This window comes from Apium graveolens, chromosome 8 (genome assembly GCF_009905375.1).
Source record: "Apium graveolens cultivar Ventura chromosome 8, ASM990537v1, whole genome shotgun sequence".
Classification (NCBI taxonomy): Eukaryota; Viridiplantae; Streptophyta; class Magnoliopsida; order Apiales; family Apiaceae; genus Apium; species Apium graveolens.
In genome coordinates, this window is record NC_133654.1 from 190,317,669 (window position 1) to 190,389,757 (window position 72,089).

Consider the following 72,089-nt stretch of genomic DNA (forward strand, 5'->3'; position numbering starts at 1 on the left):
TGCATAGACTATCGAGAGCTGAATAAGATGACTATTAAGAATAGGTACCCTCTCCCAAAAATTAATTGATGACCTATTCGACCAAATCAAGGGAGTTGTACATTTTTCCAAAATAGATTTAAGAACAGGATATCACCAGTTGAAAATCAAACCGGAAGATATACCGAAGACTGCTTTTCGCACTAGGTATGTCCACTATGAGTTCTTAGTTATGTCGTTTGGGTTAACCAATGCACCCGCGGCCTTTATGGATTTGATGAACAGAGTGTTCAAAAATTACCTAGATATATGTGTGATAATTTTTATCGACAATATTCTGATCTACTCAAAGATAGAGCAAGAACATGCAGAACATTTGAGGATAGTCTTAGAAATCTTGAGGAATGAGAAATTGTATGACAAGTTCTCGAAGTGCGAGTTTTGGTTGAGAGAAGTTCAGTTTTTAGGACATGTGGTGAGTAGCAAAGGAATTTTAGTTGACCCTTCCAATATAGAGGCGGTATCCAATTGGGAAAGATCAACTACCCCAACGGAGGTTAGGAGTTTTGTGGGTTTAACAAGATATTACCAAAGATTCGTACAAGATTTTGCTAAGATAGCCGGTCCACTGACTAGACTTACCCGGAAGACGGAAAATTTTGTATGCACAGAGAAATGTGAGGAGAGTTTTCAAGAACTGAAAAGGACGCTGGTGTCAGCACCAGTGCTCGCTCTTCCCGATGGAAAGGGAGAGTTTGTGATATACGGCGATGCATCGCTTAAAGGATTAGGATGTGTACTAATGCAGCACGGCAAAGTTATAGCGTATGCCTCTCGGCAATTGAAGGAATATGAGAGCAGATACCCTACGCATGATCTAGAATTAGCAGCCATAGTATTTGCCCTAAAAATTTGGAAACACTACCTATACGGTGAGAAATGCGAGATCTACACTGACCATTAAAGCCTCAAGTACTGAACATGAGACAGAGGAGATGGTTAGAGTTGATAAAAGACTACGACTGTGAAATTTTATATCACCCGGGTAAAGCCAATGTGGTGGCTGACGCCCTTAGTAGGAAGGAAAGACTCAAGATGATAATGACATTGGATGAGTTGATTAAGGAATTTAAGAAGATGGAAATCGACGTGAGGATGACCAGTAGGGGAACGAAAGGATTATTTGAGATTAAGCTAGTGCCAGAGCTAACTAAAAAGATACGAGTATGTCAGGAAAAGAAGATGAGTGAGGAAAGAGGAACATTGACCGGTAAAGAAGTGAGATGCGAGAAGGACGAGAAAGGGATCATGAGGTATACGTTCCGGATTTGGATTCCTAATGTACAAGAATTAAAGGATGAGTTGTTGCACGAAGGGCACAGCTCTAGATATTCAATCCACCCAGGAAGTACGAAAATGTACCGTGATCTTAAGGAATATTATTGGTGGCCTAACATGAAGAGGGAAGTAGCAGAGTGGGTCAGCAAGTGCTTGACATGCCAGAGAGTGAAGGTTGAACATCAATGACCTAGTGGACTATTACGGCCCCTAGAGATTCCGGAATGGAAATGGGAGCTTATAGCCATGGATTTTGTGACAGGCTTACCAAGAACAAAGACGAATCATGATGCCACATGGGTTATCCTAGATAGATTAACCAAGTCCGCACACTTCCTACCAATCAACAAAAGATACACCGTAGACAAGTTGGTAGATATTTACTTGAAGGAAATTTTAGTAAGACACGGCGTTCCGATAGCCATAATATCATATAGAGACCCAAGGTTTAATTCCCGATTTTGGAGAAGCTTCCAGGAATGCGTAGGCACCAGACTAAACATGAGTACCGCTTACGACCCCCAGACTGATGGACAAAGCGAAAGGACTATTCAGACCCTAGAAGATATGTTACGAGTATGTGCCATTAATTTCAAAGGAAATTGGGATGACCACTTACCCCTGATCGAATTTGCTTACAATAATAGTTATCACGCTAGCATAGGAATGCCCCCGTATGAAGCTCTTTATGGAAGGAGATGTCGCTCTCCCCAATGTTGGGACGAAGTTGGAGAACACAAGGTATTAGGACCGGAGTTAGTCCAGTAGACCAGAGAAATGGTAGGACTCATCAGGAAAAGACTGGTAGCAGCCCAGGACATATAAAAGAAGTACGCCAACCAGACCAGGAAGGATAGGGAAAATGAAGTAGGAGATTATGTGCTACTGAAGGTATCTCCGTGGAAAGGTGTGATGAGATTTGGAAAGAAAGGGAAGCTGAGTCCAAGATTCATAGGACCCTTTAAAATTTTGAGGAGAATAGGACCTCTAGCTTACGAGCTCGCCTTGCCTCCTAATTTGCAACAAGTGTACAATGTATTCCACATGTCCATGTTAAGGAAGTACCATGCAGACGCACGACATGTAATAGAATACGAGCAGGTAGATTTACAACCAGACCTGACCTACATTGAGCAGCCAGTAAAGATAATGGACCAGAAAGAACAAGTGTTGAGGAACAAAACTGTGAAGCTGGTTAGGATCTTATGGAGAAACCAAAATGTCGAAGAGTCAACTTAGGAACTTGAAGACACAATGAGGAATAGATATCCCCACTTATTTTCTAATTGATTCCGGGGCGGAATCCTTGTTAGAGGGGAAGACTGCAATAACTCGAATTTTTGAGACCTTGTAAAACATTTAAATGAATAGTAACCCTGACGGACGGGAAAAACTTTTGATCCCACACTATGTAGTGCATGAGAAAATGAGTTTCGTAGTTGATATTACGACTATACGTACCAAATGAGTGTGTGTAAACGCTATTAGTTTTCGAAGAAAACGAACTTTGAAAAAATGACTGTATTTACGATTCATCGAGGATTACGGGAATCACAATATAATTACGAGATTAAAACCCAATGGATTTATATTCAAGTAGGATAAATAAAAATATAAGGAATGAATACGAAAGGAATTACATCGCGAACCATTTACGAGTAAGTATTACGAAGAACGTTTAAGTAACCGAGCGAACGCGTAAATGATTAAATAAATGTAACGCACTAACTAAACCATGGTAAGGAAGTAACCATATTTACTTCATCAAATAGTGATCTAACCATATGATGATCAAGCTAGCTAGCAAAATAGTATGCTAAGGAAGCTAAACCTTGTAGTTAGCTTGTAAGCTAGCAAGCTACAAATTTTTGTCCCTAAGATTTGCAACCAAGAATCAACCTAAAATGTTATACTAGGAGAATAAAATCAATTTCAAGATATCAAACCATCTTCCTAGAAGTTACCTAGCAAATCAACCAAGCTAAGCAACCAAGAGGAGTATAAATACCCCCTTGATGCTTCCATTCGGCCCTAATGCAAAAGAAGGAGAAAGCAAATTCAAAACTCCAAGTTCTAGCTCTTGTTAAATCCTCCAATTAATTCTCAAGCCTCCTAGAAATTAAACTAAGGTAATAAAATTCTTTCATCTCTTTTTATCAAGGTTTGATGGGTGGAATAAATTCAAGAAACTCACTAGTGAATAGTATGAATAGTAACCTCTCTTTCGTTTCTTAATTTCAATGGTGGTTTTAGGTTCTACAAATCATACCAAGCACTTCCAAGCCTCCCCCATCCTCAAGAACACATCTCAAGCTTTCAAGAAAGGTAAAAATCTTTGGCCCAACTTTATTTAAGATTCATTTTTAAGATCTATTTAGTATGTGATAGTAAACCTAGTGTAATGAGTGTTATTGGTGAAATCTTGATGATTAAGTTAAGTAGATTTAAGTTTGGTTGTTGTTGCCTCAAGAAAATGATGTTCTTGAGAGGAGTTTGTGTGTTGATGATGATATGATTATTGTTGGTGGTTGTAATAAGAGTTAGGGCGTAAATGAAACCCCGATCGTAAACATAACTTCGTTAAAACCAACAAATCGTAACTTTAAGTTTCTGCAGAATGTCCCGAAGTTGTAAACTGTAGTTTCTTGAAAAATAACCTTTTTTGGATATAAAATGTTATAAGGATCATTTAGGCTCTTGAATCACTTGATTCCGATTTACGAATCAAAAGTTATGACCGTTTTAGTAAAAGTGATTTACACGACAAAAACTGCTACGAATCACGAACTTTGAAAATATAAAGGATCGACTTAAAAGTGTTCATAAATAATGAATTTTTACAGAGAGTAACATATTGAGTTTCCTAACTTTCGTAAAAAAATTTAAGTGAAAATAATGATTTCCCAATTTTATAAAAATATCGGAGCCGAGACCGCGCGAGTAGAAACCGTAGGAATCCATAAGCGGAGCCGACGACGATAATGAGAATGAACATACGATACTTAGAAAAATGAAGTGACCATAATGTGAATATAATTTAAAGGAATAATAAGGGTAGTATAAGTTGAGAGGGTGCATAATAAGTAGCACATGAGTGCGAGTCACCGTAAATTAGAACGGGACCTAACGAAATTAATTGTGTTATGGTTATAGATTTCCGAGCGGAACCTAGAGCATCCTCCACCTCGAGATACCCAGGCAAGTTTACGAACCCAACTCTATTTTACTCTTGTGTTGTGAAAGGGTTGTTTTACTATCATTACATAAATACCATGTTTGCCATGATATGTAGTTGTATAAGTTTCGCATAATGTAGCGATGTTGTACGATAAGTATATATCGTGAAATGTTTATTTCGTTTTAAGCGTGACATATTATATGTTAGATATATTTGATAATGTCATGGCTAATATATTTTATGTTTAGCTTTTAGATCTTACGTGAACAGGATAAATCAGTACTTAACTGTTGATCAGTACTTATACTGGAAGTCAGGACTTAAGGATATCAGTACTTATATTATCAGGAGATAATCATCAGAAGATAGATATCAGAACTTAAGTGCTGAAGGACAATCAGATAAGGACAGTAGCTGATTAAAGGAAAGAAGATCGAGATAAACATAAGAAGAGATATGCATGAAGAAGGAATTCCGTGAAGAATGGAATACTTGGAAGAAAAGATATCTGATTGATATATTTTAGGAAGCAGAATTATATTCCATATCAATTAGCGATTATCTTGTAACTGTGTAGTATATAAACACAGGCATAGGGTTTACACTATAAGTGTTATCATTATCGAAGTTATTATTCTATATAACCCTAGCAGCTCTCGTGATATTTGTTCATCACTGAGAGGTAACAGTTCCATACTGTAACAGAGTTTATTGTTTCAATAAAGTTTGTTTTCTGTTACTTAAGTTCTTAAAGTTCGATTTGAGTGTACAATACACAGTATTCACCCCCTCTACAGTGTGTGTGTGACCTAACAATTGGTATCAGAGCCTATCTGTTAACTTACATACAGTTAAAGATCCAAACAAAATCATGTCGGATACAGAAACTCCAACTAAGCCTACCACAACTGAGGAACCACCAAAGACACTAATTCAGAGTCGGTATGAGACCATCAGAGTCCCCATACTGAGACCATCTGAATATCCCATATGGAAGGTAAGGATGACCATGTTCCTGGAAGCAACAGATCCAGAATACCTGGATAGAATCAAGGAAGGTCCTCACAAACCAACCAAACTCGTTGTTGCAGTTGCAGGTGAAGCAGCAATGACCGTACCAAAGGAGAAGAGTGATTATACTGCTGAAGACATAGCATCAATTGCTAAGGATGCTAAGGTACGACACTTACTGCATAGTGCCATTGATAATGTAATGTCAAACAGGGTAATCAACTGCAAGACTGTTAAGGAGATATGGGATGCTCTGGAAACAAGATGTCAGGGAACTGACACAATTAAGAAGAACAGGAAGACAATACTCACTCAAGAGTATGAACACTTTGACTCAAAGACTAATGAGTCATTGAATGATTTATATGATAGATTTGTTAAACTTTTGAATGATTTGTCATTGGTTGATAAAGAGTATGATCTTGAAGATTCAAACCTTAAGTTCCTGTTAGGTCTTCCTGAATGCTGGGATTTGAAGGCAACGACAATAAGAGACAACTACAATCTTGATGAAACAACTCTTGACGAAATCTATGGAATGCTCAAGACTCATGAGCTGGAGATGGAACAAAGAAGCAAGAGGAAAGGAGGAAAGTCAAGGACAGTCGCTCTTAAGGCTGAAAAAGAATTCTCCAAGGCAGCTTCCTCAAAGAAAGACAAGGGTAAAGCTCTTTTCATAAAGTCTGATACTGAGTCATCAAGTTCTGAGAGTGATGATGACTCAGATTCTGAAAGCTTGCCTGAGACCGATGCTGATGAGGAGATGATGAAGCTGTGTGCTCTTATGGTGAAAGGAATCACCAAGATTGCATACAGGAAGTTCAGGAAGGGAAAGAAGTTTTCCAGAAAAAGCATAAGTTCTGATAAGAAGAATTTCAGAAGATCTGAAGGCAGAGGAGGAAAGCCTGACAGAGGAGATTACACCAATGTTAAATGCTATAATTGTGGTGAGAAAGGCCACATATCTCCTGACTGCAAGAAGGTAAAGGGTGACAGAGGCAAGGCTCTTGTCACAAAGAAGAAAAGCTGGACAGACACTTCAGACTCTGAAAGTGAGGAGAACTATGCATTGATGGCAAATGCTGATAAAGAAAGTGCTGAGAGCAGTTCTGAAGCTGCTGAAACAAAGGTACCTCAGACTACTTATGTTTTTCATACTGATGATATTAATGAGTTGAGAAGATATCTTAAAACCATATTTGTTAGTTATAGAGATCAAACCTTAACATGTGAAAGATTAACTTCTGAAAATCTTGTTTTTAAGAAAAGAAATGATTTCTTAGAAAAAGAGTTAGTTATATTCCATCAAACTCAGAAGGATAGAGATGATGCTTTTTATGTTAGGGATGAAGTGTTAAAAATGAATGAATCTCTAAAAACTGAGTTAGAAAAGGAAAGAGAGATAATCAGGACTTGGACTAACTCTGGCAGAACAACTCAAAATTTGCTAAGTAGTGAAAATTGGAAAGAGGGCTTAGGTTATGGAGAGAATAAGAATGATAAAGGAACTGAAGAAATTAAGCCTGTTGTTAAGCAAAAGCCAAAGTTAAAACCTGTTAAGTTTGTAACTGTAAAGTCTGATAATGAGAAATCAGAAGTTAAAGAGGAATTAACTTCTGACAAACTAAAACAGGAAAAGACAGCTGAAGTAAACATAGGCTTAATGACAAAGAAGCAGCTTAAGCATAAGCTGAAAGATGTCAAGAATGCAAACAAGGTAAAATCACCTAGGAAAAATAGGAATGGAAAGGAAGATGTGAATAAAAGCAATGATTATAAACCTGTTCCTGATGCTCCTAGGAAAACATGTCATAACTGTGGAAGTTCTAACCATCTGGCTTCTTTTTGCAGGAAAAATAAGAATATTAACTCCTTACCTTCAAAATCAGGAGTTAAGAGTCAGTCAGTTAGATACAAACCACAAAATCCTTGTTTTCATTGTGGTAGTTTATGGCATTCCATTTATACTTGTAAGGAATATCATAGTTTGTACTATGATTATTATCAAATAAAACCTTCTTTGAAGAAAGTTTCCATTGTTCCTTCTAGTGTAAATTCTGATTCAAAGTCTGATAATGTAAATTCTGATAAGAAAAATGTTAACATAAACTCTGATGCTAAATCCGCTGCAAATGTTAACAAACTTAATAAGGCCAAAGGATCCAAGCAAGTCTGGGTCCTTAAAACTAATAATTAGTGGTCTTTGTGATTGCAGGGCAACAGGAAAAATATTCTAGTTCTGGACAGTGGATATTCAGGTCATATGACTGGAAATAAGGCCCTGCTATCAGACTTTGTGGAGAAAGCTGGCCCAAGTGTTTCTTATGGAGATGGCAACATTGGAAAAACATTGGGATATGGCAATATCAATCTTGGGAATGTCATCATTAAAGAAGTAGCTCTGGTCTCAGGACTTAAACACAACCTACTGAGTATAAGTCAAATCTGTGACAGAGGTTATCATGTTGATTTCTTTGAAGAACACTGTGAAGTTGTGAGTAAATCTAAAGGTAAAGTTGTTCTGAAAGGATACAGATGTGTTAACATTTATGAAGCTAAGCTTTCAACAAGTACTGATGGCTCTGCAATCTGTCTGTTAAGTAGAGCATCAATTGAAGAAAGCTGGAATTGGCATAAGAAACTCTCTCATTTAAATTTCAACAATATAAATGAACTGGTCAAGAAAGATCTTGTGAGAGGATTGCCAAACACAGTATTTGCTCCTGATGGTCTTTGTGATTCATGTCAGAAAGCCAAACAAAGAAAATCTTCATTCAAGAGCAAGACTGAATCATCAATTCTTGAGCCTTATCATCTTATACATGTTGATCTATTTGGTCCAGTAAATGTCATGCCTATTGCAAAGAAGAAGTATGCGTTGGTCATAGTGGATGAGTTCACCAGATACACATGGGTGTATTTCTTGCACACAAAAAGTGAAACTGCATCTATCTTGATTGATCATGTCAAACAGCTGGATAAAATGTTCACAGATTCTGTGAAAATTTTAAGGAGTGATAATGGCACTGAGTTCAAGAATTTGATAATGGAAGAGTTCTGCAAAAGCCATGGAATAAAGCAGGAATTTTCTGCTCCTGGAACTCCACAGCAAAATGGAGTTGTTGAAAGGAAGAATAGAACTCTCGTTGAAGCTGCACGTACAATGCTTGAAGAAGCAAAGCTTCCAACCTATTTCTGGGCTGAAGCTGTGCAGACTGCTTGTTTTACTCAAAATGCAACACTCATTAACAAGCATGGAAAAACACCATATGAGATGGTGAAGAAAAAGAAGCCAAATCTGAAATATTTTCATGTATTTGGATGCAAGTGTTTTATTCTCAAGACTCATCCTGAACAGCTATCAAAGTTTGATCTAAAAGCTGATAAAGGAATCTTTGTTGGATATCCACTTTCCACAAAAGCCTTCAGAGTCTATAATTTGAGAACAAAAGTGGTCATGGAATCTATCAATGTCTCTTTTGATGACAAGAAGATCACAGGTCTTAAAGATTTCGTTGACCATGATCAGCTGAGATTTGAAAATGAAGACTCATATTCTGATACTGAAAATCCTGACAGTCTAAGTCCTGATACTGCAAACTCTGATGGATTAAACTCTGATGTTATTGAAACTGTGGTGACTACGTTAAATGAAGATGCCCATATGCAAGGGGAGCATACTCAAAATCCTACCACATCTCAAGAAACATTCGAACATGCATCTGGCTCTTCAAGTTCTGATTCGTCAAGTTCTGATAAGCCAATTCTGATAGTACTGAAAATCTAAATACTGAAGAATCCAACTCAGAAAGCATAGTTTCAGGGGGAGCATCAGAAAATGGAGATAGCATGGATCATGGGGGAGCATCCAGTTCTAGAGAAAACCTTCCATCTGCAAGGAAGTGGACAAAATCACATACACCTGATTTGATAATTGGAAATCCTGATGCAGGTGTCAGAACTAGAACAGGCACTTCAAATGAGTGTCTTTACAATTCTTTTCTCTCTCAGACTGAGCCAAAGAAAGTGGAAGAAGCTCTTCGAGATGCTGATTGGGTGCAAGCAATGCAGGAAGAGTTGAATGAATTTGAAAGAAACAAAGTCTGGACCCTAGTACCAAGACCAAAGAATAGATCTGTTGTTGGTACAAAGTGGGTATTCAGAAACAAAACTGACAGTGATGGCATAATTACAAGGAATAAGGCAAGGCTGGTTGCAAAAGGATATTCTCAACATGAGGGAATTGATTATGATGAAACATTTGCACCAGTTGCTAGGTTAGAAGCCATAAGGATATTTTTGGCTTATGCTGCTCACAAAAAGTTTACTGTCTTTCAAATGGATGTGAAAAGTGCTTTTCTCAATGGAGAATTGGAGGAAGAGGTATATGTTGAACAACCTCCAGGTTTTGTAGATACCAAACATCCAGATTATGTCTACAGACTTGACAAAGCACTTTATGGACTTAAGCAAGCTCCTAGAGCATGGTATGAGACTTTAGCTCAGTTTCTTCTGGAAAGTGGATTCAACAGAGGGACAATAGACAAAACACTGTTCTACCTCAACCATGGAAAGGACTTACTTCTGGTCCAGATTTATGTTGATGATATCATTTTTGGATCTACAAATGACAAACTTTGCAAGAAGTTTGCCAAACTTATGCAGTCAAGATATCAGATGAGTATGATGGGGGAACTTAGCTACTTTTTGGGCCTTCAAGTCAAGCAGAATGAGGAAGGCACTTTTATTTGTCAAACCAAGTACACCAGAAACTTGCTAAAGAAATTTGGAATGCAAGATTGTTCAAGTGCATCCACTCCAATGGCCACTGCAACAAAACTGGATAAGGATACCGGTAAATCAGTAGATATTACTGACTACAGAGGTATGATTGGCTCTCTACTCTATCTAACTGCTAGTAGACCTGATATCATGTAGGCTACCTGTCTTTGTGCAAGATTTCAAGCAGATCCAAGAGAACCTCACTTAACAGCTGTAAAAAGAATCTTTAAGTATCTTAAAGGAACAGCTGCTCTGGGATTATGGTATCCTAGAGAATCAGATTTTAAACTAATAGGTTACTCAGATGCAGATTTTGCAGGTTGCAAAATTGACAGGAAAAGCACAAGTGGAAGCTGCCAATTTCTTGGAGGCAGATTGGTTTCTTGGTACAGCAAGAAACAAAAGTCAATTTCCACATCAACTGCAGAAGCAGAGTATATTGCTGCAGGAAGCTGTTGTGCACAGATTCTTTGGATGAAGAATCAGTTACTGGATTATGGGTTAACATATTTCAAAATCCCTATTTACTGTGATAATCAAAGTGCTATTGCTATGATAGGTAATCCAGTTCAACACTCAATGATAAAGCACATCAGCATCAGGTACCACTTCATCAGGGAACATGTGGATGAAGGTACAGTGGAATTGTATTTTGTTCCCACAGATCAACAGTTGGCAGATATCTTCACAAAACCATTATGTGAAGCTACTTTTACAAGATTGGTAAATGAACTTGGAATGGTTTCAGGTTCCTTCTCTAAATCTGCTTAGACTTGTTCTGTGTTATCAGACTTTATGCTCAGTATTTACAGAATTCATCTCATTGTGTATTCTGTGCTTAATTGATAAATGTCTTTAAGTACTGACTGTTGTCTGTTATATGTTTCTAAACTCTGATAAGTGATATGTCTGTTCTAGTACCTATTCAATCCTATGAGGATAACTGTGCTAGATACTGACCTAGTAGTCTTCAATAAACAAATGATTCCATGGAAGTAGTAATTATTTCAGTGGAAATCTTATGACACTAGCAAATTCTGATAACTGAGCTTAGTTAAGTTCACTTTGTATATCTTATTACTAAGTCACAAATTAGAATAATGCTACTCATCTGTTAAGTTCTGATACTAGTAAAACTGCTGAATGTACTAAGTGCCGATAGACCTCTCTTATCAAAAGCAAAAGCAAAAAGATCCAAGATTAAAATCAGGTACTCCTTTGAGATCTAGAGTAAAAATGTGGAAGGGACGACCCAAGTGCATTGCTGGTATTAAGTAAATATGCATCAGAAAAGCAAAATATTTTCTTGGTGACTTTTCACACTCTATGATTACTGGAGAAATACTCTGAAAATAGCATAAATTCTGATAAACAGTCGTGACTCACTTACACTGAGAAGCCACTGTAAAATAGAATTTCAAAAGATGCATAAAATTAGCACAAAATAGTTGAGGTGGACTCAAGCATAAACTCATTCTTCATCCGTTTTGAGGACAATGACAGATCTTTAGCAAAATTTTAGTTATGCCTTATTTCTAAGATGTACTGCAGTGAATCAGACTTTACTCTTTGTCTATTTTTAGCTTAATTCACACACTAATCACTCCATCTGAATGATGAAAATTTCTGTGGTGGTCTATGTTATTTTAGATAAAACAGTCAATGTGTCATTATTGCACAAATTCTGAGGACAAGTTCTAAGTTACACGTTCTGATGATTAAGTACTGATGTCCATAACTCAGAACTTGTATGAATATTTACTAAGATAGGCATTCCTTTTTCGAGTTAAGAAATTATGTTCTGATGACTGTTAAGTTCTGGTATAGGTCTAAGTTCTGATTTCTCAGTCTAATCCTTTACTTGGCTTATCTTTGAATAAAATTTGATAACAGTCTCAGTTTGTACTCGAATATGTTGAAGTGGAAGATTAATAGTCACTGTGATTAGGATTAATGGTATTTGTACTTGAAAAGACCACTGTTTCTTGTGTTTTGTGCGGTCTAGACCATGCTTCCTCTTTCCAATGACTGTTATTCTTTTTCAAAGTCTAGGGAGACGAGGTAGAATTAATTCTACTTGTCAGCATTAAATATCTTTGCGTCTCTTGGCATTCTCTTGCCTATATAAGCAACCACTTCACATCAGTCTTTCCATCACATTCTTCTCACACACTTATCCTCCTTCTTCTATCAAAAACATAATGGTTCGATACAACATGTTTTTGAACAACCAAACCTTCACAATGGAGCTAAGTTGTGCCGATTGGCAGCAGGAGTGGTATGTAACAGCCATTCCTGAGGAGATCTGGGATTCTGTCCCACAGGAGGTGCTAACTCACCTCCTATTCTTCTATATGGACTACCATCGCCATCTGGAGCGATTGGAGGAGGAAAGGCGGGAAGCTATCCGTCAGCAAGAGCGAATCATACGACTCGCCATCTTGTTCGTCGAAGATAGGAAGAGGAAGATGACTTAATCTCGTCTTCTTCCTGTTCTTCTTCATCTTCAGCTTTGTCAGGCTTCTTAGCTAGGACTAAAGCTGTTGACGTTAGGATTAGAAGCTTAGGGAAAATCTTGTATAAGTATTGATGTAATTTCCATTTCATAAATGTATTGACTTGATATATTAATGAAAACTGTTTTTACTTCAAGATTGTGTCTCTGAGTTATTTTATCTTGTGTTGATAAATCCTGATTGATATTCTGATGACCATTTAAATTGTGTCTTCTACATCCTCTAAGCCAAAGAGAACAAAGACTGTTCCTCAAACACCTCAAAAGAGGAGGAGATTTACTTTGAGAGATGAATCAGATTCTGAGGAACAGATTCCTTCTTCAGAACCTGTGGTGGTTGAAGCTGAGAAAGCAACTTCTCAGAAGGATTCTGACATTGGGGGTTCTAGGCTTCTCAAGAGGCTTAGACGTATGATAGTTCCTGAAACTCCCAAGGAATCCAAATCAACAAGGAAGTACAAGAAACAGAGGGCACAAAGGCCAGTTTCAGATGATGAGGAGGAAGCAGCTAAGGAAGGGGATCAGGAATCTCTGATCTCACAAGGCAAGGAATTTGCTCCAGTCACTTCTTCTCCATCAACTCCATCTCAGGAAGCTGTATCTGACAAGGCTAATTCACCTTCTGTGTCTCTTGTTGATCCAGGCACAAGTGCTGAAATTGATATTCAGAACCTGGTTGTGCCTGAAATACTTTTCTTAGAAGCTCCAACAGCAAATAATACCTCTACAACACCTGTTATTGATGCTGTTCAAACTCCAGAGTTATCAACAACACCTTCTCTGCATCAAGATGCTGATGATTAGATTTTAGGTGAGCATCAGGATATGGCTGTTGATCAAAACATAGTATCAGATCAGCAATTAGAGGATGCTGAAGCCTCCATTGCTACTCATATTGTTGTCTTATCAGAAGATACTGATTCTTTAAGTTCTGATGCTGCAAATGTTGGAGATACTGGTGAGGCTGCTACAACTGTAGATGCTGATGAAGCAGGTCCTTCAGGACATACTCCTCCACTGACTCTTCCTAAGTCTGAACTGGTAAAGGAGTTTGTTATCAGGGATGCACCAGTACCTTGGAGTGAAACTCCTGCAGGTCAGGAGTGGACTAAGGAATGGAACTCAGTTTCATGTGTTCCAAATGCTTTACATCTTGCTGAGCACTTGACTAAAGCTGATGAAATGTTAAATTCTGATGATTTTAAAACCCAGCTTAGAGTCACTGCATTGAGTACTAAACATCTACAAGGTCTTCATTCTAACACTCATGCAGAGCTACACAAGATTCAGGAGAACTTTATCAAACAGCAATAAGTTTGGAAAATTGATAAGAAAAAGTTCTTCCAACCTACCATTGACAGGGTTGCTTATATTGAGAAAACTCAAGAGAAGCAACAAGTTCAGATTGATCAAATTCTGACAAATCAAGCTTCTCAGCAATCGCAACTTACTGAAATCCAGACCTCTGTGGAACTACTTATCTCTTTTTATTACCTGCTGATGCCAAAAAGGGGGAGAAGGTAATTAAGTCCAAATGCAAAACCAACAAGACACTGCAAGGAAAGGATGATGGAAAAGATGACCAAGGAACCTCTGGAATGGGTAGTGGTCATAGTCAAGGTAGAAGGTTTACATCAAGACAAGCTAGTCACAGAACAAGTTCTGATACTGGGAAAAGAATAAGTTCTGCTGCTGGTAAAAGGATAAGTTCTGATGAACTTCTAGATCTTGATGAGGAAATGTCAAGACAGTTATTTCTTCAAGAAAATCCAGGGATGGACTTGGAAAGTTTAAAGGAAGAAGAAGCCAGACTTAAATCAGAGAAAGTCACATCTAAATCTGAAGCTTCTGGTAAAAAGTTACTTCCAAAACCTAAAGGCATTGTGATCAAAGAAATGATACATACTGAAGCAACTTTGGCTAGATCACAACCACAGATAGATCCAAGATCCAAGGGTAAAGAAAAGGTTGGTGAACGTATCAAGCCTTATGTACCTCCTGAGGAAGAAGAAATTACTGATGGAAAAGATGATCTTGCTCTGACTACAAGAAAAGTTCTTAAAACAACCTCTGACATGGCTCAAGTTGTTCAGAGTCAAGAAATTGTAAGTTCTGATATTCAGAAGAAGCAAGTAACCTCTGACAGTGCTCAAGTTAACTTGATATCAGAAAATAGATCTAAAACACTCCTACCAGGATTCACTAAAGCAAAACAGACTCAATCTTTGAAGACTACTGCAAGTGGTTTTGAAGCAAGAGTAGTTACTGGAAAGGAAGCTAGAGATAAAACTGGATTGGGAAGTGCTGATGAAAGAAGAGTACACAACACTACCAATGATCCAACTTCCTTGAGTGAACCAGGTATTGGAGCAACTCCTGAGAGATTGAATCAACTGGAATCTGTACAGATGGTTTATCATACCTACTTGAAAGAATACATCATGTTGTATTTCATGACAGATGGTAGGGTTTATCATATAAGACAAAATGCCATTCCTTTGAAGTATTTTGAAGAATTGGAGCATGTACTTTTCTTACTTCAAGTGGATGACAGAATAACAGAGACTGCTGCAAACTACTTAAAAGAACAGATTCAGAGACAGAAAAGGCTTTATTCTGTTAAGTCTGACAGCATATATGTTCCAAAGTACAGAGATCACAATGGTGATATTGTTGGTATGAAGCCTAATACTGCACAGATCAGAACGTATCTTGGTATTAAGGGACTTGAATTCAATCTTGAATCTGACAAAGCTTATGTCATAAGACTAGATCAGGAGTTAAGAAAAGCAAAGATTAATGATCTCAGAGCTGCAATCTTTCAAACTGGTGAAGATACTGCAGAGCTTAAAGGTGTTAAAAGGAGAATGATTGATGAACTAAGATATGCTGAGAAATGTTTGTTGAAGAACTATCTCAGAACAACTCCTGACATCAGAGAGATCAGAAAATGAAGAAGCCAAGTCGAAGATCTACAACTGCTTAAATTATGATATTTATACAGATTGAAGTTGTTATCAGAAGTTGAAATTGGTAAAAACTTTAAGGACTGTAAGTTGTAGTTATCTAGTCTATTTCTCATGCATTTGTACTTAATGTTTTTGGCATCATCAAATATCTGTTAAACTTGTATATTTTGTTAATTTACAAGTTGGGGGAGATTGTTATATATATTTGATAATGTCATGGCTAATATGTTTTATGTTTAGCTTTCAGATCTTACGTGAACAGGATAAATCAGTACTTAACTGTTGATCAGTACTTATACTGGAAGTCAGGACTTAAGGATATCAGTACTTATATTATCAGGAGATAATCATCAGAAGATAAATATCAGAACTTAAGTGCTGAAGGACAATCAGATAAGGACAGTAGCTGATTAAAGGAAAGAAGATCGAGATAAACATAAGAAGAGATATGCATGAAGAAGGAATTCCGTGAAAAATGGAATACTTGGAAGAAAAGATATCTGATTGATATATTTTAGGAAGCAGAATTATATTCCATATCAATTAGCGATTATCTTGTAACTGTGTAGTATATAAACACAGGCATAGGGTTTACACTATAAGTGTTATCATTATCGAAGTTATTATTCTATATAACCCTAGCAGCTCTCGTGATATTTGTTCATCACTCAGAGGTAACAGTTCCATACTGTAACAGAGTTTATTGTTTCAATAAAGTTTGTTTTCTGTTACTTAATTTCTTAAAGTTCGATTTGAGTGTACTATTTATTGTTTCAATAAAGTTTGTTTTCTGTTACTTAAGTTCTTAAAGTTCGATTTGAGTGTACTATACACTGTATTCACCCCCTCTACAGTGTGTGTATGACCTAACATTATATGAGACTGAGAGGCGGTCGGGATTTAAGATAAAACCCGAAAATCATTCTGATGATATTATAGGACAATTATATGTCCATAATAGTACGTTTTAAAGGGACTCAACGTCCACTTACGAAACATTAAAATACCTCGAACTTTATTAAAACGATTTCCCAACGATCATATTCCTTCAACTATATTTTATTGTTCGAATAATAAATATTACGTACTTATTCCTTTATCATGAGAGTAGTATACCCCAATAATTACTTATTTCAAACCTGATTAATCATTAAAGATTAATAATTATGTAGACACAAACTAGTTGAGGAATATTATTTTTAAATATTATTTTAAATAGTAAACTCATTCGAGGTTTAATTATTTATCGATCATCATTTAATTATTTATTACTTATGAAAGGGTTAATTATTGATTTAAAAATCATAAATCCTGATTTAAAACATACTTTCTGATTTAGGTATATTATTCGAATAATTTCATATCATCGGTGAATATTATCTCGACTTATTAATATTTTGAATATAGTTTCAAGGAGAAACTTTTCCCCCTTATTAATTATCTGTTGACAACGGTCAACTAACATCCTTAGTGAAGGGTTTTTAGCACATAAACGCAACGAAAACGTAAATTTAAATCTTAAAAAAAAACCGAAACCCTCCGCAGGATCCATGCGAAAAACAATATTTAATTCGTAGTTCAGTATGTTTACCTTAAAAAGCTTTACGTTAATGGAAAGATGGAGGTCTTTAATAGCGATCCAAGAACGATGAACGGAAATCCCTAGCAGCTGCTCCTCAAGTGTGAAGCACTCCACCGGTATCCACCAAGAGTACAATGTGATGGAGGAGGAAGACGTTGAGAGAATTAGTTGCCTCCCTCTTGTTCTACTTTAGAATTAGGGTTAATTATTTGGGTTGAGGCAAATTGGGTTTATAATAATATATTTATAGGCAAAATTTTCAGCTGAAAATTTTTCATAAAATATTATTATTATTAACCCTTTAATTGATTATTCTTATTAACCAATTAACTAATAATTAAAACACCTTTTAATCATTAATCCATTTTCTAAACACTTTAGAAAAATAATTCTCTCACTTGATTTAATTCCCAAAATTAATTCTTAATTAACAATATTAAGAATTAATTAAATCTCATTTAATCAATAATTAAAACTGCTAATTAATTATTTATTTCATAAATAAATAATTACCAGCCATTATTAATTAATTCCTCCACCATTAAATCATTCTCTTTTATGGTGTGACCCTGTAGATTCAATATTAAGCCGGTAGTAGAAATAAATAATAATAAAACTATTTTATCATTATTTATATAAATTCTCTAATTCAATAAATATGATTAATTAATAAATTAATCATATTTATTTTACATCGTGAGGGATACTTCTCAGCATATCGCAACTATCCGGATAATACGAATTCACTGCTTAGAATACCAAGAACCTATTCAATGAGTAGTTACCGTACAATCAATTCCTTCTACCCTGCAATATCACGATTAAATACAAGGCATGGAACTTGTGTCAAGCCTATCTTATTTAATCACTTGCTTTCCCATTCACTATGCTTAGTTCTATTTAATGTAAATTAGAAACTCCTTTCTAATTTCATTCACTCTGGCCAGAGATTCCTGAACTAACATAAGTGGATCAACATTGAACATTCTCTTCCTACACTGGAAGGGGTAGATCCTTTATTGATCCTACACTATATTCGTGTACAAATTCCTATACCCAGTAGAGCCCTTATAATTGTCCTTTGAGACTAAGAACTAAACCAAAGCATAGTTCAGTGTACACAAGATGACTATGATGACCTCAAGTCTAAGGATACTTTTACAACTATCACTATGTGAACAACTGCTGACACGTGAGTGAACTCCATCAGTTGTTCAGCTGTGTGAGTCATGTTCAGTGAACTTATTCTATAATAAGCACCTACATACTAGTTATAGTGTCACCACACAAATGTCTATGAGAACAGACATCCTTCATAATGAAGCAAACATAGTATGTACCGATCTTTGCAGATTACTAATTACCAGTTAGTAATTCTACGACCAGGAAATATTTAAGTTTAGAGTTATCATCTTTTAGGTCTCATTATTATTATCTCATCATAATCCATAAAAAGCTTTACTCTAAACTATGGTATATCTTATTTAAACACTTAAATAGATAAAGCCCGCAATAAAACCAAAACAAGTCTTTTATTAATATCAATGAAATCAAAACAGATTACATAAAAGTTATTCCTAAATCATCATACATGATTGTACTTAGGACACATCTCTTTCACTTAGTACTTCCTCCGAAACTTTCGGAAGTACATATATATATACAGTAAAGTTATGCCTATCAACAAGCAAAACGCTTGGAGGAATTTCAATGTGGTTCGAGTTCTCGAGATATGATAGATTTCCTAATGGACAAGGGAGGGGTAGGATCCAAGTACTTCGTGTATTGGATAGACTACTGGTACCGTAGGAGACGGTACAATATGTACCTATGGACCTGCGAAGTGTGTGTATACCCGAAATGAGGACACATAGCCCGTATGCGGCAAGGGTGATAACCAAGATGTGAAGGTGTCGTCCCTCTACTAGTAGAAAAGGTTACTATTATCGTATTACGACTGATCATCGTATACGGTGGCTCCAACGAGTGTCCTAATTCTTCCAATTGGAATTGAGATGCAATATCGTAACCCAAGCTTAGGTGCTGGGATTACTATTAAGGTATTCGCAGGATATTAAAATCCCTTAAAGAATTGTTTTCATAAGAAGGTGTGTATCACCAAGGAAAACTATTTTCGAATAAAACATAAATATCATATATGATGTTATCATACAGTCATTTTCATACTGTACATTATTATGCTGGGCATTATAGCTCACACTTATTTTCTTAAATTGACACAACACAACAGTGAATCAAGATGCCTGCCATAAGAACCACAGCCAGGAAATGGGTAGGAAATGACCAGCTGTTCCGTAGATTGTTTGGTGTTGTACCACAGGTAGTCAGAATAAGCTGGATTAGTTTTCAGCTGTTTATAGTTCGGCTTATTTATAAGTATGACTTATGTAAGGTGAGAAACAAGAAACGTATATTTGGCCGGCGGACTAGCCTTACTTAAAGGTTACTCCCCGGTAAGATTAATTACTTTTGGTTTGTAATAGATATCACTTGATGGTTTACAATTACTCTAGTTATGATGGTTCGTTTCCAAGACAATAACCTGTAAGTGTGTGTGTGTGATAAGTGTGGGTTCGTGAAGCGTGAGTATTTATATACTGTAGTGTAAGTTGTGTGAGTTTAGATGGCGTGGCCTCCGAGACTCCTGACCACGGGTTTTGGGGTGCCACAGTTTTGATATGAAGTTCGATTAGATCCGATTTACGATTTAGAAGAAGCGACCGTTTTAAGTAACGGCATTTCACGAATGAACCCCTACCCATCGGGTAACTTTGAGACCATGTTTAAGGCCCCTAAAAGACATTGAAACACGGAAATTTTTGATTAGGCAGTTGGTAAAGTACTCGTAAAAGAGTCTCCTTAAAATGTTTAATAATTAATTTTATTAAAATGGGGGAGGCGAGAGTACTCGAGCGACTAATGTAAATCCTTAAGCGTAAAAGCAAGCATTTGGGTATGAATAAATAAAGTCCAGTTTCTTAAGCGACCAAGGATTAATTCCTGCATATGTGTTGTTTATAGGTTATCGGACTCATTCCATACCCATTTCCACCCCAGATCGCTCAAGCAAGTTTTCTACCCGTATTATTGTTGTTGTGATGTTAAATATATATTTATATAGGCGTTATCTTGCGATAATTGCATGAATATTGTTAGAAAAATCTTGCGATATATATATACATGTATGTTTTAGGAAGCATGATATATATATATGCATACACGTGTTGAAATCATGATATTTCTTTGTCAAATACAAATGCTTTAAAGTAGAGCTTATGAACTCCATAATACTTATGCTAGAGATAAGAAGTATTTATGTATACCTTGGTATAGGGGACCCAAAGTTGAATATTTTTCCTAAAACTGGGAGGCGAGGTTCCCAAGTATATTATATATAGTTTTCTATAACTATTAATTGAATAAGGTATATTCGATAGTTTTGAATAATAATCAAATATTATATTTGATTATTCAAATAAAGATTTTACTTTCGTATGAGTACATCTTTTGATAATTATTATTATTTTCAAGTATTAGTTTTAAAAACTTTTACTTCATTTATTTTAATAAAGGCCATTCTTTATTGGAATATTATTTAAAGAATAATATTCAGTTATTTTTCTAATATTTTGAAATTGATTTATTTTATTATCTTTACCTCAAACGTTTTTAAAAATATTTTCAAATCTTCAAAATGAATTTAAAAGTTTAAGAGGATCCCAAAACTCATTTTTAATTTAAATCTTTCCTTTCGTTTGGGGGATTTAAATACTTGCTCAAAATCTGAATGATCCGACTCCGAGGTGTATTTTTGTCACAACAAAGTTGTTGATTTGATAAAAGATTTTTTGATTACTTGCCCAACATTCGGGAAGTAAGTCCATCTAAATGCGTCGACATGGGCGACATAGACCGGGGTACGGTCTATCAAAGTGTAAGAGGATGGGTGACAATCCATCAATGTGTAAGAGGTCGGGTGACGGTCCGACATAAGGTCCTAATGCGGCCAGGGTGATGACAGGCGAGGAATTCATCAATCTACTAGTAGAGAAGTGACTTGATTGATATTTTTGCCTGATCAGCAAGGTATCAGGTTTATTCCAAAGCTTTCCTCCTTCCAAAATCATAGGGTATTACAACTTTGTTTATACTTTTCATAACATAGGTTTTCAAGGAGTGTAAGATATATATATATATATTTGTGTCTGTGTATATGGACTTAATGAAGTATCTCGTAACTTCATTTCTTTTAAATGATATTTCAAAGATTGATTATATACAGATTTTATCTTGTAACTTCATCTTTTAAACTTATATATAGTAAATGATTATCTTATGCCTAAAATGATTTTCAGAAAGTTATCAATAAAATTCTTTGCACTATTAAACAAACTATATATATTTTGAATATATATATATATATTGAGTATTTTGCAACTTCGTCGCGTTAAGATATCAAATTTGGTTCATTTTTACTTGACCAAGACTTTCATAAATACCAAGAGAATGCTCATATATTATTAATCGTAATATACATGTTATTTTGGTGAGCTTTTTTGCTCACCCTTGCTTGATTTCTTCATCACACAACAACATCTAAACAAGATGAACCTGAGCAAACTTCCAATTCGCGAACGGAAAGTAAACGTTCCGCAATTTCCTGTAGGCGTTGATGTCGCTGTGTGTGGCGGAGGCAGAAACTACCAATAGGATAGCCTTTCAACTTTTGATATACCAGACTTATGTATATCTATGAATTGTTATAATGTCAAAGAACATGTAAATTTATTCAGAAACCTTTTTGAGGTGTAATAACTTACATTTTATGGATAATATGATTTGTACTATTTTCGGTTTCATCTTTGAGACTATAACGTGCGGTGTGTGTGTGTGTATTGTGGGGTCAATATGCAGCAGTTAGTCATTCATTCAAGATTAAGTATTGATTAATAGAAATGAAATTCGTGACAACCTGGATCCCCCACCCCGTATTTGGTGGTGTTACATTAGTCTTATTGTAATTGATTTTAGCTTGGGGTTAGTCTTGTTATCAAGAATGAATTTGGGATAAGCAATCTTCTCACAAATTGAGGGAGATTGATGTGCAAGACATGCCTGTACATAACAAGACTAAGTCAAATTGACAACCCTAAGATTTAGTTGTATGACAATCTATATTTGTATTCTGTAATTGTAATTCTTGAGTCTGTAAAAATGTTTAGTAGATTAGACTGGGGAATTTTTTTGTGAATAGCCTTCAAGATAAGGAATAAACTCTGGAAGAAGATCAAATCATGATCATGCCTCAGAGAGAAGTGTAGCAGCTTGGATTTGAATAAAACTGTTCTAAGAAAAATGTATTAAGTCAAATATCGATAATTCACAGATCAAGGGATATCGAAAAGTCTGTCAAGAAGTCCAAATGACTTGTAGAGAAGTCCTAAGAAATATCGAGAAATCATTTCTACATGTAGAGATCTCATATTTCGACAAGTCAAATGAATATGTAAAGAACTAGAGATATTGATAAGTCATTTCCTCATGTAGAGATCTCAGAGATATTGACAAGTCAAATTCTTCATGTAGAGATCTCAGAGTTATCGAAAAGTCATTTCTGCATGTAGATATCTAGAAAAATCGACAAGTCAAAATCTTCATGTAGAGAATTCAAGATATCGAAAAGTCAAAAGCCTATGTAGATAACTTGAGATGTCGAAAAGTCATTCTGCATGTAGAGAACTAGAGATCTCGACAAGTCAAATATACATGTAGAGAACTCAAGATATCGATAAGTCATTTTACTTATCGATATGTCACTTTTTACAAAAAAAAGAGATCTCGGCAAACTATCTCAAATTCAGAATACACTCAAATATGGATTGTTATAATAAAAGTCAAAATTGAGTACAGAATCGATAAATTGTTATCGAATTAAATGATAAATAATGAAAAATAAACCTCTAACTTAACTCTACACCTCAACTCAACTCATTTAGAGCATATACGTAAGAATAATTCTAAAGTTCTCAATTTGTTATCCAAAAGTGAAGCCAAATATCACGTGTTCTGCTCTGATTAACTACAAATTTATGAATAATGGTAGACCCCCTACATTCACATAAATTTCACCAGAAAAACATATCAAATTTCCAAGTTGATATGACTCAACTTGTACTCTTTTTGTGTCGTTTGTAATTTAAAATGAGTAGGATATTGTTCTACGCCGAGTATCAAGGGTTTACTTCTCTGCTATTTTGCTAATATTATCAAGAATGAATTTGGTTTTATTTATCTAACAACTAAAGTAACTAGTAAACAACGAAAAGTTTGTTTATAAACAATTAAACAAGCATGTTGGAAAGCATGTAGAATGGTAGATACACCCAAAACTTATGATAATTTTAAAATTCTTCTCATATATTCCGAAAAATACATAGAGAGAACTTGGCATGACCACATAGAAACAAATTCTGCTACCCGTATAACCTCATATAAAAATTAATTGATTTTACAAAGATAACAATCATAAAATATATTAGGATGACCACATACCATAGTTAATTCATGCATTTTTATAAGCATTGACGTATATATAGGCACAATTAAGAACACATCTCAGAAAATAAAAAAATATAATTGTCATAAGGTTTAGGGCTTCAAAATAATCATTCAACAATAAAAATCTAGCCAACCGTAATCATAAGAAAACTTACAAGGTTCATGAAAAGATTAGAATCTGATACAAAGTATAGAGAACGAAGAGTTGTCCCTATGTTGTTGACGTTGAAATCCCCAGGGATAAAGTCCTTCGTCTCATCTTCTTAGTTTCTCCTTTTGGTTGTTACCGATACGTATATTCTATGTCTAATAATATAAACATAATATAAAAGTATCTTTAATGTTTCTAGGAATAAAAACAATTTTTTTCCAAATAGAAAGGGATTATAAGATCAAAATTCGGTTGACTTTTCTCTGCTGTTACCGGGCTGATCCAACTGAATTTTGAAGTATGGACCATTTTCTAATTTAAAAAAATCTCGTTATATTCGCGTGCGCTGTTAAATAGCCCAAACCTTATATACACAGAACCCAAGATACGACCCAAAAATAAGTCTTGCACCTGTAACCTAATAAATCCAAAATTTCTAAATTTAGCTACAATTCTTTCTAATTTAGAGTTCCTTACATTCTACAACAAAATATAAAAAACTAATTAGTTAAATTTTAAATAAATGCAAAATATATACTATATTATAATAGTCGGAATGTGGTATAATTTGTAGTTTGGTTTACCCCTCATTTTGGTTATCACTTTCCATCACCACCGTCAGATCTTCTTATCAAATAATTAGAGCTGTTAGATCCAAATACTAAAAAAATACACTCCACAAGTTCTCATGTTCGAATCCCGTCAACAACAAACATTTATATTATTATTTATAAAGATACATATAAGTTTTCAAGTTCAAATCCCGTTAACAACAAACATTTCTATTATTTATAAAGATACATATAAGTTTTTAGATTCGAATCTCACTCACCAACAACAAACATTTACATTATTATTTATGAATAAAATCTTATCAATCATATACTATTTATATTATTTGAATCTAACTTGAAACTATAATTATATAATCATTGTTTAGCATTTAATTATTTATAAAAAAATTTAATAAAATTATACAAAATAAAAATAATAATATATAAATATTAATCAAGACCCGTGCATCATCGCACGGGGCGTAAGCTAGTATAACTAATATAAGAACAAAAATCTCTAAAATATACCGTCAACCATATGTGATCATTTGATATCAAATTTTGATATCTAATTTATTATCTTTACCATTATTCAATAATTCTTTTGACAAAAGCACTTCCGTATATTTAAACATTAAAATGCCAAAACAACTGTATTATTAGAATTTAATTCAATACCAAACAAGACAAGCTTGAGTACCGACACCGAAATGGATAAGCATCCGCCATGATACTTGCGTGTTTTCATTGCTATTAAATTTCCATTTGAAAACTAATTATACTTTAATTAGAAACAAAAGTTGGACTGGTTTTGGTGGGTATTCTATGATTAGAAACTTTTCAAAAAATAAGTTTGATAGTGATATAACACTCCACTTATGGTTTGAATATTTGATTATTTTTTTTACTTTTATAATTCTATAAATCATAAAATATAAATAAATAGGTAAATCTTAATTAGTATAAATTTGTTTTTGGTATTTGTGAATATTATTATTATAACGGCAAAACGGTCTTAGCAAACTTAAATGATCCAATCTGCCTTTATCTTCAGGTGGAGGCAGCCTGTTGCGTGTGTTGGATTCTTTATTGTCACACTCCCTTCTCCGCTTCTCCGATCTTAGATTTTCTAAAATCACCTACACCACTACAACATACAATTCTTTTTACAAATGAAGTGCTAAATTAATCGGGTTTGTAACAAAATACCCTCGTATCATGCCTTCAATTTTTTAAATATTAAAGAAGAACACTCGTGCTACAATAGAAACAAGAACACACATTCTTCTTTATTTTTTTTTAAAAAAATTGAACACTCATGTAACAATAATTATTTTTTAACAAATTTTTTCATATAAGGGAAAATCGAAGAAGTTAGCGGGATATTTAAGTATGATTTATATTTATAAGTTAATAAACAAATGCAAAGCTTGGTTTTTTTTAAAAAATATTCAATAAACACAATTGATTGAAATTAAATAGGTGATGATAAAAAAATATTATATTTTTTGAAATTAGTCACATAAATACTAAATTTTAGATAGATATGCAGCTTAAATTACGAGTGATATAACCTATCCAAGATTAATTATTTGAAATATGCTATCGCATTCCTAAAATTTAACCTAATTTTTATTTTTTTTAAATTGAAATAAACTTTCTGATATTAGGTATACTAGATATGTTTTTTCGTACAAGGGGTATATGTCTTAATATTATTTTAACCAATTTTTTTGAAAAAAATACATGTTTAACAAAAAAATTATTATTTTTTTCAATTTTTCAAATAAAATAATAAATATAAACTATATATTATTCAAAAAAATTAAATAAATATAAACTACATAAAAAATTATTTTATGGTAGATTATCCTAAACTTTGTTTCTTAATGCCAAGCTTTGCACTTCCCTGTCCATTGTAAAATCTTTGCCCCAAACCAAACCACTGTCTTGTCTCTCCAATTTGTGTCCACCAATATATTCATTTATTTATTTATATCTTGTGTGTATACGTGTATGTATGTATATGTTGATATAAACCTCACTCTGTTCTTGATTGATGCAGCAACTGTAACAGCGATTGATGGGTCTCTCTCAAACTCTGTTGTTCATTCAAACCCAAGCTTGAATCATTTCATTTACATACCCTTTTATTATCTGTAAGTATTCTCATTTTCATCTCTCTTTTTTTCTAGCTGCAGTTTTCTTGGATTTTAGTAAGGATAAAAATATCTGACAATTCATGGTTTTGTTTGGTGTTTTGTTGACCCTTTACTCTGTTTAAGAACCCCTTTTGGTTATATTTTATATGGTTGAGAATTTGTGATGTTTGATTGCGTGTAGGTACTAGGTAGGCTGTATTAGGCCATTGAATTGAGTGCAAAGTTGCCACATGGGATTGGGATTAATTTATGGTCATAAAGATACAGAATTTGGACAAGTGAAACTTAACTTAATATGGAATCACAATTGGATTTGATTGAGCAATCATTTGATTTTCGATACTCGTTATGGGTTCGGGAAGCTCTTGATGGATTATCGGATAGTTTTACTATTACTGATCCTTGTATTTCTGGTCACCCGATTGTTTTTGCTTCAAATGAGTTCTTGAAAATGTCTGGTTACTCGAGGCATGAAGTGATTGGAAGGAACGGGGGTATGTTTCAGGGGGTTAAGACTAATCGGAGATCGGTTATGGAGATAAGGGAAGCAGTTCGAGAAGAGAGGAGTATACAGGTTAATATATTGAATTATCGGAAAGATGGGACGCCTTTTTGGTTGTTGTTTCATTTATCTCCTGTTTTTAGTAAGGAGGATGGAAAGGTTATTCATTTTGTTGGAGTTCAAGTACCGATTTTGAGGAAGCTGAAGCGGTCTGGTACGGACCTTGCAGGGAATCACGGGCTTAGAATCTGTGAAGATGGGTCAAGGCTTCATGAAAATATGTTTGGGTGTTGTAGGAGGGAGGTATACTCCGATTCCGTGGCAGAGTTGGACCGCGTGTTGGCCTTGGATTCAGTTTTGAGCGACGACAAAGGTCTGATTTTTATAGAAGTTTGTTAGTATATCATAGTTGTTACTTAATAAAATAGCATCTTTAGTATTTTAACTATTTACAGATTTGTTCCATGTTTGCAGTTTTTTGACGTTTTCCGAGACAATATGTGTGTACACGTATGCCTCATGTCTTAGTTCTTATTATATGCTATGCAACTCTTAGTCCCTTTTTAATCATTTATTACCAGTAAATGTCTTTGATATAAGCATATTATTTATTTTGATTGTCTTGTTTGGCTTTTAAATTTGGCCACTGTAAAACATGAAACTTCTTTTATGCATGATTACTGCTTTTCTACAACACTTTTAAAATGTGGGTAAAGGGATGGAGATTTGGCTTTTTTTAAAAGATTGGTAATCGATTAACATCGCAATCTGTCATTTACCGGTTATTGTCATTTAAAACCAAACCATATCATGAATACCCAGTTTTCCACTTGTAAAGCAGTCTGGGGAAGATAAGATCCACACAAACCTTGCCTCTTCTTTAAAAGAGCAGATAAGCTGTTTCCGTAGAGACCTCGGGGCTTGAATAATCTTAGAAACCCTAAAAAAGCATTTTATAAGAGAATGACTTTAGGCAAAATAAATCCAGACTGTAGACATACTGTTGTTTGAACTTGTCTAAAAAATTTTGAGCACTGCTCACCTTCTGTAGTGCATTAAGTTCCCTCTATTTGCATTCCTTTTATTTCTCTTTAAGTCTTTCATAATGAAAGATTACAGTCATTGTTATGATTGATAAATTTATTTTATGTTCTTAGTATCTTACTCTTATGGTTTTCACAGTTGATGAACCGTGCAAGGCAGGTGACATAGAGAAGCGAAAGGCTGTCACTGCTATGAACAACATATTTTCTGTGCTCACCCACTATAGTGAGCTAACAGGAAGATTAGTATGTGGAAAGAGATGCTCTGTACCTGTGACGAGTCCTCTGGGTGCGTCGTTAAATATATCTCTTGGTAGAATCAAACAGAGCTTTGTATTGTGAGTTATGTTATATCCTTAAGTTTCTCTGCGCAGATGATATTCTGTTGCTTCCAGATCGAAGGTTGTAAATGCTGCTGAATTTTGTGAACTTTTATTGTGTAGGACTGATCCACATGTAAGTGATATGCCCATTGTTTATGCAAGTGACGCATTCGTACAACTGACAGGTTTTTAAATTTATTTTAAGTTCAAAATTTTTAATCTGTTAAAATCAAATCAAATTACTGAAGAACGTGAGTTTGTCTTACTTGAGCATTTTTTTTCTGTAATAGGCTATAGTAGAAACGAGATATTGGGACGGAATTGTAGATTTTTAAGTGGGAAAGATACAGATTTCTCAACGCAGTACCAGGTGACTGTTTGTCATTTTTGCTGTTGACTTTTCTAATTCAAGTTGTGGAGGTAATCTTTATAATTTATGCCACATCTTAGCCTAGAATGTCAAGGTTGTGATTCAATTTAAGGGGCATAAGGTATAGAGAGAATTTGATTAATAAATAGCCCTTTAACAGATAATATAATATAATATAATATACTTACTTTTTTCTGCAGATAAAGGAGAGTATACGAATTGAACAGCCATGCACTGTATGCATATTGAATTACAGGTGAATACCTTGAGTCTATTTTCTGTTTTTCCAAAACAATTAGCCAGGGTTAAGATTATCTATGCTAACTTATGCATTTTCAGAACCATTCTTATGCTCTAAGTATTCCTATATACTGTTTGCTATAAATCTCGAAGTGCCATTTGTTGGACGATAACCAATCCCAAGTGGATGTCAGTTTTAAATTTGATCATTATGTCAAATGGACATTACGATCAATACCACATAATATATGGTGGTATCTACATGATTAGATATTCGACAGAATAGTCTTGAAATATTTTTGAATAAGTGCAAGTATAAAAGGCCAAACAAACTCACTGGGAACAAACATAGCATATCTACACCTCCTTTTCTAAATGCATAATTTCTTGAGTTGTAACTTATAACAGCTTATTGGCTGCTTTGTTGCAGAAAGGACAAGAGTTCATTTTGGAATTATCTTCATATTTCACCTGTTCGAAATGCTTCTGGCAAGGTAATGTTATTGGCACTCTTTAAATGACTTTTTTTTTTTGCTAAATAAAATATTGTGATCAGGTAATTGATGAACTTATCTATTAAATGCTAAACGTAGTAAAATCATATCCCAAGAATTGATTTTTATGTTAAGAAATTTTATACTAGGTCTGAAGGTAGTAAAATCACAATGTGAAGCAAACGAATTACTTCTACCTTTCCCTGATGGTAAACGGCCTTTGCACCACGTGCTTTAGACTTAACTCTCGCAACCTCGAAGACATTGCAGACAAAATTAATTAGAATGAAGAATAACAAAAACATGCACCTGCATTGTTAGTTTAGACATTAGCGATACAATATATTTTCACTTTCTTTCTTTACTATTATTGGAAACTGCAGTTTGTTAGCTAAACGTTATTTAAAATATGTGTTAGCTGCAGCCCCCTTTCCCGGACTAATAGGGAGAGTGATCCAGGATTAGTTCACCCTGTCATGCACAGTGGATTTCTGCCTCCAGCTGATGGATATAATGGGGGACAGGGGGTTGTTTTCTAGTTCATGGATTAGAGAAAAAAAATTTGTTATAAGGTCTGGGGGGTTAAAATGGTTTTATCCAGAAGTGAAGTAGAACTAAGATAGAACCTTTCAGAAAGATTATTAAACCAAAACATTTGCGTCGGAGATGAGGTTCTCCTTTAAAGTTACATGCTTCAAACTTATGGGTCTGAGATGTGAGTTATGTCCTTTCAGTTACAAATGTGAGTATATGTGAGCAAGTTGCTGAGTACAATGTCAGATCTATGTGATTAAGCAGGAGCAAGAATCTGTGAATCTGGCAGCATAGTTGCGATGTACAAAGTTCTCTTGATTTCCAGTCTACCACATGAAGTCTTAAAGAGAAGGAACTTAAAGAAGAATGAAAATTACATTTAGACAAAGTATTTGAAATCAGAGGCTGGTGCAGTAACCGGTCACTTTGCCCTCAAAAATCTTGGCTTTAGGGTGAATCTTGATTTAATACCTTGCTGTTGTTTCTGTTACATGGCCAAAGTAGCTGACCCTTTCAGTTGGTTGCGGGAAGACTAGAGTTAGTACCTCTACAAATCTTTATGGTTCATCAGGGACATTTTCTCTTGTTGCTCAATGTTGCTCTACGAGATTGGCGTAATTTCTGTAAAATGTATACAAGTTCGTATTCCTCCATAAACCATTTTAGCCTACAACTTGGTCCAAATCACCAATCACATTAGAACAAATCTCCAATCTCAGTAATACAAATCACCAGATTGTAGTTTGTAAGGCTAAATTGGTTTGTTTTTGAATGAGCACAGACGTACATAAATCTAATGTGATGGCTTTATAGCTCTGTAGAACCAGAGAAACAGTCTATCTTCTTTTAGGAGATATTTAGTTTTTTATTGGTGAAAAATGGCTAATATCTCTTTGCTGACTAATAATTTACATGGTCTACCATCTTTTATCGAGAAATATGTAACTTGGCATTTCGTTGCTTGTACAAATATTTATTTTGATGCCTATCTTGTTAAGAATAATATTACTACCCTCTCTAATTGGATAAGAATGATTGTTCTCTCTTATATTGTAGTTTTAAGTGTTATATATTAATATGGTAAATCTCCCAATGTTTTATTAGATGTAACAATGACACTTTAGCCCTAATTTTTTTTGGCACTGGGTCGTGCCCTAATGAACTTGTTATGTGATTATTAGTTGTGCACTTCTTTGTAGATAGCATACTTTATTGGTGTTCAGATAGATGCTAGTGGTAAAAACCAGGATGAAAAATGCCCAGGTCCACACATGAGGCATCTTGGTGCTGTTGGAGCTGTCAAAGTGGCAGTAAGGGTGTCATCGATGGGTGCCAGCACCTCCAAGTGAAGTCAAAGGACACGGTCTTCATATTTTGTCAGCATCATAGTATGTTCCAAGAGGCGGTATATTTTATATTGATATATATATATTTAATCCTACTTGGTTCACTTGTGACATCTTCTTTCAAGAGTAGATAGACAGAATACATACATAGGCCCTTGTTAAAATGGAGTTGTCTACATGTATATATTATACATAATATGGAGTGACAATTTCTCATATAAGGAGAACATTTGTTCCAATATAAAAGTTGGCACTTTTGGTCATCTACTAATCTTTCATCTTTCTGTAAGACATTTTCATAATGATGATTTTCTTAAATCATGTTATATTGATTTTCTATGTTGGTTTATTTTTTTATTTCTGCCAAGTTTGTATGACTTGCCGCTAATTCTGCTTCTTTAACAACCAAAACACATACGCATAAAAGATCGCAGAATGCTTTGTCTAAAATGCATATCTGATAAATTTTACAGCAAGTGCAAATGGGGAAAAAATGACGGAATTAGTAATGGTGGCTTATCTACATTCTTTAAGTTAGTTGCATGTTACTAAATATTGCAGTTCTGACCTTTTATAAATAGTGCAGTATTATTAATGTCAGTTTTTCTTTTTTCAATGCTATAGCAACAATTGGAGAGGTCTTCTGATTAAATTTATGGCATCATTCATTTCATCTTGCTGATGTATAAATGCAAGCATGTGCGAACTGATTCGATATAGTCTCTGTAGATGTTGATACAACAAAAATGGCTCATTCTGTTTCGAGACCATGTCGCCAAGGTGATGACTTTATGCTTCATGCCGTTCATATGGTTTGGATGATTTGTCTGGAGATCTATTGTGTAAACATTGTGCTTAATATCATATGATCAATTGTCTAGTTTCCTATTCTTCATTGCGGTCTTAAGAAATAAATAGGTTTCGAGTTTCATTAGTTTCGACTTATTATGCTAAGGAAAATGCTAGAGGTACCAAATTAGTTTCCAAAAAAGTTATAAAATGTCAAAGTGTCAAACTTTTATTGGCTAAATCAAAATAGACCCCTCTGCATTTACATCAAAAGCACCAATTAAATTATTTCAAAGTGCCATATCAACCATGACAAATCATTTTGTAACAATTTTTGTGACTTTAGCATTACTCTTACGCTAATAATGTTTAAATCAAGGAAAATGGTAAGAGAAGGAGACCCAACAATTCGTTCCTTGATGTATTTGTTGTGTACGTTTTTGTGTCGTGTATTAAAATGTCAATTATAAAACCGACCCATTTAGGGTTCGTATATTTTTGTGTTCGTGTACTCCCGTTTTTATGTCATTCTCGTATCGTGTTTCGTGTAATATTGAAAATTAATATAAATGTAAATAAATAAATAAATATAAGTGTTGGTTTTTTAGGTAAAAAATTAAAAAAAATAGTATGAAATGTATACATTTAATTATTTCACTTACAATATTATAAAACTACGCATTATTTTAAATTTATTTATTATAATTATACGTATTTATATTTAGATTAAATAAATTTATAATAAATATTAATATTTAATTATAAATTTATTAATTTCGTGTACCCGTCGTGTCATGTACCCAAATAATAAACACAAAATCGATACTAAATCTCATTCTTGTATTATATGGTGTACCGAAAATACAAATACTAAATTTTTGTGTAGTTATAGTGTCAATGAAAAATTGTCATTCCAAGAAGTGATATTCATGAACAGCATAAAGGTGATGGAACTTGGAAATATGCATGGCATCTCTAACATAATTACAGCCTGAGTAGTTAAGAGATTGTCCTCATTAATAACTGTCCCATTGTCAAATGTATGCACTTGGGAAGTTTGTTTCTATACATCCATCTCTCTGGTTAAGCCTTGTTAAGGGATTTATACTTGAAGCGATTTGCCCAGAAAAGATAGTGCAGGAAATTCAGTACACTGAGGGCACACATCAGCCAGTAGAATCTCTCCAAATGATAGTGATTCAAATTAGGACCAGAGAGCCATGGCTTGTTTTTGGCACTGCCTGTTGCACTATTCACTATGGAAATGATCACTGTGCTTAAAAAGTAACCCATTGCGAGTGATGCCCATGACAAAGAAGTGGCTAAAGATCTCATGCTACTTGGGGCCTCTGTAAAGAAAAACTCCAACAATCCAGCTAAGGTGAAAAGATCTGCCGAGCCAAGACACAAGTACTGAAAAGCAATCCAGAAGAATGTTATTGGTAATGGCTGAGTAGTGTCTAGGCCAGCATCAGTTGCAACTCTTTTTCGTTTGATCTCGACAAGGGCTGCTATTCCCATGGCTACAATGGAAAGGACTAGTCCAATTCCAATGCGTTGTAGATGTGAGATCCCCGTTTCTGTTTTAGTTACTCTACGTGCAAATGGGATGATTAAATGGTCATATACTGGTGCAAGGATCATTATGAAGATGACAGGAAACACAGGGAGAGATGCTGGAGGTACTTTAAATGATCCAAGTTTGGTGTCCATGGTGGCTGCTTGTTGGACGGAGAATGTGGAAAGTTGAGCTAGGCAGCAGTTTAGCATGATAGTGCAGGCAAAAACTGGGAGAATTTTAAGTACAACTTTTACAGCCTCTACTTGATTAACTGTACATTCTAGTGATTTGTGGGCTGGAATTCTAGTCACTGCTCTGTTCAGGAATTTTAAACTCTCGGATGGGGTTTCAAAAAGATCCAATGATTTACTACTATTCTTAGCCGCCTGTTGATTTTCCTTTTTAATTGATGTTCCGAAGGCAGGGCTGACCGACATGCTTGCTATGGCATTGCTCGGACTTCTTGCCACAGTTACACAAGTGTTTAGAGCAGAAGCAACTAGCACCTGTAGGTTTAAGAAGAAATTAATAGAAGAAAATTAAGTCACCTGAACCAAACATACTCCGTAAATCCACTTAGCACATTCATTTAGTAAATGACATTAAATAGGATCTTTCTCGATTGAGCATACCTTAAGTATGGTTGTAAGTGGGCTTCCACTAGGAATCTTGTTCCTGTAAAACTTTGAACCGGAAAGAAAGATTGGAATAGACAGCAATATTGTTAATGTTGAAATTCCGAACCCCCATTCCCAACCTCTATTGTCTTCAATCCATACAACCAAGGTGACGGCAATTAGAGCTCCACATGCAAGAGAAAACACGAAGTAGTTGAAGAAAGTTGATCTTTGCTTTCTTCCTTGTGGAGTGTCCTCATCAAATTGCTCAGCACCATGTGTTGCTAGAGATCCTTTAATGCCTCCGATTCCAAGTGCTGCCAAGTAGAGACCAATGAACAATATTGCAGCTTTGGCACCACCAACTTTGTGGCATGGAGTGTTTGGTCCACATTTTGGTGGCTTTAGAGACTCTGATCGAGCTTGCACCGTTAGTATCAGCCAACCCTGTTCCAACATTCGAGTTAGCTCCCATGTTTTCGATTAGATTATCATGTTTAAATATAAATTACTGCAGTAACGTATATATATGAACGCAGTGCAATGCTCAAGTCCTGTTCACTTGCTATTTACTAAAAAAATCAGAGTTTCAAAATCAAAGAGTTAAGATTTATAACCATGCAGGTTCGAAGTTCTGATAAATCAAGAATAAGGGTAAGGGTAAGGGTAAGGTCCACGTACACACGACTAATGAAGATAATTGTGGGAGTGTGACACTTGCGATCCATTTTATTTTATATTTGAAATGGTAAAAAATATTAGATGATTGGATAATAAACATTGTGGGGTTCCATAACTTTTGACAATCAGGTAGGAGATGCTAAGGGAATAAAGGAGATTTTAAGAAACTGTACAAGGGAAGGTAGGGGGATGTGATGAGTCTAACTCATCCTCCACTACGATCCTTGTTTTCTTGTGACACTTGCTAGTGGGAAGAGATAGTTGTACAAAGTATACTTCAAGTATACTTCAAACTCACATTTCATTCATGTCAATCTCCCTTGGTAGGCCAAGACCACCAAATTATAAATAATGCTCTTCACACCAAGGGAAAGGAAATAGGAGAAAGTAACTACTACAACTTCCTATGACAATCTTATTTGGGGTACTAATTTATGCCACTTCTGAACATGGAGACAGAGACGGATTAACTTCAATTTTTTGTGTCTGATAATATTTTGTACTCTTTTTTTTTTAACATAACGCCTAGCTTCTTCTTCCATATATAGATGCAAATCAATATAAAAAATTCAGGGTAATTGGCTCCCAAGACCCTTCCCAAATAATTACGTGTAACATATATAATTAGTAATTTTCACAGGAGTAATATTATAGATACAAAAAAAATTATAAAAAATTGTTACAAAATAATATGACAAGATCGATATAGTATGAAATATTTTAATAGATATTATATGTACGACTACATGGGATTCATTTTTATTTAATAAATAAAAATTAAAATCAATTCGGGTCACCTTGCAACAGTGGATCAATATATATCCTTATTCAAATCACACGTCTAACCTACACAATAAGGAGACGTTTGGATGCACTACGGAAATGAGAATAAAGGGTATGGTAATGAGAATGAAATGGAAACCAAATGGGTATGGTAATGAGAATGAAATGGAAACCAAATGGGTATGGTGGGTTTTATTTACCCACCAGGAGGGAATGAAATTCTCATTCCCTTCCACTAAATTGGTAATTCAAACACTACCACTTAGTTTTAAGGTTTCGATTCCTGTTAACCGGACATATTAACCATCAATCAAACACCCTTTAAGCCTTTTAAGAAAACGAACATGACAAGAAGCAAACGCAAGTTGAAGAACACTGAGGCTAATCAATCAAACAGCACAGCTTGCAGGTATGGAGTAATATAACTATAAATACACTTTTGTTCCTTTTTTTAATCAGCGTGATGTTAATATGATTATATACAACCCTAGCAGCAAGCAACATCAAGTTCCAGTAGTACAAAATAAAACTAAAACCCAATAAATAAATAAAATAAGTGGCCATTTTGGACGGTTTGACCAGAATGAAATTGCAAAGAGATGGATAATAGAGCACATTCACATGTGAATGTGGTGTAGTTGAAGCAGAATACCTTGTCCACATGCCAAAACCATTGACCTTTTCATTTAATATTTCATAAATTTAATTACGTACACATAAATTATGGATTTATCAATAATAACAATATATTTCAAGATAGCTACGGTTGTTTATAAGTATCTATTTTCCAAAGAATCTACAAGAGCCTTTCACCCATAATATATTTGCACACCAACCAGACACCTGTCTCGTACATACAGATAATTACATGCTGTTGCGTGTATAAAATGATTTCAGTACACCAAATATAATTACTTTTAACTTCAAAAATAATTAAACAATTATGTGCCCTTCTTCATTAAATTTGTTATGAGTGATAATTTTTTTATACTCCCTCTGTCCCTAAAAACGTTTCTTATTTATGTTGGACACGTTTGTCAATGCACACTTTTGATTTTAATATCTTTAAATTTGTATTAGTATTAAATATAAAAATTTCACTTTATTAAATTACTGATAAATACGAATCTAACGAGATCACTCATGACTATGTTTGATATTATAGATTGGACGTAAATTAGTAGTCAATCACTTACCGTGAACAGTACCGAAAGTAAAAAGAGTAAGAACAAAATGGGACGGAGGGAGTATAAATTTCTGGATGCACCAGAATTTTCTTGAACCCATTATATGACACGAAATAGTAGGCCATAATTACAAGTAGCTCACACGATTGAAATTATCTAATTATCGCAAACAGTGGAAGCCAAAGAAACAGAAAATACATATATGCCTGACAAGACAGATCGATGACACACTTTTGGCTGTAATTAGGGCCGAGTTAGCCCAATTTCGAGCATAAGCCTAGTCGATTTATTTAATTAGCCGAGTTTAAAATTTCATTTGAACTCGGTCAAATGCAGCCATATTATTAAATTTTACATTAAATCAAGTCTAAGCTGTTATATGAATTCGACTTATTTATTTTCAAGAATCGATTCAAGTCATCTCGTTTAATCTAGCTTGTTAAATCAAGTGAGCCAAAATTTTTACCGGAATTTGACTTATTTAACTAAACGAGTTGAGTCGAGTTCATATAAATAAGCTGGAGTTGGTCGAGTCGAATCCACGTAAACGAGTTCAAGCAGCCCGACTGAAATAAATAAATATGTAGTATACCTGTTCAGTCCGGCAGAGGAGGTAGAAGAAGCTCATGCATGCATGGTTGACAAATCGACACACACATGACACACCGACAGATACTGACAAACACATGTAGAGATACACACAAATATTTATTTTATATTTCACTCCAAATTGTTGACAATGATCACACAACAAACAAAACAATTTTGTAAGAAAACGAAATTTGTGGAATCCAAAACATTATAATAATCTATCGTGCCCTTACATTTGTTTACATTTTCTTTTTTGAATATCTCTTTCATTTATTTACGTTTTAAATTTTTTCAAAAATAGTAAAATTAATTATATCCACTAATTCTCTCTACGATATCCACTTTATATATATAATATTAATCGGTGCTATTACTTTACATACTTTTTTAACTTTCTTAAATTTCGTACTCAACCCAAATACTCCCTCTGTTTTATTTTAATAGTCGTTTGACTTTTCTGCACTCATTTCGAAGTGTTTTGACCGCATAGTTAAAATAATAATTTTTAAAATTTTCTTTTTCTAAATAAAAATATATAACTTAAACTTCTTTTTACAAAATTTTTGTTTTAAAAATAATAACTTTTACTATGAAGTTAAAGCATCAAGAGACAGTTAAAATGAAATAAAGGGAGTATAAACATTTGTGATGTGAGTGAGGGAGGGAGGGGTACTCATCATCATAAAATAGCATTACTGACATTTGCAGAAAATAAGGAAGTCGTCCCATCTTTCAATAATATAGTACATCTTTCTAAAAAACGAAGCACCTAGCCTGGGACTATATTTGCCAGTTCTGGTCAGTCTATGGGATGATATAATGCAATATTGGTATAATTATGGTAAGGATAGGGCGAGGGGATGCGAATGCATAATACGAAAAGTAAAATTCAATAAATATAGTAAGTTAAGGACCCGGGAAACAGTTGAAAACATGATAGACTGCCCGATATATTCTGCAAGAGACATGCAGCCCCATTCTTCTGCTAAAACAAATTAGGGTACTACTTAGTGTAATTAAAAAGATACATTTTTGAATTAAACAACAATTTTCTTCTGTTGATACTATTGCAGCTACTTATACAAGTAAAAACAGCTGGTTTAGCCTGTAGAATTGAAGAAGTAACTGACGAAAACAAATTGTGAATGAATCACTTTTTTCCATAAAATTTGTTTAAACTGCATGTCATGTCATTACTATGGACACCCATATTTCAACTTCTTTCTTATTGAAGTTTGTGCTTACACTGCCCTACAATAACTGCCCCGCAATTTGCCTCGCTGCTGCAGCACCCGATACTTTTTGTTCTTTCCTCCCCTTCAGTTTCTTATACTACTCCTAAATATATTTACTACTCACATTAATGGTTGTAGAAATTAGTAACGGGGAATAATCGGTTTAGATACCTGCCAAGACCATCTCCAATATTTTCTTAATTTATTTATAAATATAATTTGAATAATGTAACTATTAGCATAGATTTTCGTGTCTAATTCATCATATGGACTCCTAAATTATATAACATTCATATTTGAAATTTTGTGAATAACAAAAATTTGAATGGAAGTGGATGTTTTATTAATAAAAATAAGTTAAGAGTCATGGGGTGGCTCTTAGAATAGAAGACACAGAAGATACTCCTAATGATTTAAGAGCCACTACTAGTACTGGTACTAGTGCAGTTCTATTTCTTTTCATGCTCTTTATATTTTAATTTAAAAATTTGTTTAGAGATATTATTGGAGATGCTTTTAGGGGTTAATAGGTAAATGGAAGATTACTAGGAGAGATTTATGGAAACAAAAATAGTATATATTTAATATTTTATTAATATTTTACATTTAAACCTTATTTGTTAAAAACTTCTACAATTCATTAAAATTAACTGGGTTTCAAAAATAGGTCAATTTCTTTTAAGGATTAATAGGAGATTTTTAGAACACAATAACTAGTTATATCAATCTCAAGATTAAAGAACAAAAAAAGGAGCAAATTCATCTATTCCAAAAAATTACTTTAAAAAAATAATTCAGCGGTCTCAAATCAAGCAAGAATGTTCTATTGTTGGAAGAGAGGTCTAGTGCTCAATTCTGAACGATTTCTAATTTTCTCTCTCAAATAGTGGAGTTAAAAGACAAATTTTTATATAGTGGAATTAAAAGAGACTAATTTTTAGAAAAGAAGATTCCATTAATTATGAGGGAGTATTATATAAAACAGTAAGGAACTTTGATGAAATTAATATACTTTATACCCATTTAGGCTAGGCTAGGCTAGTCAAGATGATGAGAAAGTAAGTACTTAAATAGTAAGATGCAAGCAAATTGATTAAATAAATCTGTCAAAACTTTAAAAGTTTAAAATAAATTTAAGTAGAGTAGAGATTAGAGAAGGAACTAACCAGGAATTCAAGAAATGCACTGATGACATAAATGTAATATGTAGAGAGAAAAGCATCAGACAGAAAGCCACCAAGAAGTGCAAGAAGGAAGGCTGTGCCCATGAAATTAGTCACTGAATTTGCTGAATCCTTTGGAGAGAAGTGCATATGCTCAGATAGATACATTACCAAATTGCTTGCATTGGCCAGAAATGCCAAGTTCTCCAATATCTCAACCACTATCATTTGGGGTCAAAAAAGGAAGAAAAAAAAATCAAAACTTTAATTAACTGAAATTATAGGTGGAAAAAGGAACTATTTATTCAAGTTGATCACATGAACAAAAGGGAGCCCTAGTGTCCATGCACATATGTCAAAGCTTTAATTTAATTTATGAACGATTTTTACAAGAAACAGAGTCATTTCCGAGCGTCCGTTTAAACTCTCGAGTTGAAATGAATAGAATGAAAATAAGTAGCTAGTTACCAAGTACAAAGGATGCAGCAAGCATGCCACCATGGCGGCCTCCAAGTGCAGGTTTTTTTCTCCAGTCAACATAACCTTCCCATCTATGTAGCTGGTGCTCCACTTCCTACAACCAAATAATTATACAACAAGAACAAATTTAACTAAAGCAATACTATACTGTACAAAGCTGTATTTGCATACACCATACATAGAGGAATCTTAATATATAGACACACACAAACACACATGAATTTGGTTTCAAGAAAGGTGATCGATGTATAAAGAGTAAGGGAGAAGAGAAGATAAGGGTACCCACCATTATATTTTCTTTGGGAAAGAATAGTTATGAATGGTTGATAATTCAAAGCTTTCTGAGAAGAGAGGATCTAATTTATAGAGAATGGTCTAGAGTGTAGACCTCTTTTATGAATGGACTTTATTTTGTTCCTTTCAAAAACCCTGATAGTACAACTCGGAATAATAGTTTAATAATTACATATGACTTCCTTAATTTGTTAAGCACCCATGTACATAGCTTGCTTTTGAGAGGGAGTAGATGGTGGGAGAAAAAAAAGGGGCAAGAATGCTACAGTAGATTTTATGTTACATATATGTTGTGTGGTTTAGATGTTACGGTGATCACATTACTAGGACACTGATTTTGTAGTATTTTATTTGTAAGAGATGTGAGTGATTTCTTAAAACAATTTAAGCCAGATTGCGAATTATTAGAAGCTACTAAACTTGTACAAAATTCAAGTACTGGGTTTAAAACTAAATTATTTTCACTATTCTTCATAATTTTATAAAAATTGAAAAGGAAAATTTTAAATATTTTTTAAGAATTAATACCTAGGACTCGGACGCCCAAGAGCAGCATTGTCCGATCTCATTTAGCAAAGTGACACCCCATTATTTACGAAAAGAAGAATATTTTCTATATACAATCATATATACAGATCAATGGTTTAAATACCCGCAAGTTCATCTTTTCCTTTTTCTTAAACTATTTCTTTTTATAATCTGTAGTTGTAGTTGATAATTAAAATCAAGAGATTTTAATGATTTAGAGTAATAGAGTTTTTATATGATTTTAATTGTATTATACTTTTAATGTTCTGATTTAAATACATTTTTTGAAAAAAATTTGATTAAACTAGTCAAATGTTGACCATAATTAATATATATATTAATACTTTGATACTTAAACTTGGACATGATAATATTTCAAATTTAATTTCATATTTGTAGAGATTTATTATTTAACAATCACAAAATATAAGAAATTAAGATCCAGATTTGATTAATTTAACTGAAATTAATCAAAAAATATTTTAAAAAATAAATGTATACAAAAAACCGAGAATAAAAAAATAAAATAAAATTATACATTAAAATTTTGATACGTGACACACCATTCTTCAATTTCTGTATCCGCTTATTTCTTTATGTTTTTTTTGAGAATGACCCCTTCAATTTTTTACGTTTCAAAATTTTCTAAACAAATTTTATAGTAGAAAAATTAAATATACTTGCTACTTTCAGCCACTACTATATTTATACTAATTACTAAGTTATAATAACGGTATAATTTGATATCATTTTTTTATATACTAACTATTTATACTTTTCTCAAATATTTTAATTTAAAGTTTTCTTAATTTGTGTGACCAATAGAAATGTAAATTAAATAAATAGGAGAGACACGAGAGTATGTAAGGTATTAATTCTGGACACAAATATTAATTTTCTTTCAAACCTATTTTATTAGAGGAAGAAATATATTGCTAAACATATATTACTACTTAATTAATCATACAAATAGTATAAAATAATAATAAGAATGGCAGGAAAAGTGAAGCAGAACCAAATCCTCCTGGATATCTAGGAGTAGCTTTGTTTTGTTTGACAACACAGCCCTCAATAGGAGTAACTGTGTAGCCCTACCATCCATTCCACTATGATATTTGTTTACAAGTTGCCAATTGCCAAGTGTGTATATATCTATTGTCATAATGATCAGGGTATATATATTTTTTTTTGACGAAGGTCAGGATATATATTAATTACTCTCATATGATATATATTAATTTCCATCTGAATTGTATGGTTACCGCTTTATAAATGTTTTCATTTTTCAATATTTGCCCAGTCGTAACCACATGATTCATTAATTGAATTCCACTTATCAGTTTCTTTTAAAATGTAATATAAAATTAGTATTTTGAAAAATTCTTGATTTAATCAATTAATTCAATTAATTTTAATAAGTTTTTCTTTGTCAATATATATATATGATAATTTTATTAAAATTAAAATACAATATCTATTTAAATATAAATAATTATAGAATTTATGATTTAAATATATAATTAAAAATAAATAAAAAGTATAACTATAATTATATATTAAATAATACTTTAATATTAACATATATCTTATTTTTAAAATGATTAATCTTTTCGATTAATTTCAAATTTCAAATTAATCAAAAAATGGTAGCTACTAGTCTTTACAATACATAGCTCATTCAATTAGGTCCATTAGTGATACATACAGCACGAAATAAAAAGTTAAAAAATATTTGTTCATGTGCGTTATCCCCTACAACCAAGATGTACTTAAATCGATTACATTTAACCAATCATAAATTAATGAAAGAGTAATGTTTGGGATATAAAATTGAGTGGAAAAAATTGTTAAAAATGATGGGACGTTGATGGTATAAAACAAGTTTATTTGTAAATGATATCTATACTATAAATATAATAATCGGAATGAGTTATAATTTGGTTCAACGGTTATTCCCAGTTTTAGTTATTAAAAAAAATATAAATAAATAGTATTATATACCTGCTAAACTACTAAATTATTATTCTACTAAACTACAATCAAATAAATAGTATTATATAACTGCTATAATATTAAAATTTTAAAATACTATATATAATATATTTTAACTACCAAATTACGATCACAAATTTATAATTTTAAAATATTTATATAAATATTTAAAATTATAATATGATGGAAAAAATAAAAAATTAAAATAATAACAAAAACCGTGCATCACCGGGAATTTAAGTTAATTAATATACATAAATTAATTGGGAGGTTAATTAAGGAAGTTGCTCAAACGGACACAAATTATGTAAACATGATAAAACTTAGACCGGAAGCAACGGAAAAGGGAAATTAATGTAAAGATGGCTAAAAGGCTTTCGGCAATGGGCTATGAATTGTAGGGGATTCATATATAGAGAATAGAAACGAGTCAAATTTTAAAAGAGATTAGCTTTTTATTTATGGCAAGTACATTACTCTTTATCCTCCACCCAACTTTGCCATGCAGCTGTGCTTAACCTATCTTCGATCCCACACGTAATATATAATACTCCTATGTAGAGAACACCACGGTTATCTAAAAGTTGATCCTCTTTAATTTGAACTAATTTATAATATTATGCCGATAATGACCCCCCGCCGGTTAGGCCTGGTCAATGATCTGCAAATTTCAGTTCAATTTCTGTATTGTAATCACAGTTCGGTTGCATAAATTGTTCGAACTATATGTCTACATGACATTCGATATTCTTTTGACAAAGCGAAAGTGTTGAATATAACCTCAAATATATGTGCAAGATTATTATATTCCCCATCCCTTTTGATAAACTATGTTCTTATTTAACCAATTTTTTACAAAATGAAATGAAAAACTCGGATCCTTTGAAACCTAAATTTTTTATTATTCAAGACTCAAGAGTATCTATATCCATAAAAAAAAAAAATTATGAAAGTTTAAATAGCATAGCATGAAACAGTCCTGGCAAATTCAGAATTAATTTCTCCAGAGGTAACTGGTGTAATAAAAATTTAAAAAACTGACATTTTATCGGTTGGAAGCAACCTATGACATGTATCCATGGACGGATGTTGGGTTTGATATAACCCTGCACAACTTTTATTAAGACGTATTTTTTTTAAAATCTTAAACTTGTCACCAATATAACCAACAACATCTTATTTTAAAATTGTACATTTTTTCTTGTGAAAATATTAAAAACTTTTTTTTTTATCCTTAGATCGTATTAGAGGAATATTACTCCTGTGTTTTTACAAATATATCATTTTCAAGATTTTGTATTTTTATTATAACAAATGGGCTGATTTATACAAATTTGTTCCCAATGCATGGATAAAAAGATACCTGAGTAAAGGTGAACGATTTTAAATCTCAAAAACATATGAATTTATTGGTGAAATTTAAGATTTAACAGAAAATTAAGCCTTTTATCAAATGTCAATATATAAAGCACCATCCAATTCTATAGCATGCATTAGGGCTTTTCATGAGTCACATAAACCGTAAAATCCAATCCAAGCCGGCCATAAAATAAGCGGTTCAAACCGAGTTGTTTAAACCCATGAGTTAATTGCGTTATTTTTTATTTACATTTATAATGGCTTGGGTCAGATTTTATCTATATGAAAATTTAAACCAACCCAACCCTGTTCTATTATTAAACCCAACTTATTTCAAATTTATTACGCCCCGACCCATTTCAGTTCCGTTACATTCCTAACAAAAAAACCTAGAAAAATATTCATATATTAATAATTTCAGTATACAACTTATAATCTTAGTAGTGGCAGCCGCACTCTTCGCCTTGCAAATACTTGAATTAAACTATATAATGCATACAATTACCCTTGCAAAGCTCTACTCCAAATTAAAAGAAAACATGAATAATAGAATTTAGTTGAATAATATATATAAATCCCCGAAAATATTTAGAGAAGCAAATCTGAAAACATTACGAATAATTATCAACTAAGATAATACTTAACGTGTAATGGAAGTCCTTTCTGAGACCGTTGGTAAATAAATATGAAAAATACGCTCGCAATCCGATCAACCAAATTCTAACCAACCCAATCCTACTAATTACCCGACCCGTCGCTTAATTAATAGGGTCGGGTATTAAATTTTTTTTTTGAAATTGACAGTTGCCATAACAATTGGGTGAATTATAGACCGTACAAAATTATAATACAAGCGTAGCTTTGACAATAAAAAATACAAATTATTTACTGCATCTCTCTGCTTTTAATCAATATACGCTTACACTGTGCCCCTATGATCTCGATAACATTTCAAGGATCTTAAACTATTTGGGCTGTCCATAATTATTAAACTAGGCGGCCTGCTTCACTACGTGGGAGAATGAGATAGATGACTTTGTACGAGGATATATCACGATACCTTATCAAACAAACTTTTTAACAGTTTAACCTACGTTGCCTAATATTATTGGCCATGACAGAGGTATTTCCTTAAGCATGTTCATGTAATTACAACAGAGGGATGATTGTATCATAATTCAAGAGAAAAAAAAATTGAAATCCAAGCCGCCATTTTTTTTATCGTTTCTCTGTTTTGACTTCCTACTTAACTTCCTCCTTACTAATAAACATTAAGCATTTTAAGGACAAATTGTGGATCCTTAATTTCAGCCACGAGTGTCGGTTATGTGCAAAGATGTAGTAATATTCCTTTGGTTTTATAATTGTAAGTATGGAGGTAGGAACCGTAATTTGAAAATCGAAACTAATTGATTATTAGTTTATCGGTAAATCAAGATGTAATAAGAATGATAGATAAATCAAAATTTTAAAAAACTTTTAATTTCTAAATCATTAATTGTAAGTTGTTTTGGAAAACAACAATTGTGTTAAACTTATAAGATATATAAGCTAAACAATAATTGTGTTAAACTTATAAAATATACACGGTTTTGTATCTCAGGCAACTTGCTAAGAGATGTGTTTCATCGGTATTTGTAGAGTTACAATTGATTATATGCTAAGACCGAAGTACAACTAAATTTAGAATACAATAAATCTTATCTATAATGTTTTGTTTTCTACAAATCAGGAATTAGTTACAACTAGAAAATAGTTATTTTTATTCGTCTATAAATTATGTTACAAATTTATGGGACTAATAATAATATCGATGATAAATTGATATTTCATGTTATAAGAACTCGTAATAATGCTAGAGGAGCATCTCCAATGCATTCAAATCTCTTAGCTAAATTTTATGTGATAATATATTTAGTCAACCAATACAAATAATCACCATCTCCAATCACATACTCTGAGCCAAAACAAATTTAGATAACTTAGGTAGATTGACTATATTTGTAGAACCGCTACAATTTTTTATAATACTCTGCCTCGTCATTTTATCAGTTTTAATTCATATTTAAGATTTCTTGTATTCCCAACTCACAACTTGCCTTTAATCAATAATGATAATTTGTATTTTTTAATATATAACCCACAACTATAGATAACATTACGAAATACTTTTTCATTCTCTATAGAATTATTAGCTGAAAAAACCAATCAACTTGTTATTTTTTTACACTTTAACCAACCATTTTCTTTTTTCTCACGAAAATCCAACGAACCCTTACAAATTATGAAATTTTGATTTAAATTTGGAATGAAAGTTAAATACAGTTAACTCAAAATCAATCTAGATAACAAAGATAAATAAGTTAATATATAAATTAGTTTAGTTAAATCATTTTATGTCTAATAAAATTGTACATTTAACTGAATTATTCTAAAATTCTAAAATTAATAACATTAATAAATTAATAAACATATTTTGTTATTGTATTTTGCTCTGACTCAAGAAACAATGTTTACACATTTTTTAATAATTTTAATTATGCATAGACATTGTAAACGTAATACTGAGACTCCGATATAAAAAAATTGATCTTATTATTGCGGGTTCACATATAATATCAATTTTTGTAAAATATATTTTGGTTAATAAGTTTAAATTAATTTTTATATATTAAAATATTGGTACGACAACGTATACTTGAAAAATATATAGTTAATTACGGTTGGTAATTTCATAATTTTATAAAGTTAGATGGGTTTATATTATTTTATATTATATTAGCCAACCATTATAGTTAACGTATTTGAATGGTTAGAGATTATCTAACAAACAACATAAAAGAATAAGTAAAATAAGAGAACATAATTCTTTTTTTGCCAAGTAAGAACGTAATTCTTAGGTCTTGGTGTATGTTAAAATGATACATGCGCCGGTTCAACTCGATTTTAAGGAATCGAAACCATATATATATATCTTCGGTTTTCAACATTAAAAATCGAAACCGCAACGAATCATTGATTTCAGTTTCAAAACCTCAATTCGATTTCTAACGGTTCAGTTTCAGTTACAAAACTGAATGAAATTAAAAAAGAAAAAAGTACAGTGCATAAGACTGTTCAGATACCTGGCTCTGTAGAATATCTATTCTACCTAGATACTACCTCCGTCCCATTAGGATATATACGCGCACTATTTGCACGTATTTCGAAATTTATATAAAATATAATTTCATAATATTTTTTCAATTTTTTTTAATAAAAGTTTAAACATAAAACTTTAATTTAAAAAAAAATTAAAAAAATATTATGAAACTATATTTTAAATATGTATTAAAAAACGTGCCAAAAAATAATTTATAGAATCTAATAATACAGAAGGAGTATGAATTAATCAGCTAGTAAAGTTCTGTTAGTTAAACTTGATGATTACTTTAGATTAATTAAAGTACAATCGACCGTCGGATAACACATTCTATTGTCAAATTAGATTGCACAAATATCTATACATGATGACCAGTCACAACATAAAAATATTGTACTAATTTTATGTTGAAATGTTGGACCCAATATTCAAGGCATCTGCTAGGATAGTCTCTTTGAGAAAAATCTTTATTTTTTGGCTTAAATATAATTCAAAGAAAGGTACTGTGTAATTGTCAATATTCATTCGAATTTAAATCTTACAAAATCAAATAATAACCTCTACCCCCAGCCACCAAGATATAGTAATCATCTTAAGGTTTATTCTTGTCCATTACATGCATTAGCCATGGTATTATCATGAATAGATAGATATTCAAGAGTAAATTGTTATGTTGTAGGATTATAGACTGTAGTGACAACTTTATTTTGTTTATTTGTTTGAACATTCTTAAAAATTCATCTAACTTACATGAATTAATATAAATATGTATTTATTTAAATAATCAGTTTGGTTCGACTTCTTCCGATCAGTTTGAACATATAATTGGAACCCAACCATTTAAATCGGTTTGGCTTTTAAATGTCAGGTTTATGTTTTATTCGGCACGATTTTTATCAGTTTCTATTTTAATTCATTTATTCGACACTGTTTTTACCGGTTTCGGTTATCAAATCATGTCATATTAAAAATTAAATAATATTAGAAAAAATCTGTGCATCGCACGGTTTTAAGTTAGTTTATAATAAAACCCGAAAATAGATATAATGAGGACCAACTCACGCAAAATAATTCAAAATACGCCACATGTAACATACGTTGTTAGCCACACGTCTAAATAACGTATAATTTATATAAATACGATTTAAATACGTAATAATTATTCGATAATATATAGGTCCTTACGGGACCAGAGACAACTCTACCACATATAACTAATGGCCCCGAATTATTTTAAACTGAAACCAATATGTTATATTTTATTTAACACGTAATCAAATAATTGTAAAATATTATATTTGAATATTTGCACAACTCACCTGCTATCATGTGAACCCCATATAAAATATCAAATATAATTTTTAATACAAATAAAATATCCATTCGATCCCCAAAATTATAAAAATGAACTCAATTTACCGATATCGATTAAACGGTCGGCTTTTAAATTAAAATTTTAAAATAGTAAAAGTATTGAAATACTTTCACAATACCGACATGGATCGATACATATTAACAATTAGCACATATAGAGCCATTTAAATAGAGGAACTCATCAAACATGTATAAAATATTCACAATTTTATTCCTTATAAATCAGAAAATTTATATAAAATACTCAAATAACAATAATAATAATAACAATAATAATAATAATAAATTCAAAAATAGTGGATATTACAATCTACACTCTTATAAGGATTTCGTCTTCAGAATCAGTCGAAGAAAATGCTAAGGTCCTTCTTTACAACTTTCCAGACCTGCATACGCAACTTTTCAGAATCTCAAATAAAATTTGAAATCTTTATTTGACATAATTTTCACTGGAGTTTAATGCCGCACGATTGTTGCTTCCTCATAAATCTAACCAACCTTTGAATAAGATAAGATTCATGGGTAGAGAGGGAATGAGCTGACTCGATTATATGCCAGTAGTATCTTAATCGCATTGCAATCCAGTGTTTCTCGTGGTAATCCCATCACAAAGTTTCCCATTAACTTGGAAAATGTTAACTCATTACAACTTGATTGAAATACCTTCAAATATTTTAGACATGATAAAATCAAGGAATTATGAAGAGAAAATGATTTCATATCATACCAAGTGTCCTACAATTGTGGTTATCAAAATATAAATTTTTGAGTAAACTTTGTTAAGATAAAAGAATAACCGAGAGATCAACATGATCAAAAGAACCTGACTTTTTGTGCCTCAGTTCTGACATTTACAATTAAAGGTGATCAATTTTTATTGTAAAACACAACATAGTAGTGATGGCACCGAGAGATCAACATGATCAAAAGAACCTGACTTTTTGTGCCTCAATTCTGACATTTACAATTAAAGGTGATCAATTTTTATTGTAAAACACAACATAGTAGTGATGGCGTCTCATTTAACTTCTATCACACAAATAGAGAGTCCCGACGTCATCTATGAATATGGTTGTTCGACTTAGAGAAAATGAAAGAAATTCAAAATCAAATGAATAATCAGCGGCTTCTAATAAATGACTTTTTGATACACACCTTGGATCAAGACTGAATAGATTCCAAAAATGCTATTTCTGGAGTGAATGTATATCCAGAAAAGAAACTGGCACGTAACAAGAAAATGGTGCCACATTATCAATAAAATTATTCACCATACAATAAAGGTGAAAATTCAAATATCACAATTTGATAGAGTTATCAGAACCTGAATATATGGTTCATGACAGCCTATGATACAAATACAGACATAATTAAAAATAAGTATCAGTGAATATATCCTCTAATAGATATCTCTTTTTGAGAGATGTTGTAAAGGTCTTTATATATGCCTTATATGTCGACTCTTTTGATGACTCATTATTCACTTCTAAACTCTTCTTCTCTGAGTGCTAAGATCATCGATATTCTACGCGAACCAACCCAACCCTTTTTTGAGCAGAAAAACCCGACCCATTCCAAACCGAAAATTGAATGGGTGAAATTTTAAAAAACCCGATTAAAATGGGTTGGGTCAGGTTTTGGAAAATTTTAACCCTCACCCAACCCAACCCAACCCAACCCGATTATATATTAAAGATATACTTGTATATTATCAGCCCAGCCCATATATACTCTCAGTCCAACCCGGTAAAATTTTAACCTAAATCTAAATTATAGTTTAAACTCGCTAGTAGCCACTCAGTTACTCAGTTTACTCTTTAGAAAAATAACATAGTTGTGTGTATCTTTGCTGCCTCTATCTTCTCTCTGTCAATCTCGTGTTGTGTCTCTGAGTAAACATTTAACTTCTTAATTCAATTCTCTCTATATGATTTGTCTATATGATTTCTTGATTTAGATTAATACTTTCTTAGTTTCTTGTATGACTTGGTTCTTCATTTATGTTTGGACTTTAATTAGACATTTGTTTAGAACTCTAGATTTTAGAGACTTGTTCAAATTACTTATGTGATTTTAATCCTCATGTATCATTTCAATGTTTGTGTTTGTCCAAACTTTGTTTAGCAACCTGCAACATGCACTCACTATAGCCTGGTTGTCAATGATTATATTTTTGTAAAAATATTTGTTCTGAGAACAAAATATAAATGTTTTGCTTTGTAGATAATTATAGATTAAATCTCAAAACAGGATATATAATGCTTGCCATTTCCCGAAACTTACTTGTTAAAAGAAACTGTTCATCAATCTTAGTACTCTGTCTTAGTACATAGTTAAAAATATCAAAAAAAGGCAAAATCATTTGACTTTGGTTATAATGTCATGTTACAACAAGGATAGTACGGATTCCGCAGTTAAGATTGATGGTTTATATAACTATGTATATCATATAGTAAGTTGTTCAAATCCAAATTAGAATTTAAAATTATTGATAAAATATATTTACTGGTATATACATTTATCATCATGAAAGATGTAACAATGAGGTTGGATTTATTGGACATCAAAAAATGTACAAAAATAGCTCATTTTACTAAACACAGAACGTTTTACTTTTGCTTCATACATTTGTTTACAACTTTAAATGTTTGTTTGTGTATATTTTAAACGTGTTATTGTCTTGCGTTCTAGGCTTCTAGTATCTGCGTTTTTTATTTGACTCGATTATGGTTTTGATTTAAATTTCAGGAACAAAGATATGGATTCAAATAACACTACCATCACAAATGCTGACCCTGACATCACTCTAAATACTGATTTAAATCTACAAAACTGCTACTAATATAACTTTCAACTAGTTTATTTATGTTTGTAAGAACTTATTAATGTAATATTTTGGCATGGATGATGGACTTGTGATCCTGTTAATTGGCAGTTTTATTTAAGTGTTATGTTGTACACTTAAACTTATGTTATGTTACCTTGATAATCAGTTTGTAGTAATATTTATTGTACTTCCTTTATGAGTTTAAATTTTGACAGGATTAATTTTTTACAAATCGATTATATTGGGTTGGGTCATTTTTTACCTTAAAACCGATCGACCCAAACCGTGTTCACCCATAATTATCATGAATATATATATATATATATATATATATATATATATATATATATAAGACTAATTATTAAGTTGTAGGCCTGTAGACTGTAGTGATAACTAAATTTTATTTATTTATTTAAAAATTCTTAAATATTCATATAACTTACGTGAATGAATATAAGCATGTATTTTATTTAATTAATCGATTTGGTTCGATTTCAGTTTGAACATATAACCGGAACCCAATCATTTAAATTGGTTTAGTTTTTAAATTTTCGGTTTCTATTTTATTCGACTCAGTTTTTGCCGATTTTGATTTTAATTCTATTTTTTCTCACCCAAACATGCGACAACGTAAACACTAGAACATTAATACTACCAGAGACAATTCTTTTGTTAATATTGAAGGGTTTCGAGCACATAAACGCAACGGAAACTGTAATTAAAAATATGAAAAACCAGAATTCTCGAAACCCACCGTAGGATCCATGCGAAAAATATATATTTAATTCGTAGATTATTTTACAAATTGGTTGAATAATGGAGATCCAAAGATTGTTCAATCACCACGCATCCCGCTCTCGCGATCTACGCTCTATCAGTATCCACACGAATGCTTGAACTCAATGATTGAATGTGTACTAGCACAAACTCGTTTTTTCTTGCTCTCTCCATCTTCTCTCTTGGTGGCTAGAGTTTTAGTAATAGTCTTGCTCTTTAAATCAGCCACACAAGAGATATTATATAGAGAGTATAATAAGAATTATAAATCTTAACTAATTAGCAGTTATTATTAATTCGAAATTCCTATTTGTATAATAATTAAGTCACACTTAATTATTTAACAAATGAATTTCATAATTAATATTAGTAAATTCGAATATCAATATTTATCTAATTAATTAAGTCATACTTAATTAATATTATAAATAATTTGAATTACTTTAATATAATTTATATCCAATTTAAATTAAATAATCCTTCAAGCATTCTTTGTGTGTGACCCTATAGGTTATTATTACGTTGGTAACGAATTTTAAATCTAATTTAAAATCATAAACAATGAGCGGCATCTAGTAATACTTCATTGCTACCCAAGTAATAATAATTGAATTGGTGATCGATTAAACCTTTCGTAAATAATGTACAATGTAATATAATCCCTTTAACCAAAATATTATAGATTAAACTAGAGACATGTAATGTGCCATCCTCATCAATGTTTAATCCAGGTTTTTTTGATCAATAAGTAGACTATCATATCAAATCAACATTTGAGTGTGGCCACGCTGAAAGGACATCTTCGATTAATTATTTATTTTGGTATTTGCATAATTTAACATAAAATTTAAAACACATATATCCTCTCCAAATAGGCATGAATTTAATTGACATAAAAAAATGAAAAGCCATATCTAGCAAAATATTTTTAAAAATGTTTTTCAAAATATATTTATATTTTAAATATAAATACAAGAGATATTCCAATTTGCTGAAAATCAAAATATATATTTTTAAAGGAATATACTCCAAAGCAATGAGATCGTAAAAGAATTATCAGAAATATGATCTTTATTAGGCTATATTACAATATTAATAAGGCAACAAGTTTGAAAAAGGAATATCAGAACTTCGATATTCTTTAGAAGGCTCGTGCTAAATTTATTTCAAAAACAGATGTTTTTAAAATGAATAAAATATATATATCTTTCACTCCATACACATTTATAAAACCCAAATATATATTTTACACTCTTAGAAATTAATATTTGATAAAGGAATATTAATATCTCATTTTGTCCCCCTCCTCATATTTTTCAAAGTAATTTTCTCTCGTATCTCAAATATATTATTTATCGGAGAAAATACTTTTCAATACTTAAAAAATATTTCCTACACTCTAAAAATATTTTATATTTAAGGAAATATATTCTAAGTATTTGATCTAGCCCAAATTGAGCCAACAAGGTCTATCTGCTTTCACAAAAGATCGTTCATATTTTATTTGGAACCGAGCCCTAATTTAATCGTTTTAAATCCAAATAAAATACTTCCACTTACTATAAAATATTGAAACTTAAGATTTTTCACTTAAATGATATTTTATATGCATGGTTAAAGTTTCGTAATTTTTGAGAAATTTTGTCCGGGTGTGATTTTTCTAGGTGTTGACCAAGACTTTGACCGAGCGTTTGACCAAGTTACCTTTGACTAAAATTGACCAAAGATTGAAGATCATCATTTTATGATATTTAGGTAATTATCATATTTTTATTTATATTTATTAAATGGTTTTCAAAGTCCTTATATTCAATGGTGCTAATTACTTAATTAATTAAGTAATTAATGATTAATTGAAAAAGCTAAAAATTATTATTATATAATTAATAGTTGCTGGGATTTTTCTTATTTGTCCTATATACAAGTTGCAAACAAACACATCTTATCCGCCATGTCATCAATTCACACCATTCTCTTCATCCACCATTTATTTTAACTCAATCTCAACCACTCCTTTCACCTAATCCCTTCTATAAATAAACACCCACCCCCCGCCATTTTTTTACACAAGCTAAGAGCTAATTAATTGCTGGGAATTTTCAAGAAGTATTCTCTCTACACACTCTCTAAAATCCAAATCCAAATACTTCATCTCAAAAACCTTCTCTCTTACAAATATATATCATATATTCAAGATTTTTGATCTTCAAGCTTAATTCCACCAACCAAGCTCTATCGTCCCAAGCAAAGCTCATCCATACCACTTTCTTGCCTCCCGAAGGGCTGCCCAAGTTCGACCAACAAGCTAAAATCCGACCGAACCTCCGGCGAACTTTTCCGTTCATCTCTTAAAAGTGGTAAAACCTCTTAGCTTTCATCTGAGTCTTAACCGACCACTCTTAATATTCATATAAGAAGCTTAGTAACACCTTCTCTTCATCTCTACAAGCTCTTATATAGAATCATTTAAAGAAAAACAAATCCGCACAAGGATTGTTTTCTACAAATTATACGCTTCTAAGCACGAAGTGATAATTTCATACAACGTTTGGTTTATATTCCTAACTAGCACCTTTAGTGTTTCATGGGAATTAAATTAAAAAGCTAACATTTTATTCTATAAACTTAAACGCACTTATTTTGGCCATATATTGATATATTCGTTATAATTATTTAACAAAACTTAAGCGACTTCCCTTACTAACACGTTTAGTGTTCCGCGGGAAAAACTTAAGGCTTATATTATATATATATATATATATCTATATATACATATTTATAATATTTAGTTAAAAGATTTGAGTAAATTCCCTTACCAGCACCTCTAGTGTTTCGTGGGAAGATCTTAAAGCTTTTAAGTAAATATAAGTGTATATATAATCGTATAAGAATTAAGCGACTTCCCTTACTAGCACCTTAAGTGTTTCGTGGGAAAAAATTAAAGTTTATATTGTATTATATATATATACACATATAAACTGTGCAAATATAATTTAAACTCTGCTCTTATATTTTGTGATATATTGTGTTTAAATTACGCACCTTTTATTCTCTCGGCCAAATATTTTATAGGTGCAAATAATTAAAGAATAAGTGTAACATTCTCGATTTATAAAAGTCTACACTCGACTATATTAAACGAGAAATTATTTTATCAAAGATCCGAAAGCTATAACGCTTCACCAATGACTTGATATATTTATTACTTCGGAAATAAGATATATTATTCAAAATGAATTAATACCAAGCATACTCTAACATTCATTTAATCTAAAGAAAAGTATATGTTAATATTCTTTTAAGAATATTTGTTCATCATCCAGTCTAGTTAAGTATATTACTAGTCCAAACCCTTTTTATCTACAATGGGTATTGTTTCGTAGATATTGTCTTCTTCGTTTTGCAGTAAGGTGAAGTATAGTGAGGTGATTCTCGTTCTAAGACCCAAGTCCTAGATGTACTAACAGGGAGTTAATGGTCTTCGCACCGTGAGGAAGAGGAAAGACCCAAGACCAACTACTGAGATCCAAGACCGACAAAAGCTTAGAAGGACAAAGACTACATTAAAGTTTCTACATCAACTTTGAAGAAATAACAGGGTGTTATTGTCTAAGATAGGTTGTGTAGGTTTGCACATTTATTTTGAGGTGGTAACCCGGAGTTACGCACTAAGACAGATATTTGTGGGGTTGTAAAGGCTTCTCCACATACGTACGGAGCAAGGTTATTTTAAGAGAAAAACTAGGGTCCTGGAGAGGAGCTCGGGGACTGAACGTAGGGGTGAGCGAATCTATTAGAGGTTGCACCATCGCGAACCAGGATAAATCTCTCGTGTGGTATTTTCTTCTTTGTCTTTTATTTCCGCATATATAATCTGCATCGGTAAAATATTTAAAACGGGATAAATATTTTTAAAACGTCATAATAATTTTTAAATTGGTAATTAAGCTATTCAACCTCCCTTCTAGCTTAAAATAGCCCTTTTACGGGACCTAACAATTGATATCAGAGCAGTGCTTTTTAACGTGTTTGTTAAGTGATTTGCAGATTTACAGGCACAACAAAAAGTGATCTGAAATGGCGTATCTAAATACCATCGGCTGTGGTGAAGGTCTATCTAGCTCTCGCTCTCCTCTATGATACAACAAACATGTAGAATCTCACATTGGGTATGTCCAGCACCATGTACATATACATTTGCCTGTGTTTTTGACTTTAGTATCAGTATACCTATGATCAATGAGATGTGATCATCAGTCAACAAAGACACCAGTCTTAATACATTATTATTGTCCCTCAATAATAATACTCAACTAGGGACCTTTAGGAATATTGATACTATTCTCATAATCTCATTGCTAAGTCACGTGCTTAGAGATATAGAATTGCATATCATATTTCAAGGACATTTATTAATCTAACATTTATATCGCAGTAAATTAAGAATTAATAAATTATAAAGGGAATAATCGATAGAACATAAACATTAATAATCCTAATGTCTTAAACTAAAACATCATAGTGTTGCTTCTAGGGCACAAACACTAACAATCTCCCACTTGCACTAGAGCCAATCACCCATGTATCCAATACTCATGGAACTAGTATGACCATCGTACTTCTGCTGCGACAAAGCTTAGTCAGTTGGTCTGCAACACTATCATTACTATGCACTTTACATTTATATCTCCTTAATCATTAATCTCATTAATAAGGCAATATTGCCTAAGGACATGCCTAAACAGTCTCCATGGCTGTTTCAAAAAAAAATTCACTATATCCGGCTTCCATAGAATCATCAATGTTCTTGATGAGAACTATTCAAGCTAACATCAATTATATTTAGACAAAACAAACATAAACTTGTAATCATCCTTGTTTGTCCAAAAATTAGGTTCATAAACTAGTATCGGTGTAAACCTTTAAAACCAATTCCCTATCTTCTCCATACACCAAAAATAAATATTTAGTCCTCTTTAAGTACTTAAGAATATTCTTGAAAACTATCCAGTGACCCTCACCTGGATTAGACTAGTATCTGATCGTCATGCTCAAAGCATACGAAACATCTGGATAAATACATATCATTGTATACATTATAGATCCAATTGTTGACGCATTTGGAACTTTCTCAAATGGCCCTTACCATCTAATGATTTAGGGGGAATTATCTTTTGAGATCACTATTCCATGAGACATCGAAACATATCCTTTCTTTGTCTCTTGCATCATAAAATGATGTAATACTTTATCAATGTATGTACTCCGACTAGGTCGATTAATCTCTTCAATCTATCTCTATAGATCTTGATCCCTAAATATAGGTAGCACTGCCTAAGTCTTTTATCGAGAAATTATTTCTCAACAAAGTCTTAACAGCCTGTAGAGAAGGTATGTCATTCCATATCTATTATATGTCATCTACATAAAATACTAGAAATATCACATGGCTCCCACTAACCTTCTTGCAAAAACATGGTTCATCTTCATTTTGAATAAAGCCAAACTCTTTGACCATTTTATCAAAATGAATATTCATTCTCCTTGAGGCTTGCTTCAATCTATAAATAGATAAAAACAACTTACAAACTATCTTAGCAAATTTTGTATCGACAAAACCCTCAGGTTGTATCATATATACATCCTCTTCAAGGCTCCCATATAAGAAAGCAGTTTTGACATCCATTTTCCAAATCTCATAGTCAAAGTAAGCAACCATTGCTAACAAAATCCTGATGGACTTGATCATAGAAACTGGTGAAAAAGTCTAATCATAGTCTATACCATGAATTTGTTTGAAACCTTTTGCCACTAGTCACACCTTATAGGTCTGTACTTTACCATCCATGTCAGTTTTCTTCTTAAAAACCCACTTGTACCCTATAGGTTTAACCCCTTCGAGTGGATCAACTAAAGTCAATACTTTATTTTGATACATGGATTCCATCTCGGATTTCATGGCCTTTGGCCATCTCTCGGAATCTGGACGATTCATAGCATCTTGGTAGGTGAAAGGCTTTATCATTATCCGTAAGCAACACATCACCATTTTGAGTCAAAAGAAATCCATAATTTCTCCCGGACTCATGGTGAATCCTACTAGATCTACGAATAACCTGTGTTTCCTGAACAAGATTACTTTCAACATTTTGATGTACATCCTGATCTTATTCCAACTTTGGTTGAATGTTATCATGTAGTTCTCGCTCTTCATCGAGATGTATTGTCCTCTGATAAGTGGCATTTTATACCACTTAGAACGTCTTATAATAGCTTAAATGGATGTCTTAAAATCAAGTATTTTGTGTATTTGATGCGTTTTTCTGGTGTTTGTGCATTTTAGGGTATTACTTGCGTTTGTGGAGAGATTTCATCAAGAATAAGCCTTGGCATATGTTCGGCATTGCAAGTGGGAAGATAGGAGCAGAATGCAGCAAAGAACGGGAGCAAAAATAGAGTTTTTTCCAGAGGGGGTCCGAGCGCCCGCTCAGCTCTGCTGAGCGACCGCTCAGGAAGCTGAGCGCCCGCTCAGGATTGCTGAGCGGTCGCTCGGGGATGTAAATTTAAATTATTATTTTAGACTCCTATGTCTGTTGATCTTCCAACTTCTGAGATAGCTGGATTTTATGGGACTCCCCTATAAGTAGTTTTCAGAGACGTTTCACGAAGTGTTGAATCATAGTATCAATCGATGAGCGAGGAGATAAGGAAGAAGACCGTTTTAGCATATCGCAACGAAGAGGAAGCATATTTTCTTGTGATTCTTTATTTCGTTGTAACATTGGATGCTAGTTTTCTTTACTTTGAACCTATTTACTCTTGTGACATACTCTGGTTTAATATAAGTAGTTTTAGTTATTATTCTCGTGTGTTATTATCATGTTTTCATATGAACCCATACTGACGATGAGTTCTATCATGGACTAATCGTGATCATGGGGTCTTAACGGATTTGCTATGTAATTCTTTAGTTAGTTGTTTAGTACCTTAGTGTGTGATGATTGTATGATATCTAGTATTGGTTGTGCTTATTCGTCTTATGTGGGTCACGAACATATAATATAGGGTGTTAATCTCTTGTGAAGTGACAGTGGATCTTGAGGTTTAGAACTTGCCATGCTAGCATAGGTTCATGTATGTGTATGCATGATTAGTGGGTAACTCTAACCGTTTTACTTGCCCTGTGTAATCTTAAGGAATAACTTGTGCTTAAATCGTTATGTTGTCAAATTCTGTAGATATATAGGGTCTCAACATAATTGATGCCTATTCAACTTTTATCTTAATTATGGATGCTTGGTAGAATGGTATTAGTACAATGAAAGTTGGCTTGTATCAGTTTCGTGTTGTTCGATTAATATCATCACCGTTACATGCTAAGGGTAATAACAATAGCTATTGAAGGAAGTAGTAATGAAGTTGTGATCTCATGTATGTTTAATATTCTTAATTCAAGTGTTAATTAAGTGTTTAATTCTCGTAGTTAATAATTAGTTAATCTATTCAAAGTGTTATTGTCTTGACATTGAGAAGTAATTATACATTGGTGAGTGAGTGTTAATTGAACATAATTAGTCCGAGTCTCTGTGAAAATGAACTAGAAAGTATTCTATATTACTTGAGAACACGTATACTTGCGTGTATTATTAGTGCGTGTTTTCCACCCTAACAAGTTTTTGGTGCCGCTGTCGGGGACTCGGCGTATTTGTTTAGTTTATGTACTTACCATCAGTGGTCATTATGACTCATTGATTAAGACATGTTACTTATTATTTCCGGTTGTGTTTTAGGTACTTTAGCGAGCATTTGTGCAAACACGTTCTCATACTCGCAAGAGGACTTTAGATACGACTGAGGAGATAGACGAAGTTCCTGGTATTCCGGAGAAGATAGATTTTGAAGATTCGTATACAGAAAGTGAGCAGAAAGAACCAGTAATCATGGGTGATCGTATATTTCCGGCAGATCCAGCTCTTATGGACTTTTCTCGGCCTAAAATTGATGACATTCAGTCAAGCATCCTTCATCCGACTATTCAGGCTAACACTTTTGAAATCAAGTCGGGCACTATTCAGATGGTGCAGAATTCTGTTTCTTTCGGAGGTGCTGCTACTGAAGACCCCAACATGCACATCAGGAATTTTGTCGAGATCTGTAGTACTTTCAAATATAATGGTGTGACTGATGAGGCTATCAAGTTGAGGCTTTTCCCCTTCTCTCTAAGGGATAAAACTAAGGACTGGTTACATTCTGAATCAGCTGGGTCCATCACTACTTGGAAAGATCTTGCACAAAAGTTCCTGGTAAAGTTTTATCGAATGGCGAAAACTGCGGCTATGAGGAGTGCTCTTACTCAGTTTGCGCAGCAACCTACAGAATCCATGTGCGAAGCTTGGGAGCGCTACAAGGAGATGTTGAGAAAGTGTCCACATCATGGTATGCCTGATTGGATTGTGATCACTGGTTTCTATAATGGTTTGGGGGCCCAATCTCGGCCCATGCTCGATGCAGCAGCTGGAGGTGCCTTGTGGGCCAAAAGCTATACTGAGGCTTATAATCTTATTGAGACTATGGCTACAGATGAGCATCAAAATCCAACTCAAAGGATGATGCCTGGGAAGGTAGCATGTATTCTGAAAGTTGATGTAGCTACAGCTATTGCAGCGCAGCTCCAAGCGCTGTCTATGAAGGTCGATTCTTTAGCCACCTATGGAGTCAATCATATAGCTATGATCTGTGAGCTTTGTGCAAGTTCTCATGCTATGGATCAGTGTTCCCTTGTTAATGAATCTGTTCAGTATGTGAACAATTATCAGCGACCGCAGCAGCCTGTGCCGGCTACTTATCATCCTAACAACATGAATCATCCAAATTTCAGCTGGAGCAATAATTAGAATGCTATTCAGCAACCATATCAGCAAGGCGTAAGTAAACAGTTTAATCCACCTGGATTCTAGCAACCACAGTAGTATGCTCAAAGGCAATCATATCCTCAATAAGGAGGTGCAGCTCCACCTTCTAGTGCTGATTTTGAGGAACTTAAGCTGTTGTGCAAAAGTCAGGCTATTTCTATCAAGACCTTGGAAAATAAAATCGGTCAAATAGCCAATGCAGTGCTCAATTGTCAACCTGGCACACTTCCCAGTGATACTGAAGTGTTAGGAAGAAAGGAAGCTAAAGAGCAAGTCAAGGCTATTACCTTAAGGTCTGGTAAAGTTGCTGAGGTTGAAAAAGCAAATGAAGGAGAAACTGAAGTTGGTGATGAAGAAGCTAAGCAAAAGGAGAAAGCGGCGGAACCAAGGAAGACTACTGTTGAACACACTCTGACTGAGGGTAATACAGGGGAGAAACAACTCTATCCTCCACCACCTTTCCTTAAGAGATTGCAACAACAAAAGCTGGATAAGCAGTTCGGTAAGTTTCTGGAGGTGTTCAAGAAACTTCACATCAATATACCTTTCGCTGAGGCTCTGGAGCAAATGCCTAGTTATGCGAAATTTATGAAGAGTATTCTTTCAAGGAAGGTGAAACTGGATGACCTTGAGACCGTTGCTCTAACGGAAGAGTGCAGTGCTGTGTTGCAACAAAAATTACCTCCAAAGCTTAAAGATCCAGGTAGCTTCACCATTCCTTGCACCATTGGCAAGTTGTCTTTTGACAAGTGCATGTGTGATTTGGGAGTAAGCATCAATCTGATGCCGTTGTCTATCTTCAAAAAGTTGAATTTGCCTGATCCAAAGCCCACCTACATGTCTCTACAATTGGCTGATCATTCTATTACATACCCACGAGGCATAGTGGATGATGTGCTAGTAAAGGTGGATAAGCTCTTCTTTCCTGCAGACTTTGTTATTCTGGATTTCGAGGAAGATAAGAAGATTCCCATAATCTTGGGGAGACCCTTCTTGGCTACAGGCCGTACCTTGATAGATGTGCAGAAAGGTGAACTTACTATGAGGGTGCAGGATCAGGATGTGACATTCAATGTATTCAAAGCGATGAAATTCCCTACAGAAGACGAGAAGTGCTTAAAGGTGGATTTGATTGATTCTGCGGTTACTTCAGAACTTGATCATATGCTAATGTTTGATGCATTAGAGAAAGCCTTAGTGGGGGACTTTGGCAGTGATGATGAGGATGGCAATGAGCAACTACAATATCTAAATGCTTCTCCTTGGAGGCGAAAGCTAGACATGCCATTTGAATCTCTTGGTACTTCTGACCTCAAAAATGCTGAAGAAAAGCTCAAACCATCTATTGAGGAAGCACCTACCTTGGAGCTTAAACCATTGCCTGAACACTTGAGGTATGCTTTTTTAGGTGATGCATCTACTTTACCTATTATTATTGTATCTAACCTTTCAGGTAGTGAGGAGGACAAGCTCTTGAGGATCTTGAGAGAATTCAAATCGGCTATTGGATGGACTATAGCAGACATCAAAGAGATCAGCCCTTCATACTGCATGCATAAAATTCTGCTAGAGGAGGGTAGTAAGCCGACTGTTGAGCAACAGCGCAAACTTAATCCTATCATGAAAGAAGTGGTGAAGAAAGAAATTCTGAAGTGGCTGGATGCAGGAATCATATATCCTATTTCTGATAGTTCTTGGGTGAGCCCCGTGCAATGTGTACCTAAGAAATGAGGTATTACTGTAGTAGCAAATGAGAAGAACGAGCTCATCCCCACTCGAACAATCACATGATGGAGGGTATGCATGGACTACAGAAAGTTGAACAAGGCCACAAGGAAGGATCACTTCCCTCTTCCATTTATTGATCAGATGCTTGACAGGTTGGCCGGTCATGAGTATTATTGTCTTCTGGATGACTATTCGGGGTATAATCAGATATGTATTGCACCAGAGGATCAAGAAAAAACTACCTTCACTTGTCCATTTGGCACGTTTGCTTTTCGCAGAGTTTCGTTTGGCTTATGTGGCGCACCGACCACTTTTCAGAGATGTATGATGGCTATATTCTCTGATATGATTGGATATAATGTCGAGGTGTTCATGGACGACTTCTCCGTCTTTGGACATTCGTATGATGAATGTTTGAATAATCTTCGTGCGGTGATCCAAAGGTGTGTGGAAACTAATTTGGTGCTCAATTAGGAAAAATGTCACTTTATGGTGCGTGAAGGCATTATTCTTGGGCATAAGGTCTCTAGAAAGGGTCTTGAGGTGGACAAAGCCAAGGTGGGAGTCATTGAAAATCTTCCACCACCTATTTCTGTGAAAGGAATTCGTAGTTTTCTTGGTAATGCGGGTTTTTATCGGCATTTCATCAAGGACTTTTCGAAGATATCAAAGCCGTTGTGCAACTTGCTTGAGAAGGATGTGCCTTTCAAATTTGATGATGAATGCTTGACGGCATTCGAGACTCTCAAGAAGAGTTTGATAACTGTACCAGTTATTACGGCACCTGATTGGACAGAGCCTTTTGAGTTGATGTGTGATGCGGTAGGCGCAGTTCTTGGGCAGCGCAAGAATAATCTCTTTCATGTGGTCTACTATGCTAGTAAGACTTTAAATGGAGCTCAAATGAACTACACCACTACTGAGAAGGAGCTCTTGGCTATAGTCTTTGGTTTCGAAAAATTTCGATCTAATTTGCTTGGGACAAAGGTGACAGTGTTCACTGATCATGCGGTCATTCGCTATTTGGTTTCCAAGAAGGATTTGAAGCCTAGACTTATTCGTTGGGTGCTCTTTCTACATGAATTTGTGTTAGAGATCAAGGATCGAAAAGGTACTGAGAATCAAGTAGCTGACCATCTCTCTAGATTGGAGAATCCCGATTCTACTTTACAGGATAAGACATTGATCAACGAATCTTTTCTGGATGAGCAGTTGTTTGCAGTTCAGGAGGAAGAGCCATGGTTCACAGATATTATAAACTATCTTATCAGCAATATAATGCCTCATAATATGAATACAGCTCAAAAGAAGAAGTTTCTGCATGAGGTGAAGTGGTACATGTGGGATGAATCGTATTTGTTTAGACGGGGAGCCGACCAGATCATTAGGAGATGTATCCCATTCTGTGAGACGGAGAGGATATTACGAGACTGCCACTCCACAGTTTATGGTCGACATTATGGTGGTGAGAAGATGGCAGCTCGTATTCTGCAAGCAGGTTTTTCTGGCCTACTTTGTTTAAGGATGCTCATCAGTTCGTTTTACGGTGTGATCGTTGCCAAAGAGTGGGAAATCTTACGAGGAAGGATGAGATGCCGTTAAATGTGATGCTTGAAGTCGAGGTCTTTGATGTTTGGGGAATCGATTTCATGGTACCATTTGTCTCGTCCTGCAATAATCGGTACATCTTGCTAGCAGTCGATTATGTCTCAAAATGGGTAGAAGTCAAGGCTCTACCGACGAATGATGCAAAGGTAATGTTTTGTTGGGTCCCAATGTATTTGTAGAAGGGGGGGTTGAATACAAACAGTACCAAATAATCGAATAAATGCGGAATAAAAAAATGTGAAACAAAATTCAAGTTAAATAACAATATTATTAAACTTGAAAGGTGTTACAACAACTGTATCGATTACAAGGAATTAATCTCAAATCAATTATCACAAATCTAGAATAAATTTGACATGAACTTTTTCTATTTTTGCAATAATTAGAATCAAATGCTAAACGCGATTTGAGATTAAGTTCTAGGGATTTTGATCCGCTAGATTGTTACACAAGAACAAGAGAATGATTTCTAGTTGATTGGATTTAACTTTGCAATCTAGAAATTGATCTTGAATTAAGCAGATAAAAAATTGAATGTTTCAGAGGCGGCTGCTTTTTCTTTCTGTTTGTTCTTGGCTTCTATTTTTCTGGATTATTGAGTTGCTGCTGCTCTGCTTCTTTTTAATCAACAGCCGAATAGAATTGAACTTGCATGACAATCCTATAGCTGGCAAGACTTTCGGTAGGACAATGGATTGAACTAGCAAGATAATCTGAATGAACTAGCATGACAATCAGAATGAACTAGCAAGACAATCCTCCTCCTAGTGTAACTTTCGGTGAGACGGTTGAAAGTGGCCTAACATGACAATCGGTATGACAATCCTGATTGTCATGCTAGTTCATTTTCAATTGTCTTGCTGATTTAATGCAGATTTTAATCCAATTAAAATTCTGAAAATCATTAATATTAATTCAGAATTAATTAATCAATTAATTCAATTAATCAATAAATTAATCTTTGCAGATATAATTTATTTTCTTAATTAAATTATATGACTTAATTAATCAATAGAGAATTAAAACTAATCTTAAGCAGCTACCATTCTTCTGAAAATCTTCTGATAATCACAGTCAATTATGAATCAATTCCACCACTTCAACGTTGACACTCGATGTACTGTCTGGTTCATGAGTGACTAACTTCTGTGACGTTTCTTCATGTCTTGACTTTGACACTTTGATTTTCTTCAGATTAAATCCTTGTAATTAATTGATACCCTGACGAGATCTCTGTCACTTGATTAAATCCACGATCTTGATTTATATCACTGAGGCATGATCAACTTCTTGAACTTCTTCCAGTGAATTAACTCCTCAAGTCTGTAGATGAGCCTTGTTTCTGAATCCTTTGACAGATATTACTTTGCGAGATCTCTCTGACGGTAGATCCACTATTTACTTATTACATTCTTATTTGAGTTGAGTTGAATCCTCGAATATACAAATAGGCTATGACATATGACTTACAATCTCCCCCTATTTGTTTGTTAGACAATAACACACAAATACCTAGAGGATAACTCAACCAACAAATAAGAAAAAGATATAAACATACATGCAAAGTAAATAGCATAAAAGTTCTGGATGAGATTTAACATTTTCCAGATTCCAAGTAGATGTTCCTCTAGACTGAACATATCTTCAAGTAGTTCCATCTTCATTTGTACAACCACATTTCCTGTTGAGAAGCCCATATCTCTTGCTTCTCCCCCTATGAGAATCAACTGATTAAAGAAGATCACCTTCGTTTTACCACCTCTCCCGTACAATAGGATCCGCAGATAAAAACCAATGGTACTCCCCTAACAGCTTCTTCCCTTACTAGGAAATCACCTTGTGTTTACCACCTCTCCCGTACAATAGGATCCGTAGTTACAAACAACAATGGTGTGGTGTAGTGTACATATGATCTTTTTCTTCCTCCCTGCTATTTCTCCCCCTTAGTTGAGGAATCCTCCAAACTATTACTTAAGCTTTTATCTCCCCCTTAGTGAAGGAATGTATGCCGTCGTCTGAAGAAGTTCTCATATTTCACTTGGTTGGAAAAGAAATAACAAGTAGTTTCTCTTTCTTCCTCACTGTGAGTGTGTGATTCTGTTTAGTGTACCTCACATGTGTTTCACTCTTCTCTCCACTCGTGTTTACACTCATTCTCACAAGTGTATCACTCTTCTCTCATAGCTCCATAATCCAGCTGTACCTGCAAGGAAAATCACCTGAGCCATCCTTAAGGAGGTCACAGGTGGTGCAATGGGAGTTCACAAATCCCCATCCTTGTTAAACTCGTCAGATGAATCTGAGTCATAATTTACAAGTTGCTAGTTTCCCTTTTAGGGTTCCAGATTTGAATTCTGGGAAGGTAAACAATGATCCAAAGAATTTAGCATAAAGATCAAGGTTCCCTTCTAATGTCTGTGAAGACATTTCCTTGTGACTCATCAGGTAATATCTGAATCATTGTCAACAAGTTGCCGATCTGCACCTATGTCAGATCCACTATCCGCAGATGCATCCAGGGGATTTAAGCCTGGGGAGGTAGACACTGACCACTGACATATGGCTTTTGGATCAATATCCTCTCCTAACACCTGTAAAGGCAATTGGTCCATTAACGAACCTTGAACAATCGCATCTGACCTTAAAATGGTCGAAACTCTTATTTCCGTCAACTCATCCTTTGTGTGTGTAACATCTCCTTGTGCATCAAGAATTGTTTATGTTTGAAGTGGTGACACTACATAGGATACCTTGGCCGACAGGCAAAATTCAATTGACGCACCCTGTTGAGAGAATGAATCTAGTAACTGTTTTTGTGCCTTTTCAGCCATTACATCTTTTTGAGAAGATGTCTGGGGGCTAGCAGTTGTCTCAGTGTAAATACTACTCATCTATGTATGAGACAGAGCTACTGGGTTGACTACAGAACCTTCCTTATGTGGTGCACTAGGCACTATCTCCCTCACGCTCATTCATACTACATTTAGTGGTAAGAGAGTGTTGGTTGGTTCTGTTTTGTGTTTGTCTTTACAGTCTGGGATAGACGTTGTGGGTTTTCAACCTCATGACTGTCAATGAAAGAAAGTCATTGGAGACTGAACCTGTAACACAGAATATATGGTAATAGAGAGAAAATGATTTACAATAGTGATTTCAAAAGATTTTACATGAAATAAGAAATCACTAATGTAGAAAGAAGTTTGATTTTGTTTTTCAATATGAATGAGTTTTTGATAAAACATTGATCACTTAGGGTAAAGTCTAAGTAATTCTCATTCATGTCAAAAGCTTACAAATATCTGCAACATAATGTTAACAAGATATCATTGACCGATACTTGTCAAGTACTTTAGATACTAATTGTTATGTTGCATAACCAATATACCACTGCACATATAAAACAATATGATTGTGCCTATTGATAAGATAGTTATTAATATGACGACTCTACTTATTCATATAAAATTATAACTTCTGTTAGAGTGCCATACCATGTCCTTGACGATTGCTTGAGCAGTATACTAGTTCATACCAACCTGAAGTGAGATTGTGAAGAAGAGATTGCATAGTCCAATAGATCTGCAGCTGCAAAGTCCATGAACCGTGGTGCACTGACTTCCTCTTTTAACTCACCAACCAGGAGTACACTTGTACACATCTTACTAGAGTACAATTCCAAGTGTAATGTGCAGCAGGTGCTTGATATGTCGTAATATTCCCAAGTCTCGTCACTGGTGCTATATGTTGGATACTGCTTCCTGATAATAACCTAGCACAATATACAAAATTACAATGATAACATTCCCAGCTTGCAAACAGCCATATCCCTCAGATAAACCTTTGCTGTTATCTCTAAAGGTAATCAGGGGGCCAGATTTCTCAATCCACATTTGATAGCAGGGCTCTATCTCCGGTCATATGTCTTGATGATCCACTGTCAAGAATCCACACTACCGGTTACACCTGTTTAATGCCCTGCACTACAAATGGATTAGACCTTCTTCGGAACCCAAACTTGGTTGGGCCCGACATACTTGTAGAACTGTCCTTTGTCAGGCAAAACAACATTTTTAATTTTAATTGTCTCAACTTTCTCAATGACTGAACATTTGACCTTGTAAACAGCCTTAACAAATTTCTGTTTAAGCTTAGGCACAAATGCCTCCTTTCTAGCCTTAGAAGGACTGGCAGTCTTAGACCTATCATGCTTCTTGTTATTCACATGCTGACGAGGAGTAGTCTTATCATTAGACACATGCTTACCATTAAAATAAGCATACATCATATTAAAAGCACAAGACATACAATTAGCAACACAACATGCTTTATGAGAGTGATTAACAGCAGGTAATTTATGCATGGTAGACATGGCATTATTGTTATCCAACTCATGTGTGTCTGAGTTAGTCTCAGTTGCTTTCACAACTTTGACTGGAACTTTCGACTCACTTGACTTGGAAACAATCTTCTCATAAGCATGATCCTCAGCACGTATTTCTTCTTGAATAACAGAAGAGGTCGCATCAAATGGTTCAGCAATTGATGCTTTATAAAGGGGTTCATCAACACCCTTAAGCACATGTGGTACTTCCCTCCCTTTAGCACATACATGAGGAGGGGAGTTTATGCCTAATTCTCCAATAGCAACATTGTAATCATAACCTATTCCAGATGTTTGATTAACAGCTTGCTTACTGTAGAACTCTTTAGCCTTCGAACAAGAATTGAAGTAGGCTCTAACCTTAGTCTCAAGACCGGTAATCTTGTCTTTGAGAAAAGTTTCGAGTTTTCTATAACAATCAACTCTATTCTCTAGAAAAGATACTTGTTCTTTTAATTTGTCTTGATTAATGTACACAAGTCTTAATTCATTGACCTCTTTCTCAAGGTCTGTGATCTGTAAACTTAACAGTTCATTATCACGACGTGCACAATCTAAGTTACCTCTTAGATGATAAACCATTTCAGCATCAGAAAGTTTTACCTCTATTCTTGACGATGAAGCTTTTCCATCAACAGCCATAAGAGCAAGATTTCTTTCTTCTTCATCTTCACTGTCAGTATCATCCCAGCTTCTTCCCTTTGCCAAATAAGCCCTTTCAGAGTTCTTTCTTACTTGCTTTGGCTTCCTACATTCTGTGGCAAAGTGTCCCAACTTATTGCAGTTATAGCATCTAATGGTGCTTCGATCAACCATCCCTGTTTTGTACCCACCACTGCTGGTGTTAGAGGATGAAGATCCACCTTTCTAGAATTTGTTGTAGTTGGACTTGTACTTAAGCTTGGGATTCCTCCTGAATCTGACATTAGAGAATCTCTTGACAATTTGGGCCATTGATTCATCTTCCAATTGCTCTAGCTCTTCCAAGGAATAAAAATCATCACTTGATTGATTTGTAGTAGGAGGATCATATTCTGCTACTAACTCATTTTCCTCACCCTTGGAAAACTGTACCATTCTTTCTAACTGTTGAGATTGTTGTTGTTGTTGACCTTCAGCTACAAGTGCAGTAGATGTGCTGACCATTCTATCCTTCCCGTAGACTTTCTTCTGTTGAATCTGCTCCAACTCATAGGTTTTTAACACTCCATAGAGCCTGTCCAAAGAAATCTCATTCAGATCTCTAGCTTCTCTAATGGCAGTGATTCTATGTTTAAGATGAGCTGGCAGTGTTAAAAGGAACTTTTTGTTGACCTCCCTGATTGAATAATACTTTCCATTGATGTTCAGGTTGTTGATCAACGCATTGTACCTTTCAAACACTTCAGTAATTCCTTCTCCTGGATTTGATTTGAAATGTTCATATTCAGAGGTTAGGATTTCCAACTTGTTCTCCCTAACTTCCTCTGTGCCTTCATTAATTACCTCAATAGTTTCCCACATGTGTTTAGAATTTTTACAGTTCATCACATGTCTGTTCATCAAAGGATCAAGGGAATCAATTAATATTAATTGAAGGCTGGCATCCAAGGAGGCTTCTTTTTTCTCAGCAGGAGTAAAATCTTCGAGCTCTTTTGGATAGGTTCTAGCTTTAGTAGTCACCACACCATCTATTATTACCTCCGGTTCAATAACCATTGGAGTTTTTATACCTTTCTTTAACAAGTTTGAATATTTGGGATTTGCAACTTGTAAAAATAAGAGCATCTTCTTCTTCCACATAATATAATTCTCTTTATCAAATTGTGGAATTTTAACGGTTCCAACTTTATGTGAAGTCATTATGAATTTTTGAATGAATAAAAATTCAAAGAGTTGAAAAATCACAAAAGTCTAGGATCTTGATTTGTTCGTTAATCAGAAGGCTCTGATACCAATTGTTGGGTCCCAATGTGTTTGTAGAAGGGGGGGTTGAATACAAACAGTACCAAATAATCGAATAAATGCGGAATAAAAAAATGTGAAACAAAATTCAAGTTAAATAACAATATTATTAAACTTGAAAGGTGTTACAACAACTGTATCGATTACAAGGAATTAATCTCAAATCAATTATCACAAATCTAGAATAAATTCGACATGAACTTTTTCTATTTTTGCAATAATTAGAATCAAATGCTAAACGCGATTTGAGATTAAGTTCTAGGGATTTTGATCCGCTAGATTGTTACACAAGAACAAGAGAATGATTTCTAGTTGATTGGATTTAACTTTGTAATCTAGAAATTGATCTTGAATTAAGCAGATAAAAAATTGAATGTTTCAGAGGCGGCTGCTTTTTCTTTCTGTTTGTTCTTGGCTTCTATTTTTCTGGATTATTGAGTTGCTGCTGCTCTGCTTCTTTTTAATCAACAGCCGAATAGAATTG

At 33.8% G+C, this 72,089-nt stretch overlaps 2 protein-coding genes and 1 non-coding gene across 3 annotated transcripts; 1 reads left to right on the plus strand and 2 right to left on the minus strand.

Moving 5' to 3' along the window:
- The first annotated feature begins 26,827 nt into the window (after positions 1-26,827).
- LOC141677154 (protein TWIN LOV 1) lies at positions 26,828-31,991 on the plus strand. The gene is given in 8 exon segments (XM_074482920.1): positions 26,828-27,091; positions 27,094-27,675; positions 28,485-28,683; positions 28,789-28,853; positions 28,959-29,038; positions 29,239-29,294; positions 29,709-29,772; positions 31,506-31,991. Coding segments are annotated over 8 exon segments (1,257 nt in total). The 5' UTR covers positions 26,828-27,030; the 3' UTR covers positions 31,656-31,991.
- A 1,325-nt stretch (positions 31,992-33,316) lies between these two features.
- On the minus strand, positions 33,317-41,280 carry LOC141677153 (protein NRT1/ PTR FAMILY 4.6-like). Its single transcript, XM_074482919.1, has 5 exons — positions 41,026-41,280; positions 40,728-40,833; positions 40,263-40,480; positions 34,635-35,066; positions 33,317-34,508 (listed from the first exon to the last, which is right to left on the minus strand). The coding sequence occupies exons 1-5, from the start codon at positions 41,026-41,028 to the stop codon at positions 33,525-33,527; spliced, it is 1,743 nt and encodes a 580-aa protein (XP_074339020.1). The 5' UTR covers positions 41,029-41,280; the 3' UTR covers positions 33,317-33,524.
- Positions 41,281-61,365: 20,085 nt separating this feature from the next.
- LOC141681701 (small nucleolar RNA R71) lies at positions 61,366-61,472 on the minus strand. Its single transcript, XR_012559128.1, has one exon. It is a non-coding gene; the product is annotated as a small nucleolar RNA R71 (small nucleolar RNA).
- Positions 61,473-72,089: the final 10,617 nt, after the last annotated feature.

Excerpts from the sequence above, each read along its gene's own strand:
- LOC141677153 (XM_074482919.1), bottom strand. Across the intron at positions 35,067-40,262 it reads GTGCATTTCTTGAATTCCTG|GGTTGGCTGATACTAACGGT; the intron begins GTTAGTTCCTTC and ends ATGTTGGAACAG. Across the intron at positions 34,509-34,634 it reads CACTTACAACCATACTTAAG|GTGCTAGTTGCTTCTGCTCT; the intron begins GTATGCTCAATC and ends TTAAACCTACAG.